Consider the following 70,257-nt stretch of genomic DNA (forward strand, 5'->3'; position numbering starts at 1 on the left):
CAGACTGTGTGAGCTGTAGCCTGGGTAAGACCTCTGTTTTACTTCTGTGCAAAACGGGAAGCGGAGCACCTCTCCTCGACACAAAAGCAAAGACTGCCTGAATGCTAACTCACTTGAACAGAAGACTCAACACCAGCTTCTGAGCTGAAGGCTTGGGCATACAAAGCTTGCTGTACAAGGTAAGAGTAGCAATTGCTCTTTACCTACACAGTCCTCTGACTGCTCTTACTAATGAACCCCTAGAAGAACTTCGGCTTCATGACTGCAAGAACAAAAATGCTCCATTAGTCCTCATACAAGTTAGCTATGAGGAAAACACTTCATGTTTCAGGTGGAAAGCTTAAACCCTCCTGAACAGCAGAAACAAGCAGGAAGGAGAGATTCAAGCTCATCAATCTCCAGGCCATGCCAACACAACGGGAAAGGGGGAGCTTCAGTATGGGTCATCTCCCCACAGTCACCAGACCCTACAAAGAGAGACTCATCTTCACTAATTGTTTTGGAGCCTTACATTATCTTGGTAACAGCAGATGGAGGTTCTGGCATCAAGGTGATCCAAGGTGGAAGTTACCAGGATATCTGAAAAACCTATCCACATTCTTGGATGTGCGTGGTTTGTCCTGCTGGCTTGTTTTCTCAGCTGTACTGCCCAACAGCCACAGTGAGGGTTGGCCTTCTATAATCTCCACCTCTCCTCAAGTAAGAGAAGACAACTGACGAAGTAAACACCAACAGAAATGGGAATAAATGTCTACCCTCATGTGAGGGCATGACTGAACAGGCAGGTATTTTTCACAGCCACTAGAAAGCTTAGTAACCTTTTCCAAGTACATTAGGACATTTCCAAGCCTGACTTAGGCAGAATGTCACTTATTAACACTGCAGGATTATTATATGAAAAAGCTGTATCACATTCATAATTTAGAATAAAAGCAGAGCTGCGAGAGAAGGAGTAACTGAAGAGACTAATTGCTGCAGTTTATTTTGGAGGTGACAGCAAAGTAAACAGGAGTATTTGTTTCAATGAACTTTATTTAACTCTGTATTATACAAGTGGGATCTGAATCCCCAAACTTCCCATCATCAACATAATGGAGAAGCACCACTGCACAATAAGGAAGGCAGAATTTTGGAGCTGGAAGACAGGCTAGATCAAGCCGTTTCTCCCTGTGTGGTCAGAAATTCTTCCTCCTTCACACTATGTGTTTCCCAGACCCGCAGGTTTTACCCCAGGAATAAGAGAGACAAAGCTAGTTCTAAACACTCTCTCTTCCTCCTGCTCTCCCCAACAAAAGAGGCTGCTCAATGCCAGTAGTGGAATGATTAAAGATAGGGAGTACATTAGGTTTGCAGTCTCTCAACCAGCCCACTAGATTAAGAAGTGGCCTGGTTACTCCCTCTCTCCTGAAAAAAATCCAGGAAAATCAAAGACCTAAAATGCTGAAGACTTACCTCCTTTCCTTCCCCCATCCCATAGCCTTGTTCTCTAAGCAGAGAGTAGGCAATGAACTCTGAGGAGGCTGAAGGAAAGCGAAGGAAAATCAGGGGCTACCTGAATCCCTGGGAATCTGGTGGCTACCCTGGTGCCCTCATTCATTCCCTTTGAGGCTCAGAGACCTGTTTGGAATAGTACACAGAGAGGGCTTTTCTTAGGGATTCGGAAGCACCCAGGGATACAGAACACAGAAGCCACCGTGAGGGTACACACCATTCCAGGGAGGGCCCAAACCACAAACAGGGCAAGACTCCCCCCAGCCAAGGCCTCAAGGGCTGGGGGAGCTGGGACGAGGCCCTGACAGGGGGAAGAAAGCTCCTGCAGCAGGACTTAGGGCTCATGGGATTTTACTTCTTCTTCCTCTCCTGGGAACAGCGAGGGCAGAACCTGACAGAAAGGGAAGCAAAAGCCTTTAGGCTTTTAGGACATGACATGAACCTCGAACATACAGTCCCAAAGGACCTTTTCCAAGGTCCCTGACAAAGCCTCCCCCTTCTGCCACTCAGGACCTCCCCTTCCCAAAGACCAATGTGCTCTCTCTCCATATTGCTTGCTCACTCACCATTTTCCTCTTGGTTTTGTTGTCAGACCCACACAGGCAAAATGAAACCATTCAATGGAACACTGTTGGGATAGAGAGCAGTCAGTCAAAAAGCCATTTTCTTTTGAAATCATTGCTTCTGGGCTACAACAATTTCCCAACATTAGATCACAGACTCCTAAATCCCTAGCAGTGATCAGGGAATGAAGACTCAAACCCAACCTATACATTGTTAGCAAGAACTCCCCTTTTCTCTTTCTAAGTGTGGGGGCAAGAAAACAACCCATCGTTTCAAGGAAAACTTGAAGAGGCACTTAACAAGTCCTGGTAAACCACCCCTCCACCCTTCCACACCACCTGAGGTAAGCCCTCTTTTTGTCACTGCTTGATGTATCATGCCCTGCCCAAGCAGGACAAGACTTTCCATGCAAGACTCTCTCCACTTCCTTCTCCTCCATTTACACCAAGAGCAGGCTCTTACATCTGGGTTGTCGCAGCCAATCATCTCCCCATAGGAAACCTGGTGGCAGAGGCAGTAAGTAGGCTCATTGGGATCGACTGGCATATCCAATACATCCGAAGGGTGCACATTTCCAAAGGTGACTGAAGGCATCCCATACTCTGTGCTACTGCAGACAGGAATAAAGTAGGTCAGCAAAATAACTGGCTTTGTGTCCCTTCACTTCTCCCAAGACAATGCCCTTGTTTGCTAGAGATGGTTCATACACCCAAGTTCACTGAAGTGATCTGCCTTCCCCTTCATGCCACACTCCCCTGAAAGAATTAAAAGGTCTCCTTCATCCTCCTTCCCAGAAAACGGACAGGGGACACACTGTCTAGTCTGGGTGTGTGCCAGATCCTTTGCAGGGAGGTTGGCTAGGCCTTCTTGGTTTGATCTGTAGTGCTGCTCCTCATTCCCACAAACCTCTTAAAACACTTACGTGCGGACAAGCTTCAGTTTCTTTTGGGTAGCTTTTGGTGCTTCCTCATCAGAGTTTTTCCCTTTAGAGCGAGCACGGGCAGCTTTCTTCTCTTTTTGGGCTCGGCCCTCTGGTAAGAAGAAACAAATGTGGTTCATCTGCCACCCTACCAAAATAGACACCTGATAGTAACAACCTCTCCACCACTACAATACACTCCCACTTCAGAGCGTGTATTGGCTTTGGGCCATGCACCCATCTTAATTTTATCTAGCGGCCTTGAATATGCTCACACACAAGAAGAGCCCAAGTCACCATCTTTTTACCTGTCCTTCAGATTCCAGCGTAACAGTCTTTGATCTGTACCACTCCAGTGCCTGCCTTCATCCCCACCACTTCCATAGTCACTTGGCTGCCTCCTGTATCAATCTGCAGCCCAGTGGTGGTACTCACTCTTCTTGCCCTTGCTGGAAGAACTGTCATAGTCACTCGACTCTATCTGCTTCTCCTTCAGGTCTGCTTCAAAGCGAGCGAGGTCTGTGTCCAGCCGACGGATGTGCTTATCAACCTGCGAAGATGAGAGTGATGACGAGTTACCATAGAACACAGCCCAGGAGGGCAAAGAGGAGAGGGCATGGGGCTTGCACTAAAGAGCTGAGAAGCAAGAGGGGGTAGGGCCTAGAAAAGAAATCAGGGCCTTCCAAGACTGGGGTCTTTAGCACAGCCTTTCACGTGGTAAACACTAGACACTCCCCTCCATACCATCTCATAGGTCTGCATAGCCAGCTGAACCTTGTCGTCCCCAAATTCCTTGCATTTCCCATAGGCCTCCTGGATTTGCTTGAGAAGCCCCAGTTTTTCCTCCGAAGACAAAGTCCGTGCATTGCTGATATACTCTGTGGCCAACTTATCGATCTCCGACTTGAGGTCTGAAACAAGTTCACCATTAAATACGTAAGTACACACATATGCCCACACACTACAGCCCTCCATTAAGAGAGGCTGAAGGATCAGAGCAGCTGTAGGCTTCCTCCTCTGCCCTGAGATCTTCACTGATCAAGGCAAAGAAAGGAAAAACTGGCCAAGCTGCATCCTTCCTGTCTCACCAACAAAACCATCTTCAAGCCTCACCTTCTGTCCTCTGATCCAGGTCTCGCATGAGCTGGAAGTTTCTCTGCAATTCAAATGGCAGGTTCTCAATACCTGCAGGGAAAGGAGGATACACAGAGAAGTCAGGTTCCTGTCCATGATGCGAATGCAGGAACAAAGCTAACTGACTTAACAACACATACACTACTCCAGTGATTCCCAAGACCCTTTCCTGGTGCACATTAGTGTGGTTCCCTTTGTTGTCAACTCTAAAGGAGACAGATTATAAAAACATGATATATTTAATCCAGGAGCATAGTTCTATAATAAATATTCGATAACAGAAAACTGCTGTCGAGCATAAGGGCCTACATTAGGAAAGCAGAAAACCAGAATTTGTAAAGTCAGTCATTATAATATAGAATCATAGAATTCCAAACTGGTTTGGGTTGGAAGGGACCTTAAAGCTCATCCAATTCCAATCCCCTGCCATGGGCAGGGGCACCTTCCACTAGACCAGGTTGCTCCATGCCCCGTCCAGCCTGGCATTGAACACTGCCAGGGATGGGGCAGCCACAGCTTCTCTGGGCACCCTGTGCCAGCGCCTCAGCACCCTCACAGGGAGGAACTTCTGCCTAAGAGCTCACCTAAATCTCCCCTCTGTCAGGTTAAAGCCATTCCCCTTGTCCTGTACCTGAGGGCCCTTGTCCAAACCCCCTCTCCAGGTTTCCTGTAGCCCCTTTAGGCACTGGGAGCTGATCTAAGATCTACACGGAGCCTTCTCTTCTCCATGCTGAAAAAGCCCAATATATCCATTTGAGCTCCATTCAATAATGGAAAAAATAGTACAGTAGCTGGTAAATAATGCCATTTAGTTATTTCTATACAGGGATGTACCAACTGAAGTTGACTGAATGCTAATTCACTGAAAAGTGAGTCTATTTTAGCACATCCATTTTACATATAGGGGACAGGAGACACTTTGTGAAAAGCCAAAGAACAAATCTGGGACAGGACAAGGAGCGGTGAACAGCAGTCTTAACCCTGTGTCACATGTTCCTTGTTTTTCCTTCTGCACTGTAATCTCAGTGTGGTCTGTCCAACACCTGGAAGGATGCTATACATTGTGAATAATAAATGTTCGTAGGGCTCAGGATGAGCAATGTGAAGTTGATAGCTAATTTTCAGTGTACTATGCTACTCATGCCCTAGGCATCACCTGATGCCCAACTGACAAAGCTGACAAAAACAATTCTCATTTTTCCATGCCTAATTAAAGCAAGATCTGGTGTCACTGCACTGACCTCAAGTCCAAGCTTGATTACTGTTACCTTTATACCTAATTAAAAAAAAATAATAAAATAGAGAAAGGTTGGGGAAAAAGCTCTTCAGAAACATAAGCATGTCTTCTTCCTGAACCCACACACCAATATATAGGGAGTGTGAACAACAGTGTGTCTACCCAGCATCAAAACCATCTCATACATCATTCCCAGCAGCAGTCTCTACTGTCCCTGCCACATGTTTCTACAGCAGAGGCACTTCCCTGAAAGGTCTGTATGCAAGTGGCAGGTTGTTAACAAGTACTACACATGCCCATGAGGTAAACCCAGCTGTGAGCCTCACTCTGCTCAGAAGCTGGTCCTTTAACTTCTTTTTTGCACAAATGGAACATACGAAATTACATACAGAATCCTTCTAAGTAACAAAACTATTACTTCAACAGAGTTCTGTTGCCATTTCTAATGTAAAGATCTTAGCAACGCTCAGACAGCAGGTGTCCTCAAGCACACAATCACACAGCACATACACATCGGCCCCTACATTCAAGGACAGTTAACAGAGCAAAATCAAAAACCGAGGAAGTGGCAAACTGAAGGCTGTGCATTCCCAAATATGATACTTCCACGTTTGTCCATGACAGACTTCACACAAGGTGCAAGCAGCTGACTACCAGATCACATCCCTATGGCTCAAAAACACATCTCCGAAGACAACAGGGACACAGTGCTGAAGATTATCATTGCTTAAAAACGGAACTTATGGCAAGGATGAAATCCAGTTTGGGAATCTCAAGACCATGCCTTTTCTTTTCCTGCAATCCCCAGTCTGGTTAACTCCAAACCTCTCAGTGTATACAGCAAATAAAACATGGATCATACTGCAGCATACTACTTTCCATTCCTCTCCAAAGCACCCCCTGCAGAAGACAAGACAGGTATTCTCTAGAGAAAAACAGTTTCTGTTCTTGGACTGTACACAATATGTCAAGTTTACACTGAGTTTAGCAATCCTGGAAGATCTCAACTTCTAAATTCTTCACTTTGTAGTTTTAGAAAAGGATTAATGTAATTTTTTTTCTCTTCTAAAAAGGAAAATCGGTAAAAGCACAAATTCTACTGGGTGTAGTCAGTTTTCCCTCAGCCAGGATAGAAACCTTTAAACAGTGAACACCCAAGCTGGCACAAAAACCAGTAGGATGCTATTGTCTGAGCAGAACCACCCTACATAAGGTTATGGCCACGTTTCACAGGACCTTTTCACAGCACAAACACAGGTAGGACTTTGCTTCTGTACCAGCAACCTGAAAGGGACCAGGGAGGTTGGATGATCTTAAGGTCCTTTCCAACCCTAACCATTCCATGATTCTATGCTCTAGCTTTTCCAGCTATTAGTGTAAACAATCTGCCATCAGCACATCATGCCCTCATCTGGGAAGCCTCTGTCTTCCCTTTGCCTCTACATGCCTAGTCTCATCTTTTCAGCCCATGTCATCGATCCTTCAGAGCACTTGCCACCTATCCCAGTGCCTCCAGCCTGGTTACCTGGTTACCCCATGCAGAGCCCCCTGCTCCCAGTGGCTCTTGGCAGCGCCAGAGAGGCTTCACCCAGCTCAGTCTCTGGCCTAGCAGACACTGAACACAGACACAGTCAAACATGCATGAGCACTGATCTTCCAGAGGCTCATTAGTTGGGCAAGGTTTCCACAGGGACTGATGAGACAAACGCCTGTCATTTGAATTCCTTCTCTGCTAAACCCAGCAAAATGATTTCCTAAAACTGCAGCAAAATGTTCCACCTGCAACTCTATTATTGGACCAATGTTCTGTAATTGCTTCATCAGTAAACTGGGAGAAAATGAAACAAGTGACAGTACAGTGACTTTACAATCAGAACTGGTATAAAGACACTTTATCTATTCAACTGAAAGAGGGAGGAAGCCGAGTGCACAACTACAAATTATGATCTGGAGAGTGTGGCGAGAACAAAAAGCACAGCAAGATTAAGCTGCAGCTAAGCAAGTTTTAACTGAGCAACAAACTATTTGTATCGTATATAGTTTTGTCTAACTATGGGAAAGTTTTCTGCTATCTGCAGCTTAACTCAAAAGCCCTTACATACCCTTACACAGAAGTGATGCTCTGCATCACAGGATTCTATTACAGTAGTGAAAACACTTGCTGGAATTGCCTGGCTTGTGCTGTGGTAGTGATTGGACATCACCACCCTCACAGTCCCATTAAAAAGAAACCAAAACAAACCTAAGAGTTACGTTGTCATTTCCTCATTCCTACCAGTGCAACACTTTCCTCAGTCTTTTTCAAAACATTCCTGTTACTCATGGAATTTTGCTTCCTCCTCTTCTTTTACAATTAATGTGCTCTTATTGTAAGATGCACCTGAACTTTTAATGACTAAATACTATCATAAAATACACAAATAATTCTCACATTCTGAAATGGAACACAGTAAAGGAGAAGCACCCTTGAGGCCTCCTTGATCACTAGAGCAGGCAGCAGTCACTCTCTGCCAGACAGGGAACAACCCCACAGAAAATTAAAGAAAATCGAGGGCCTCTTTTTACATGAAATGGAAGCAGGAGAGGAAGAGGAGGATGGTGAAGATGTACAGTGAAGAAAGTGGCTAGCAGCTTGGCCCAAAGTGTGGGCTGGCATCAGTGCAACTGTGTCCATGTGTACAGGTCCACACAGCCACATGCAGCCCCACTGTGCCCCACTCATCCCTCCCACAGCACGATTAGCCTGAAAATCATCAGAGCAGGTCTCTCACTGAGGTTCTTCCCACTTCTTCCTTTTCTTACCCTGTTTTGACACAAGCTAAAGTCTCTCTACCTACCTTCATCTTTCCTTTCCTGAATTCTTAACCCTTCACTACTCCCTTTCTTTTTTTAACTATTTTATTCTTTTCTTTCCTTATCACTCCTTCCCTCACTCATTCCTCTGCAGGCATCCATAACCACGCTGCCTCATCCCTTAAGAACCACACATTCTCACTCTCCAAAAGTCAGCATCCATCACCACCCTCCCTCCCCTCCAATTATTATCATTTTATCTATTTCTTTATAGAAACACATGTGGGGTGTCAGGTGTAGGCAACTGATACTTAAACTTCAGCTCCTTAACTCTGATGTCAACTCTGACACACACAACGCAGAAAGCAAACCCACCCAACCTGGTAACTTCCACTGCGCTTCAGCCCTCCACAGCACGGCTGTTACCTCTGCTGGACAGCAGGTTTGTACCATGACAATGTCCAAATTCCTAGAGAGATCCATTACACCAAGGACTATCCAAACACACAGTGCCTTTCCCGAGACATCTGTTCACCAACCGTGTTCAGATGCATGTTGAGATTTATTAAAAAGCATGAAAATACATTCTGAAACATAGCCGAGGCTACTGTGTTCAACAGTACAGATTTCAGCAAACACTTTAAACACCCAATGCTGAAGGCAATTAAAAAAATCCTGCTTGTGTCAGGGACCTCCACAATGTTCTTCAGCCCCCGAGACAAGGAACTGCCTGGGATCTAACACTGGAAGCACACATGATGGTATTCCATACTTCTAATTTTGTAGCATCTAAAGTATGCTGCAGGACAACCGGCTTACAGCAACCTTCAGGAGCTTCCTTGTTTCCCCATTAGGGGCAGGATGGCTTTATACTACTCTATCCCTCCTTTTAGAGGCTATAACCCTTTTAAACTGCTGCTTCTACTCCGTCCTATGTCCTAAAATAATTATCTTCTTATGCACTAATATATACCTTTCTCTCTATTCACATATGGCTCAGCCCTACTGCAATATATCTGTCCTAACCTATAACATTATTCTCACAACACCTTTGTAAGGGATACTACTACCCTCCTTTTTACAAGCAGGGTACTGAGGTGCATGGTAGACTGATTTAGCCACAGACACCCAGGAAGTCTGTGGCTATGTCATATACCCTGAGTTCTGGGCCAGTGCACTACACACTAGTCCATGAGGTGCATCTCCTTCAGGATCTGTCCAAAGAAACACATATCAGTCAGCAAGGACAGTCAACGTACCAGCCACAGAAACCTAATACTCCCCCAGAGACCCTTTTCTTGAGGAGGGAGGGCTTCTTTTGTCGTCTTATTATTATATTAGTTTAATGCCACAGTATCCAAAGCCAAAACAGTAGGCAATGTTGTTAAGTCTCATAAAAGGGATCTTTCTTGCTGTGTTAAAGATCAACCTTTGATTTCAGCAGCTTGGAGGCCTTGGAAGACTGACATGTCAAATGAGACTTGCACCACCCCAGGCATTCCCAGCCTGTCACAGACCTCCAACGGCAGGGACCACCACCAAAGAGATCACAGGGCTGTTTGCCAAAATGGTCACATCAGATTTGCTGTTGGGCAAGTGAAAAAATGCAGAGGAAATGCAGTATGCTTTGTCGTGTAAAGCCATCTTGTATCAACTCTGATAAAAGCACTGGTTAACAACAAAACCAATTCTGAATGAGCTGGTCATTAACAATAACAACTGTATTCGCTTAGCGTGGGCTATGCCATGCTATGAATCACCAAATTCTCTCCCCTGCATGAGAGAATTGTAATTTTCTACAGATCATGTATGCTGCACCACACATGCAACTAATCCAAAGTCTCAAGAAGGTGAAAGGCATCTTTCACTATGCTAAAACAAGACATTTGCATATCTGCGGTATGGTGTGAGAAACCATAGAGGCATGAACAGGAAGGCAGGGCTGCATGCTACGCTGTGGAGGGGATGAGAGTAATGACAGGAGGCAAAGCAAGGGATAAAAGAACTGCTGTGGAATTTGGAATGCAGCCAGGACTGGGAACGAATGAAGGGCTAGCCCACAGCAAGTCCTGACATCACACCCATGCCCTCTCATCTTGTATTAAGATGACAATACACATCATACCCTCATTTGATGAGGCTCTACAGAGGAAAATCCAGACAGATGCAGCTATTCCAAAAGAATAATCCTATTTTACAGGGTTAACTAACGTTATCAAGGAATGAACTGACATGGGAATGTCTTTTGTAGGAGAAAGAAGATGACTTTCAAGAGGGCATATGCTGCTTCTGTTGTTCTGTGCTTATGCTGACAGAAGTTTCCTAGTATTGACAAGCCCTGGACTGCTGCAACGCTATGTGCCTATTGACATACACAAGTAGAAGGAGCAAAGGAAACCTGATGCCTCCCTACTCAGTATAAAAAAGGGAAAAAATCCAAAAGAAAATTACTACACAGAACCATGTTAACTTACCAGCTGAGGACTCCTCATCTAAGTCTGCTGTCTCCATCATCCTCTTCACTGAGGCAGATATGTCCTAGTGTCTGCTCCTGGAACAGGTCCTGACTGGTGGCCTCCAAGACAATGGAATTAATATCAAGCAGCCATCTGAGTAGACAGGCCAGCGACATCCTTCTACTTCTTAAACTCACCAAGGTTACTAGCCCTCTGCTCACTATTCTCCCAACCATTTAGGTCTAATTTAGACCAAATGTTGGCAGAATCTAGTTGCTCAGAGGTTTGGGGTGGAGGAAGATGGAAACACTTTTTATTGTTTTGTTATCATTCTTTACCAACATCTTATGCTGACATTTATTCAGTAACAGAGCAGGGCAGCCACAGGGAAATTTGAACTTCCTTCCAGTCTGGCACACACTTCCCAACTGGCACAATGTGTACTCCCCATTTAGCAAGGCAAATAAAGCAACAGACTCATCAGTCCAGGCAGGTCGTATGTTGTGGACAGTGTTAACTTGAACCAGCAGGGAAGGTGCTGTTGGAGAAAGTGCACCCCACAAACATGACCTTTCCATCCACCTCATCTATGTGAGCAACTGGGCAGACGTCCTCAGCAGCAGAACATAGGTAGGTGAGTGGAGATGTCACTTTGTAATAAATTCAGACACCAGGCAGTTGAGGAGAACTCCGTGCCTTCATTCTGAGGCCATAAAAAATAAACGTGTGTTGTCACTAAGTATACTTACTTTATTCCAATACCCACTAGATGGATAAACCTAGAAAGCACCAAGGGTAGAAAATACATGTGGCTGCAGAGCAGTCCTGTGGACTGTAGAGACAATCCCTACACTCATGGCACATTCACATATGAACAGAGATTTGCAGAAAACTATTTGGACTGTTTCCTAATATGTGTACTTCAACAGTGCCTAAAGAAGCTCTGCAACCCTTAAAAAAATTCCAAACATGAAGAAAACTCATTATCTGGAAAATCTGTATTAGTCACCCTTCCTTTCTCCCCCTCAAAGCCCCCATTACAGTATTTCTAAACCCAGTATGAGAGCAAAGCACAGTAACTCAAGTTTGAGCAAATACAAATTAATGAGTCTCCAGGCACATTCAAGCTTCTCATCACAAACTACTGTTTCCTTCCTTCTTATTCTTCGTCCACTCCTTTCTACATCTCTAACTCCTCTGCACCCGGTTTTCCCCTTACTAAAGCTGCGCTGCTTTCTTGGCATGAGGAAAAGCACTTCAGTATCTTGCTCTCTCCCCTCAGAAGCAGGCATAAAATGGTTTAGAGACCAGGAGGAGAACAATATTTGAAGGGATGGAAATCTTTTCATGCTTAACTTCAGCCACTGAAGAAAACTGAGGAAAAAGTCTGGCTCAAAGAAAAACACTCGGGAAGAAGGGGGAAAGAAACATTCCTCTTCTTCCCCTTCCCAAATCCTTTGGCTCAGTATAGTCACTGAAGGGGGAGCTTCACTAGGATAGGAAGGAAGGTGATCAGAGTGGACAAGATGTGGAGTTCATCTATCAGGATGTTCAGCACAGAAGGAATGTGTATATTTTTCTGCTGCAAAAACATCTGCTAGGAGCATAACACATTTAGGACAGATACGCTTTGCAACTGAAAGCTTAGAGCAAAGGCAAGGGCATGTTTAATCCTAGGTCTAAACCCGGTTTCAAATTACAGCAAGGACATGAAAGCTACAGACGTACCAGAACCAGGAAGATGCCAGACACCTTTTACTAAGAGAACTGTTGATAACTTGGCTATTCCACAAAAATCTCCTGGAAAAGAACTTTAGATGCCCAAAGGAGAGAGCTCAGAATTTATGAAGTGAGGCTGCATACCGAGCTTTGTCAGGCTGCTTGTGCATTGTGACATTTAGTTTTTAAGTACGTAACCACATGAGATTTTCATACAAGGCGTTTCTCATTCCCTAGTGACTGAGCAGTGATTCAAAGTTTTATTTTATTCTCTCTGCTCAATACAGTGTCACACATACACAGCCCAAAAGCCAAGCTGAAAATTGACCTAGTAATCAGCTTTTCAAGGTGCTCATTATTGTGACATTAGACTGCTTTTTCACAAGCTGCTGTGGAGCAGCCTGCTTCCCTTCCCAATAAAATGAAGGTCAAGAGATTTACTGAGGCAAAGAGATTAGAGCCAAGAAGACCAGCTAATTACAAACATACCTCTTGAAATGTCTAAAAATGCTCCATAGCCTGACTTTTCAGAATTATCTGCTCAGAGCAGACTTCAGTTGCAGCTATGAACATTCGGCACATCAGCTCCTCTGACTACAGATTTGCACTCAGAATTTGAGGGAAGCATAGCATTACAGGAGAACCTGTAAAAAGCGTGACCCCCCCCCAAAATAAACAAACCCAAACTCACTTTGTCAGAGGGGTATTCAACTGCCTCAAGCATAAGACCACCTTTTTTTCTTCCTACAATCTCCACTTAATTCATTATACACCTTCCTTTCTTCAAGGATATGAAGAGGTCCTACAAAACAACTGCCCTCTTTCATCACACACTCCTCATTCATTCCCTGAGCAGATCCAGCCAGTAAACCATATGAAAGAGAATCTCTGTGGGAGGAAAAAGAAAATCAACTGAAAACTGTGTCTGCATTAGCACTATGATACTAAAAGAATTCCATTCCAAGGACATGTAAATATTAGACATTTTTAGAAGAGCTGACCAAGGGTTCTAGTCTATTTGTTTATTTCAATTTTCAGGAATTTTTTGAACATCAGTGAACTGCTTTAAAACTGAACTGAATGTTTTTAAAGACTGAAATAATGTTTAAAAAACAAAGGGAAGGAATGAGTGAGGGGGAGGCTGAATGCTGTCAGACAGGCATGAAAAGAAACGGAAGAGCTGATCTGAGATCACCTCAAAGAACCAAACAAGGGCAACAATACACACTAAGTGGTAAACTTGCCTGACTGGACCTTTTGTAGTAAGAGTATACATTTCATTAATGAAAATAACTTTTTTAAGTCATAAGACTACAGCTTGCATCAAATACTCTATGTAGTATCAGGAAGTATCATGCATAACAAGCTAGAATAAGAAAACAAACAAAAGATACATTAAAAAGACTTCAGACTGCTACATAAGGCTTTGGAATGCATTATAGAGAACTATCAGCAGTGGCTGCACCACTCATGCAAATCACACAGAAGCAGTTCTTGATCCAACAAAAGAAGAGTTAGTCACTTGGAAGCGAGTTGCAGACTGCAAGAACGAGAATGGAAGGAAGACACCGCTGCGACAGCAAGAGACAGCCTGACTGCAAGCAAATACTTTCCATCAAGTCTTACAGGGTAATACATTTAGGAGCAAGGAATACAAGTGATGGATAAAGGATGCTGGACCATATTTCTAAGAAACAGAAAGACTGTATCATATCAGTATCATGGTAGATAGTTACCTGAATCTGAGCTTCCAGCTGAAATGCAATACGCAACAGAGATAAGGGTATACCCAACAGAAGAATGATAACCTGACTTTAGTTAGTATCATGAAGAAGACTGGTTACTACTGGTTACTAAAGGGCTGTATGCATTTTCAGAGAGTCAGAACTTCAAGTTGGATGTCAGAAGATTAGAGCAGGCTTGGAGAAGAAAAACACGGGTTATTAGAAACCTGAAAAAGATGTTATTACAAGTAGCTCTTTTCTTCCCACCCACCCCCCCCCCCAAGTTACCAGAAAGAAGGTTCAGATTTCATCAACTGCAATCTACACAGAGAAGAAACTTTTAATAACGGAACACTTCAACATGGCAGGTAAAACACTCTGTAGGTGCAATGACTAATTACTGGAACTGTGAAAATTAACTACAGCCAAAAATCACAAAACCATGCCAGGAAAGCCTATCAGCAAACTAACTTACTGCATACTGAGATGTTCTTTGATTCTAAGTATTACAATTCATATGATGTGTTTTTCTGAAAGAAACCTTTTTCTCAAAGAAGTACTTTTAGATTGTGCACATGACTTAAAAAAAAAAAAGAAAAAGAAAGATACCTTAAAAATGACAGTCCATACCCCCTTATTAATATCCACCCTTCAACAGGGCAAGAATCTCTAGCTCAATTGCAGGACCACATGTTTCAGCTGAGAGAGAAAATTTGACATTTTCTCTGGATGCTTCTACTAGAGGGGAACAGAGCAGTTTCCACAGGGGTCACTACTTGTAGCTGAGAGTGACAACAAAATCCAGAAATGTCTGACTTTGGTGGGAGCACTAGCCAGCAAGCTCCTCTACAACTTCCTTTCTCTCTGACTTGGTACCTACTGTACCCCTCCAAACTCAGTGCTGTATATTTCTCATTTCTGCCTACCATCTGCAAATCCCTGTCTTTCAATCCTCTATCTTCACACCGCAGCTCTTACTCCAAATACACTTGTGCTCACTCAATAGCAAATCCCTGCATCCTCCCTGCACACTTACTTCTCATCCATCTGTATCTTTCTCCTCTTGCCTAGTCCCTGTCCTCCCAGCTCTTGGCCATCTTTACTGAGGAGCCTCAGTCAACTGCATTCTTCCACAACAGAATGAGAACAACAGATGAATGTATGCTTTTGAACAGCATCCTTGCTCCTCTCTTAACAATCTGCCTTCCCATCCACCTCTTCTTCCTAGCTTTTGCAGCCTCCTTCCTAGCAGCTCCTAGATCCTTGCCTGTTCACCTCCAGCTTCTTTCAGCTTTCACTGAAACCTATTATTATTCTTGAACTTCTCTAACTTAATCTTCACGAGGTTTCCTTTCCTAATGACAAAAGGAGCACTGAAGACACAAAGGTTGAACCCCCTTGCCTCCACATCAACGCTGTGTCACCTCTATGCTGGAGGAAACCCAGTGCAGCAAAATAACTGAATGACCAAGCTCCAGTGCTTGTAAGCATATACAAATAGACAGCAAGAGCTTTAAGTTCGCCAGGTATGGTGAATTAAAACATGTTACCAGAACTACCACACTTTAACCACTGCACTCCATCAACATGATACCCCATCTCTAGTGCCGAGGGCAGATCAGAAGGAAAATGTGAAAACACCATTCCTCAAAGCACAGGTTACTACATCTTAAACCGTTAGTTCATTCCTTCAAAAACAATTGCTGTGATTAGCCTACTCGGCTGTTTTTAGAACACAGGGGTAGAACAGGCATCGAAAGTCTTATCCCCAAAGTCTGACAAAGTTTAAACACCTTATGTCAGGAAGACGTCAAAGAAGGGCTCCGATAACGCTACAAACTCCCTTAGTGTTTAGAGAGCTCTCCTTCGACCAGCAAAACAGGACTGCACGTGTAAAACCACAGCCCAGGAAGCGAGCTAAACCACCTCCCGACAGACACGAAAGCTGTCTTTGCCGGGATTTCACCAGCCGGGCACTTTATTTCGGGAAAGCCACTGACAGCCGGGCTGCGGCTCCCGAGAGGAGGCGGCTGAGGCAGCACTGGGCTCCTTGCTCCGAGGACAACCAAACGCTCGGCGCCGGTGTCAGCGGGGCTGGGCTACCATCGGAGCCGCAGCCGAGCCCGTCCCCACGGCGGAGGGGCAGTCCGTGCCGCCGCCGCCGCCGCCGTTTCGAAACAGCCCCGAGTCTCCTCTACGCGGCGGGCGGGGCCTCTCCGCAAGGCCCCATGACGGGCCGGCCGCGCCAGGCTACCTGCCGCCAGAGAGGCTCGGAGCAGGCCGCGGGCGCTCCGGGGAGGGCGCGGTCAGCCCCCGGGCAGAGATCGGACCCCGCAGGGCCCCGCCCCGAGCCGCGGTCCGTTCGTGCCAGGGCGGCCCCAGCCGCGGCCCCCGGCCCCGCCCCCGGCGGCTCTTACTATCCAGGTAGTGCTCCAGGTACATCCCCGCCGCCATCTTGGGCCCGCACACACGGGCGCTTCCGGCGGGAGCCGGACGCCGGCGCTCCCCCCCCCCCCCCCCCCCCCCCCTCCGGAAACAGCGGTGCCCGGCTGCGGCCGCCGCTTCCGCCCGCCTGCCCGGGCGCTTCCGTGCGCTCACGCCGCCATTTCGGGTCCTGCGGCGCTGCCCCTTCCCCCGGCCGGTGTGTCCTGCCCGCCCCCCGCCGCTTCAGCAGCACCGGCGGTGACGGAGGCGGGGTGAGCTGCGGGAGCAACCCGGGCCGCCCCGCTGCTGGTTGCAGACAGGAGGATTAGGAGGGGCGGCCCGGCTGCAGGGAGGCAGGGGAGCAGGCCCGGGGGTGCGGGCAGGTAAATACCTGCTGCCTTCATCTCCGCAGTAAAAGAAACGGGCTTCGTCTTTTGGAGGCTACGGAGGTGTCTCCTGGGCACTCCCGGCGGATAATCTGGGGAGGAAGTGCTGTTAGTTTGTTACGGCACTCTAGTCTCCATTCACCGTGTAACTCGCCACGAGAACCTTCTGCTGTGCTACAGAGACTGCCTTTGCTGTAAAATGATTATGGCACAAACTTAACAACTGACAAACTGACGAAACAGTGAAGTTAAACGCGTGGCTCCGTGCTCTTCGCTCCTCCGTGCCAGACCCACTTTCATGACCATCCATCATGAGCCACTTCTAGGTCAGAGATCCTCCTGTTCAGGAGTCATTCCCCAGCCTGCCTTTTACTACTGAGTGCACATGCAGGGTATGGTGTCTGCCAGGGCTCTTCAGGAAGGAGGGTGAGGTCACCTTATGAAGGAACACAGACAAAATTACCTGACTTCTTTTGATCCTTCAGGTCTGGAATATCCAGGATGGTTGTTTCAATAGGTCAGTATTAATTCAGCCTCCCATATAGTTTAGGAGGCACTGGGCGTTTTTGGCAAATGTTACATTTCATCCACTTTCCTCCTGCCCGCTCCCCTACATCTTTCAGTTTTCCCTAACAGACTGTGTAACAGCAGTCACGGCTCAGGACTGGGTGCTGCTAGATTCCAGCCATGAGGAGAAGTGACCAGCCTTGTTTCTTTCCTCCCAAAGGTTTTCCAAAACACTTACTTATACGGATATACTGTGATTAAGTCCTCCAGCAGCCTGCAATGCAAGACTGAGGTGCTCTTATAAAAATTAATCACAGCTCTTAGAACTACCAACCATGTACCTGTTAAACTATTGGGTTAATTTAGGGATCCCCTATGTTCTGAAGATTCTGTTTTCCAGTCCTATTCCTATAGCCATTTATACATGACATATTTTTAATGACTCAAAACACATTTCTTACTCATCTCGATTCCTGTATGGAGCAGCTGGCTTCAGTTACCAGAACGTTATTGTTAAACCACACTTGGTTTTTACTTGTATAAATTGCCTTACACTCTTAATTAAGGAGAAGGATCTGGATGTTACATTAAAAGAAATCGTTCCCTGTACCCTGTCACAGTAGTAAATCATAATTCCCCAAACGCTTCCTGCTTGAAGCTTACCAGGCTGAGTGGAGCCTCTGTTAAGAAGCAGGCATTCTTACACATCACCAGTTTGGTTAAGAGGCCACCTGGGAATCCCGCTTTATTCTCCAAGTCAAAGCTAGGAGGTGTCAAAATGCTAGAGCCCTGAAATACAAAGACAAGCTCCCTTTGGACTTGTTGCCAGTGCTGATAAAGTCAGGGCAAAGAAAAGACTCTTGCCTAAAATCTAAATGGTAAACCTTAGCGGTGTACAAACGTGTCTAACTTCCTTAACTACCACTGTGTAGTAGGAAAACAAAGGGGAGAAGCAGTTTTGTTACCTGTGTGGTCTCATGGCAGTAAAAACTCTTCCAATCCAGCAAAAACTAGTTCCTGAGCTCAGAATTTAGAAAAGTTTGCTATTTTTGCTTTCTTTAGAAAACCAAGGCAGAGGTTCCTGGAGAAATGCATTGCTCAGTTCCACAAGCAACCTCACAGATGGAGTGTCTTAGTTCCTATGGTAGTTACTTGGTGAGGGGTGTAATAGCTGTTAAAGACCTCTCCAAGTGCAAGTCCTAGAATGGGCACAGATGATTATGCAAGGAGATGCTTCCCCAACTGGAATACACTCTAGAGGTACATGCCTATTTATGTCTCCCCTCACCAGCCTCCTATACCAACACTTAGGTAACTGTTGTTACAACTTAGTAACAAAGCCACATATGGTTATCACACACCACCCCCTTTACCCCAGAGTTTGCTACTTCAATTACATCCTAATGTTAAATGGGCCAATACCTCCTAGTTAGATGAAGGACCTGGCTGACAAGAGGGCCTACTGCCCACAGGGCAAAGGGAAGCTAACAGCCTACTGAAGTAGTCTAGAGTAGTGGTTCTCAACCTTTATTGATCTACAGATGCCTGTGTATTTTCCCTTGGAAATGTAAACATCTGCATACCAAATCTAAGCCTTCAGCTTTTGTTACCTTACAGACCTCTTAAATGTTGTCCAAGGACCACAAGGTGAAGGCCAGTACTTGAGAGCGATCCTTATGCAGCAGGAGGCCTACAACTTCAGTCTTGTTTGGTTCCCTTTCTGCTGCAGTGGTACACATTCAGCTTTTCTCACTCTTCAACATTCTTAGTTCAGAGGTCCCTGCTCTGCATTTCCTTCTCTTCAGGAAAGACCAGATGTACCCACACTTAAGTCTCATGAACATCAAACAACTGATCTGCAGCACTTGCCCCCAAGGTGGTAAATCAGCTTCACAAATGAAAGAGGATGCCAAGGGGCCCAGATTATAGCTGTGTCCACATTCCAAAACCATACCCTAATTCAGGAGCAAAACTAGGCATACACTCTACTTCTTTGGTGTCATGATTTCTTTTCTTGCAGTTTGTTTTTTTTTTTCCATTACATAGACACTACATGAAATGTTTGTTGGACCAAGTTACTACATCTCTCTAGTACTTTGGTGTACTACTACACAGAAACAAGAAACCATGCACACAAATGTAATCTGTTGTACCTGAAATGACGATTGAACAGGTAGCTAGTTATGGAAGTGTACAGAGCAATTTCATTCTATGTTCTGAAATTGCACTAGTAAACTTGGGCAGCTTTCAGGTGCATTACCTGCAAAGTATTAGAAGAAAATCCTAAACATGATATATATCATTTAGCTGATATAAAGATAAAATAATCAATAAAAATATATAAGACAAGCAGAATCTCATAATTATATTCTATATTGGGAAGAAAGTTGGATGATGTAGACACATCTGTGAAGTAACGAAATATTACCTTGCCAATCTAATGAGTTCTACTCATTAAATAAAACATCCAAGAAGTTGCATAGCTAGAAACTGACAATCAGTAACTTTAGAAGAATTATCTGGCAAGCAGATGGAAGCAAGGGGCTTTCTCTTCCAAACAACTCTGGAGCTCTTAATGTGTTCCAGAAGACAAGCAAATACTTTTACTTAAAAAGTATTTGAAAAGTAAATGGGATCATCCAGGTTGCTGTAAGTCAGTTAACCTAACACTGATTTGGCAAAGTCACAGTGTAACTGATACAGGTTGCGCTCAGCTAAGAAAAGAAACATAATGCTGCTTTAATTTAGAGAAAAAGATCTAATTCAAAGAACTACACATCCTTGTATGGCAATGTAAGCCTGGTGGCTCAGGATAACTGTCTAGGCATAATGTAGCAAGACTTGTAACTGAGCATTACGCAGCCTGGTCATTCACAAAGGAAAAAGAAAGGCAATACAGAAGAACTCCATGATGGAGTCAAGCCTTATTGTGAGACACCTAAACCAGCTCAATTTAATTAAGCCATTTGGAAAGATGAATACAGTGACCTGATCATGGTCTGTAATTCATTACAAAAGAAGAACTTCTTATAGCAGAAGTCTTTTTAATGTACTGAACTGAACGTACTGAACAAAGGCATAACAAGACTGTATGGATTAAAAAGAAAAAAAAAGTAGTAAAATAGAACGACAGTTTCAGTGGCAGTGATAACCAACAAAAAACCTCTAATAGGGGACATGGCTGACTGACCATAAGGCTTTAAATTATGAAAGTCTTAAATCTTTCTTTAAGATTTAACTGAATTATAGACCAGCAGTACTATCATTAGTCACGGCTGAGATTCAGTTACTGTTTGTGGGTGACTTTTCTAAATGATTTCCAGCCTACATGATGTTTCCTTTTAAAGCAACGATAATTTGCAAAATCCAGCCACGAACAGACAATGGATTCAGTAAAGGACAAGAAGAAAAAGTGCTACCACCTTCCAGCAAAGATGCAAGATGCAACCTAATACCAAACTCCAGAGTCACTGTCAAGTCTTCTTGCGGACACACACAAAGAAACAAATGAATTGGCATCACAGAGAAAATTCAGGCTCAAAGAGTTCAGGGAGCTGAAGAGGAAGGACCATAGGATCTTGTTAGAGAATCTTCCACTCTTGTGAGTGGTAGTTAAATAATTGAACCATGGTTGGCTTAAGTGCACAAAGTGGGAAGCTGCAGACTGTGGAACCTGAGGCACCATCTCAACAGGGAAGAATTTTCTATAGATGTTAGATCTTGCATCCTGCAGGGAGAGACTATACTTTTTAAACCACCTGAAGCATTCTGAATATGTTAGAAAGGCTTTGGGAATTCAAAGAGGAAGACTTAATCCAAACTGAAGTAAGTAACAAGGATGACAATAAGATTTCTTCAATTGCTTCTACACCAGCAGCAGGTCTCTGGGTAAACAGAGAAGTAAGAAAGCCTCACTGATGAGAAAAAAAAATAAGAGGCCTGGAATAAACTGGCATTTCTGAAACTCAATGGGAATGTCCCTTGAGGAAAATATCATTAGTTTCTTCCTGGGCAAAAGTAAAAGCTGTAGGAGCATCAGCAAACTACACAAACACAAGCAATAATAACTTTGAAATAACTGGTAATACATGAATGGTACAGCCTTAAATACATACCTATGCTAGGTAGCAGATTCCAAGAAGGAGAAGGATAGCATACATCAGAAAACAACAGATCAAACCAGGGACGAGGAAAAGCAATTTCAAGCACCTTTAACTTACAAAATGAAAAGCCACTGCAAGGAATTTTAACTTGGGAGCCATTCCCCAGGGAATTCAAGCAGTTGGAAAAAACACCTTTCTGACTTTTAAAAATGTAGGTTTCCTAATACAAGACACTGCACCCAAAACAAGTCAATTTTTCAGACTTCAAGGTGATACATACAAAACATCATAGCTTGAGTGAAATTGGGAATTTTGTCCTCTTCATATGGAATATGGACATGCAAAAGAGAGTCACAAGCAGTAATAAACCTGTGCTGATTTCCAAGGTGAGCAAAACTATAAACCGAGTTGCCCATGAGAAGAAGAAGTAAGGCAGGAAAAAGTTGAAACTCTTCTCTAAAAAAAGTATTACGTGGCCAAAAAAGCCCTAATTCCACAATCAAAGAGGAAAACTTTTGGTAAAAGCTCATCCTGGGTTCAGTAAGAAAGTTTGTGGGGAAGAAGGAACAATGTAAGATAACCCCAAACCAAACCAAGCCTGAAACGTAACAGATGGAAAAGGAGAAGGCGAAGACAGCACCTGACAGAAATAAGCCATTATTAGAATAAAGAAAACTGTTCAGGAAAGCATTGTGGCTAGGAAAACCACTGGTAATAGCAAAGGGATTTTGGTTCTTTCATTTCTTTTTTAAATAAAAAATAAACAAATCTTACTGTATTTTATACTGAGCCATGCTAAATAAAAACGCTAGTGACACTTAACAGGGGAAATCTGGTCAACAAACACTTCCAGTTCCATATTCAGAAAGAAACAGGATGTGGCAGTCACATGAAAACAGCAACTTCTATCCAGTACCTTAGCACCAAAGTAGGAGATTAGACAGCATCTACTAGGGATGTGTATTTTTAAGTCAGCAAAGAAACAGGAATCCTAAAAGAGATCACTAACGAGCTCTCTAGCCCATTGGGTCTGATTTTAATTAAACTTGGGATATTAGAGAAGCACCTTCAGACATTCATGACAGCGCTCCCAAAAGGCAAATGAAATGACTCCTTGTCAAGGAAAAGCTGTTGAGATGAAGAATTAGTGAATGAAAAATAAAACCTTTGACCCAAAGGTTTTATGAAATACAGATTTTGTAGAAAAAAAAACCAAACCAAACCCTAATTTCATCCTTAGGGGACATCACTACACATTTGGTTTCACAAAGGGGACTGCATAGGTGCAACATACTTAAATTTTTGTAAGGCATTGACCTAGCACCATAAGTCAGAAAGATTTACTGTACATAATCACATACTAAGAGGATTAAGAAATGCCTAGCCTGCAAGTCTCATAAAGAAGCTAATAAAAAGTTGCACTGAATGATGCTTTTCAAATTAAGGTAGGTCAGACGCAATATAGCATTTTCAACCTGGATCTGAAAGTAAGAAACAACTGATACAGTTTGTGGGTGACAAAACTGGGAGAGCAGCGAGTAACATGGTTCATCAGTAAGTCAGGTCCATTCACACAGACTGGCCTTTGTTAACAGCCTCATGTTAAGTATCTAAGAAATAAAAACTCAAGAGCATACCTGTAGAAAGGGGGAAACGCTATCACAGAAAGCTGAGACTTTGGATGATCCAGGGATCACACCACACAAGCAGCTAATGCGAGCTCCCATATAATGCTGCGAGAAAAGGGCAAAACGTAATCCTCTGCGGACTTAAGGCAAAGGGGCAGGGGGGCCCTGGCCATGGCACTGGGGCATGAACACCCCATTCTGAAAGGGACATTTTTACAAGATACTGAAAAAATTTGACAAGATGTAGAAAGAAAAGACAAGAATAATTCATGGGCTGGAGGAAATCCCTTACAGCGGAAGACTTCAGGAATTCCATCTATTTAGCTTGCCTAAAAAGTGGATTGAGAAGTGACATTATAGTGTTTAAATACCAGGGGGAAAAGCCCCACTGTGCTTTAAGGCTCTCTGAATCCACGGGATGGATGTATCCAGAACTAGTTACTGGAAACCAAAGCCAAACAGATCCAAAGGAGAAATTGGGCTTAAATATTTCAACAGCGAGAACACAAAGCCTGCAGTAGGCTACCAATGGAAGGGATTCTGTGTCCCAGTGCCTCAGAATCAACCTAATGCAATTTGTCAACACATACTTCAAATATACATTAGTTCTTGGGGCTCAGTACAGGGTAAACAGGTTGAAATGTCACCTGTGAAATGCAGAAGCCAAATCAGGCAGCTTCTTCTGGCCAAACCTATTGATCTAACAAAACAACCATTTGTAGCCAACCCTGGTGACTAAATGCAAAGAAAAAGATTTCTGCCACAGGCTCCAGAGGTGCAGAGCACAAAGCTCCTCGCTTTCCTTGGGTGAAGTGAGGCTGCCCAAAGGCAGGCTGCCTGCTCAGGACACACAGCAGCAAGATGCTCGTGCAGTGGTCTGGTGCAGGAGGAAGGAACACACGTCACAGGGGCAGGCTGCTCGCAGCAGCACCTTCCAGGAGCCTTTTACACCAATTTATTTCTATACAGATGGTTAAAAAAAAGCCCCTATTGGTTGTTCATACAGAAGTCTGGGATTCTGTAGGCTTTGGGTGGGCGTTTGATTTTTAATCCCAACAACACATGCTTTTTTTCCCTTGCTTTCTCATTCTCTTCCAAGTCAGCCTCCATGATCCAAAGGAACTAACAAGTGACACACAAGACTAGTAGTCATGTGGATCAGTTATATATCAAAAAAAAAAAAGGGGGGGGGGGGGAGGGAGAAGAATTGAAGATGAAGAGAAAGGGAAAAACAAACAAAGATTGAAAATAAAAATTCATCAGGATAATGCGTTTTATAAACACAGAGATAGAAACAGTTACAGCAAGGACAGAGCGGGCCAGGGGTGGGGAATAGATATTTATATATATATATATATATATAAATTCAAGGGGCCTTCAGTTTATTCTTGTTGGCTCCCCCTTCTCATTAGATTGGTCTCTCTGTGGGGATCTTCATCCCCTTCTCTCCACTGTCCACCTTTTGGGGATTCTCTCCCATGACCAGGGTCCAGAAGAGGCCACCACTGCCATGTGAGTCCAGCCCGTCTTGGCAAGAGGGAGCCTGGGAGAGCGCTCTGCTGGGAGGTGAGCAGGAGAAGCTAGCCCCTTTCCCTGCCTCCTGCCGGCTCCTTGAAAAGACTGGGCTATTCCTCCTCCTCCTCCTTCCCTTTGGGAACTGGGGCCAGGACAGGGGTACAAGAGTCAGAACTGCTGTCGTTCTGCCTTTCAGGAAAGGGAGTAGAGAGACGGGTGATGATTATTTTGGCAGTCTCTTACCCTCCCTCCAGTTGCTTTTTGGTTTGTTGTTGATGCCTGCAGACTTTGGGGGGGGGGGGGGGGGGAAGCAGGCAGGAGGGAGAGGAGGAGGAGTACAAGCTGCTAGGACATCATCCATAACGGGCAGGAAGAGCAATGAACAGGAATCCACATTCCTACAGGGCCTTGGCCACCATGCTGCTCAGACAGCTGGGAGAGAGAGGCAGCAGCCAGTGCAGACAGACTCCTCTCTATTGCTCTCCACTACGGGAGGAGAAAGAGTGCAATACTCCACAACCCTCGGGCAGCGTAGGCACGGTCCAGCCCAGAGAACATGCCTCACCTCTCCCCCCACACTGGTCTCACCTTCCTCTGGGGAGAAGGTTTCTCCCATCCAGTCCTTGGGGCAGGACGAGCAACCCCTCCTCCCCTTCACAAGCAGGAGGGACAGGAATGGATATTTCTCTCTTAGACACTCAAGGAAATCCTCAAAGAACGCCATCCAGCTATGAACCCTTCCACATTCTTCTGTGGCCTGCTGAAAACATGTGTCCGAGCCCCTGTACATACAAGGACCCTCTCTCCATCCCATTCACCATGCATGTCTCAACAGGCACCCCCCCTTCATACACATCCTACAGTGAGAGAGAAGGCAAAACAGGGGCCTTTCTTTGGGTTTGAAAGGAGGGGCTTTTGCATGAGGAAGTGATCCCAGCACAGGAAAGGGGCTCTTGCACAAGGAAGCATCCTCCTACCAGGCAGGCTGTTGCACAGAAGGAGCACCCCCTTGAGACAGGCTGTTGTTCAAGGGGGTGCCATGAACAGGGTTACACGGCCAGAAACGGCTGTTGCAGGAGGAGAGGCCAGAGACTGTTGCACGAGGAGGGCCGCTGCACAAGCGGTGCCCCTGGGTGCCGGCTATGCACAAGAGGCTTTCTGCTCCCTGGGTTGAGGTCTCTCTAGGAGCTGGAGAGGTGCTCCACTTGGATGGCGCTGGTGCTGACAGTGAGGCAGATGTCCTTGTGATGCTCTGAAGTCTTGTAAGGAGTCAGGTCAAAGGAGCACTGGGGGGGAGGGTTGGGTTGGTTAGTGTCTCCAGAAGGGCCCCCTGCTGCCCCCCCACCCTGTGGCTGGAAGTGCTGCTGCTGCTGAGAGGCTTGAGCTTGTGCCTGAACCACCTGCTGCTGTGGGTCAGGGATGTTGTGTTTCCGCATGTGCTTCATCAGGTACGTCTCCTGCAATGGGAAGAATGGTGGTCACAGGAGGGGAGGGCGTTCACCAAAGCCAAACCCAATGGGAAGGCACATGACAGCCCAGGCGGCTGCTCCCTCTGGATCTGGAGGAGCTACTCCCTGGGAAGTGTGTTCACTCCTGCTACTCCCCAGAGCAGCAAACACTCACCGAGGTGTAGGCCCGGCTGCAGATGGAGCAGGTGTAGACCTTGGCGTGTTTCACCGTGTGCGTAGCCAGGTGCACCTCCAACGAGGCAGCATCCGTGTATGCACGGTGGCAGTTGTGGCACTTGAAAGGTTTGTCTTTGTTGTGCTGCCGTCTGTGGGACTGGGGACCAGCAGCAGGGTGGAAGAAAGAGAAAGCAAGCACAGGGGAGGAACCAAGCGTTAGTACTGAAGAAGGTTTTACCTCCAATACCCTCTTCCAGCGAGGCCCCAAGCTCCCTAGGTCTCCTGCCTGGCTCCTACCGCAGGGGACAGAGCTTCTCCCTCCAGCCCACCACATCATCCCCATAGATGCCCTTTTTTTCTCAGGCATATTAGGCATTTGAAGAGCAGAGTCTCCCAACTCCCCACAGCCCCCATCTTCTCAGCCCTCCCCCCCCTCCACCCCCACTTTCTCGGCCTGTTCCTTTTCTCTCTTCTGCTTCACTACACATTTGCTCCCAGCATCCGTCACTGCCCTTTAGGGCAGGATCTGCTTTAATTGCTCACAGTTTACAGCTCTTTGCCATTTGGCACATGCTACAGTTCCCCTCCTTCAGGATACTGCAACAAGACACACCACCTCTGCTTCCCTAAATCCCTGAATGTCCTCCATTTCATTGTAAAACAAACAGAAAACCCAATCAGATACCCAGATTTTATTCAGAATGACATTTAGCAAAAATCTTCCCCCAGCTAAGTTAGAAAACTCTGCAGAACAGATGGGGGGAACTTTACCAAGGTCTCACTGCCTTCAAGTCAAGTTTACAATTTTACAGGATGTGACTTCTTTGGGTCACTAGTGCTACAAAAGCCAGGAATCTCTCCCCTGCTTAGGGCTTCAACAGCTTTTCTGTATTCTTACACTCCTCCCGACTGCCCCCATTTCTCCATCCACTCTACCACAGGCAAGTAGCCTCCCCTACTACTTGACAGCTACCCTTGCGACCTGCACTGGTGAGCAGGACAAGCCCAGCCCTTACCTGCAGGTTGGAAAGCTGGGTGAAAGCCTTTTCACACCCAGGATGAGCGCATTTGTAGGGCCGGTCCCCTGTGTGGATACTGTTGAGAAGGAAGAGCACAAAAGGGAGGCAGTGAGCAGGCACGTAGAGCAGACTGCCAGGGCCTGCTGCTATGATCAAATCCCAGAATCACTCAGGAAAGCAGGGAAGGGGATCATGTTGCCTCCAGATGCTGTTCTATCTGGACAGAGAGAGCTCTGCCCAGCTCCTGTGTCCAGCTAGAAGTTAGAGAAGACAGGCAGTCAAGCAGATTTCAGACAGTGACTAGGACTGAGGAGCAAAAGCTTATGAATGCCTGGCCAGCTTGGCATTTTGTGCCACCTGAAAATAGGTTAGGAAAGGGTCTGGAGGTCCAGACCCCCTGCTCCAAGCTCAGGAGGCCCATATGGCCAAGAAGAGTCTGTTCTCTTGTTTCTGCAAGGCCAAGAAAGCAGCTCTGTTCCTTCTCAGGAATGGACACTCGAATGCTTTTCCCTTTACATTATCAAGCTGAGATCATCTACAGCGTTCATCTGTCCCTGTCCCCCTGCAATGCCAGGAGAAGCTTCCACACACTCAGTCCAACCCCCATGGTGCCAGGCTGGGATGCCCTATGGCCAATGCCTCTCTTCTCTATGGCTCTCTCTCTCTGTGCCCCCCGCGGTGCAAGACCAAGGATCCCCAGGGCCAGCATGTGCCCACCTCCGCCCTGACGTGGTCAGTGTCTCCTGCGCAGCCTCCACTCCGTCCACTCTGGGGGGGGTCACCTCCTTGCGAGGGTGCAGCCGGCCGCGTTCCCCGCCCGCCCCCCGCATGCTTGGCGCGCGTGCTCCACTGGTGCATGCCGGCAGCGCGGGGGGGCCAGGGCCAGGCCCCCAGCCTCCTCTGGCCCTTACCGTGTGTGCTGCTGCAGGTGGGAGAGCTGGCGGAAGGCCTTCTGGCAGTAGCGGCAGGTGTAGGGCTTGGCCCCCGAGTGGATGCGGAGGTGCTGGGCCAGGTAGGATGTGTTGGCGAAGCTCTTGGAGCAGTGAGGACACTTGTGCGGCTTGACAATCGCTGTGTGGAGCTTGGAGTGGATCCTGCCGAAGAGGAGGAGGAGCAGCAGCAGTTGGACATGACCGCCATCTGGCTAGTGCTGATGGAATGAGGGCATAAAGGGGGTGGGACAGCACCACTCTATCTGCTACATGGAGGAACTCCAAACACTGCATGAGCTCGCTCGGTTTCAAACCGTGCTCCTCTTGGATTCAAGAGACCATGGTCTGTCTGCACCGGGGGAGGATCCAGAGAGAGGAACTATAGAGTTTGGACTGAGGGGCATTGGCAGAGCTGTGTGTGGGAAGCCTACAGCTGTAATAGCAGGGGGGCTGCAAGCCTGGACTGAGACGTTTGGCAGAACTACGCTGGGGTGACAGGGAACAGTCCTCTTACACCCACTCTCACTTTGACACAACCAGCCCTACCCTCCATCAGAAAGCATCACTCTGTTGCAGATGCCCCTTAGGGTGAGCAGTGTTAACCTCTGTGCGTACCCAGCCCCTCACAGCAAGTGACAAGTCTCACATGTCGGATACCACTACTGCCCGTTTGTTGTGTCCGAGACCTGACCAGCCTGTGGAAAACAAGCTTGGTCTCCCCAGGCAGTCGCCCACTGAGGGTGCTCACAGCATGCTGGGATGACGGCAACATGCAGTGTGGAGGGCCCCCAGCCTCCTCTGGCCCTTACCGTGTGTGCTGCTGCAGGTGGGAGAGCTGGCGGAAGGCCTTCTGGCAGTAGCTGCACGTGTAGGGCTTGGCCCCTGAGTGGATGCGAATGTGCTGGGCCAGGTAGGAGCTGTTGGCGAAGCTCTTGGAGCAGTGAGGACACTTGTGTGGCTTTGTCTCCGTGTGGGACTTGGAGTGGATCTGCATCTCCGACTTGGAGTAGAAGGTCAGCGAACACATCCGGCACCTGGGACCGGGACGAGGGGAAGAGACAGTGTCACATGGGGGCGAGCCCCACTACCTATCAACCCTAACTGGACGGGGTCTTCCACACTGCGTGAAGGGATGTTTTCTTGCTATATGTGGCTCTGGGGAGGTTTCACCCGGGACACTGTGCTTGGCTGCAAGTACTCCAGCCCCAAGGGGACAAACTTAAGCTAGGAACTGGCAGAAGAAACCAAACAATACCTTGCAGCCAGACAAGTGAAGGTCTTAGAAGAATCAAAGAGGTTAATTTATGAGACCTACAAGGGAGACAGGGCAGCACTTTGGAAATTTTCCAACAGCAGTCTGAAGGGGACAGAATAATAATTCCCAGACAAAAATCACTTTTTGTTCATCTATGATTTATTTCAGTCAAAAAAAAAGGTTGGAAAACCTGGAAATCCCAGGTTAAGGTTCATTTTCATCATAAAAATTAACTCCATGTACTGCAAAGTCTGCAAAAGCAGTTATGACCAAATCAACTTAACTCTGCTCCCATTTTTGGAGAAGACGTGATTATTTAGAACACAAAATGCTGACACTAACAACAGGGCTGCTTTCCTAGTGGGTCTTACACAGATACTCTGGATATCAAATGTGGTATTTCACTGGTCTAATGGGCTTTCATAATTTCAACCTTACTGATGTGATGCAAAATGTTTTGTCTAGGAGTTTAGATCCATCTGTTCCCATAATGATCAGAAATGTATTTGGTAACACACAGACTCTTTGAACAGGAAGAAGCAGTTGGCATCTATCTGCTACGGATGCTGCTGTTAAGAACTGTTCCTCCATCATTACACCATGCTGTTAAGAGAAGCTTGCACTGTTTTACAATTCAAGATAGTAAAAGCTTTTGTGGTTGATAATATAACAGAGAGATAGCAGCAGTAGCCAAGTTACTGGACTTTTTCTTATCCCCTTCCTCCCCACCACCCATATGTGTGCCAACCAATGGGCAGAGTTAAAGGTTTCTCTGAACTTCGTTTTTCCATTTGCAGACTTTCCAATTAAACAAGACAAAACTGAACCTGCACTTGGAACTTCCATGGCCACAACTGAGAGTCTGGCTAACATGAATTCAACCTTCACAGCAGGTCGACTTCAGTTTTTGTCTGGGAATTTCCTCAGGCTTTCAAGTGTTTACAAAACTGCTCAATGACAGAAGTCCCTGCAGGTATTACAAGCCACAGAGAATTATCCTGCTCTTCCCCATATCTATCTCCTCCCAGGAAGATACTTCATTACATCTGCTATTGTGACTATTTACACTGAGCCAGAAGCTTTAGGAAGTGTGCAGTCTGATTAGCATGTGTAATGTAGGCAGTATTTATCCAGCACCCACTTTAACTTTCACAGGCCCTTCCAAGCCACAGCTTGATTTTAAGCCATTTAGGTAGAAGCCATGCCTTCCTAGCAAGCATTCTACAACACACTTGCCATAACACTTTCTTACCATCCATCACTGTTCTTTTACATTCATTATCATCTCTAAGAGTCGTTCTCATGTTTCCTACCTTCATCTTTCTCTTAATCCACTTTCAATGGCAAACCCTAACAGAATATGCAAGCTAAATACATCCTTATTTAGATCCCACCTCACACACACAACGATCGCTTCTGGAATCAACAAGAAGTAATTTGGCTGTTTAGGTCTATGTGAGATGCAGGGAGTAAAAAGAACACCAGAATCATAAGGAGCTATCTTTAAACACTTGTGCAGTTTGTTCCAGACTTTCTGACATGTTTAAAGCTAGACTTGAATACAGCATATGCATTTTCCACTTATCAAGTCGTACTTACAGGGTGAGGATTGTATCCTTGAAAGCAGCAATGTTAGATAGAACTTTGAGGTGAATACTGAACTGAAAAACACATCTGAGTGCCCACGTCCAGTTCCCTGCTAATGCAAGCAATTATGGCATAACCCCATCTATGACTTTTATCAAGCTCCTCAGCAGATTCTTACTTCAGTTACTCTCAGCTGAACTCTGTTCCACAGTATTAGTCCTCTGATGAGGAAACATTCAATTGAGAACAAGCTCCCAGTGGGACGCTGTGCTAACATGGCTAACCATACTAAACCAAAGGGGAATAGCAGGGATCCTTGTAAACAGGACTAGTGTGACTATTCCTGCAACAATGTGTCTAATTCTGACTTCCACCTAAGTCGACAAGTATTGAAAAACTCAGGCAAATGCTGCAAACTTGAAGAATGCTGGCATGTGGAAAATCGACTTCACAGTGAAGATTCACTGAGCCCAGCCTATCTAGATTTGGAGAAAAGCTTGAAAGATAGCGCAGCCAATACCCATATAAATCTATGTAGGGAGAAAAATATCAATTACTAAGGGCTTGTTTTATGGGCCGAGAAAGATATAATGAGAAACAATAACTGACACTAGAAGCTAAAAAATCCAAGAGGAAACAGGATCTTTCCAACCATGAGAATAATGCATCTTTGGAACAATGCTCAGAGGCTATAGTATGGTCTTAATCGCTTGGCCCCTACAATCAGTAGTTTGAAAATCCAACGACCCTTCTGAGAGAAATACCTTTCTGAATGTTTTGCTGTAGTTTAAATACAACTCTGGGCGCTTATCTCTTCTGCGCTGTACACATGACTATATTTTAAACAGTCTATTCTGGTCTGAAAAATTCATGAACTTTTCTATGTCATCAAGTCTAAGTAGTCCCATGCATGAAACCTGTAGTGCCATAAAACCATCTACTTTATGGTCCATTACTTCTTGTGCATCCCTTCCTTTACTTATTTACTTTGTCAGGTATCTGCCTTCAGGTCAGAAACTCCCCAAAATTAATGAAGAGAAATAGACTGAATGTCTTTTTCCATTTTCAGAATAAAAGGAAAAGAAGGTAGTTCAAAACCTCTCCTGCACTTGCACAAAAAGAGGAAGATAAATCTGCCTGTTAGCAAAAACACCCTCCCCCAGCTCCCCAAACCTGAACTCCTCTTGGCTGAATTCAGCCGCTACTGACATTCTAGTACTGTTTTTCAAACAACATTTAACAAGAAAATCTTGCAAGGACTCATTTTCCCATCATCTAATTAGCATCAGCCCTGAGAGGGCAAGAATCATTATGTAGCATTAACAAATTCATGAGCCTTATAAGTTAAAAAAAGCCCTGGAATACAGCAGAAAGCTGTATTTCAGAGAGTTTCGTATTGTGTGGCATCAGGCATTTTCAAGGAAACAAATGATCCATTTAATTAAGGGCTTCGCATTCTGCCTCAGACAACATCAAATATTAAAGGGGAAGATGCAATCAGCCCTCTAGTGGGCAAATATGGATTCAAAAACTGTTAAATCCATACGGATAATGAGAATGTTGCAGCTGACACTAAGCAGCGTTTCGCTATTCTACTTCAGTGAAATCCTCCTGGCTGGGAAGAGGAGAAGTTGGGAGTGCTCCTTGCTAAGCATGAGCAAAACTCTATATGAAATAATTGATTTTTTCCCCCCTCTGTTTAATATACATTTTTAATCTTTTCTCCCCACTGTGCCTCTGAACTACCACTACTTTCACTGTATTCTTTCTGAGAGCAAGTAACAGAAATGACTGCAGGGCTCCCATCGACAGTGGGATACAACATCTCTACACCTGCTAGTTATGGCTCTGCAAATTCAGACAGCCTAGGAGAACATAGTCTTAATAACACAGAGGTTCATATAAATAGTTAATTTAGTACCCAGCCATATGCCAGAGATCAAAAGTAACCCCTTCCAATGTTGATAATCCTTCCTTTTTATACGGAATCTGCAGGGAAATAAAGTGAGATATTCAGGGAATGTTCATGTTAGACAGAAACACCCTCAAAAAATCATTAAATGCCAGTAAAAGGTGGATGTACAATTCTAATTCTGCTCCCATATGAAAGTCATCATGATGACTCATAAACAAAATGATGCTTATAGCTACTAGACTACAATTCTGTGGCCCACAGTGCCATATTTTTTTCCACTTTTCATGGAATGTTCGGCTTCATTCATCAGATGCTGTTATGAGATAAAATATCATCTGAAACACCAACTCATAGTAAAATTTGCCCAAAGTGGATTAACAGCATTCTTCAATCAAGTGCTTAATGAATCAGTATCACAGTTGTGAAAACTATATAGGCTTTTACATGGCTTTGAGAATTTAAATTCCTAGTATCTACTGAGATTAGTCTTAGAAGTTAATTGAGGCCCTGCTCCTTCTCTTAGTCTATAAATACAAGTTTGTATTTGTATTTTTTTTAACTCACAAGTTAAAGAAGAAAAAAAGAAACAAATCAGGAAGGTCTGAATTTAAACTAGATGATAAGAGTAAGTTTAGGCTGTAGAAGTCAGCAGTTCATTTAGCAAGGGAAGAAACGTACTACCTTTGCAATGCAGAGTTAATGAAGCAACTGATGCAAGCAGAGCATACTAATGGATGCACACAGTTCATGACAAATGCTATTTTAACCCTCACATTCCCTGATTTATTTTGCTTAAAGCTTAAGTTAGACCTTTTCTTGCTAGTATTTTCAAAGAGGCAGGGGTAAAGGAGACAGAACTACACACAGCTAGAAAAACTGGGTAAGACCTAACTAAAGCCAGTGAGCATGAATATGCCAAATGTAAGCACATGAATCTGCTTCCACACTTCTCCATCCAGCATCAACTCCTATTCAGAAGTTAATACATGCTTCCTTTTACCATTTTACACTAATGGCATGTATACTGTCAAATCTATCAGTTATCCTCACAGATCTTAGTCAACTTGCTTCCACAGTCCTTCAGTTGCTTGGTGGCTGGCTAAGGCTACAGAAAAGCATACTTTCCTGGCAAGGCATCAAGTGTTTTTAAATGCTCTCACCATACAGCACTTTTCCAGTTCTCAGATTTCAGGGCATTCCTGCATTTTGTCCATTTGTTCAAATTATCTTAAAAATACCAGACCCAGAATGCTACGGTATTTCAGCATGCCTCACAAGTTGCCTGTCTTATTTTAATGACTCCATCTATGCTTTTAACAGATGCATTTACCCTCTTCTGTCACAGTCTTGCTCTGGGAGCTCACACGATGTCACCACATTCCTAAAGTCTTTCACAGTCATTGCTTTCCAGGATACTGTTTCCCCACATTCCTTATCTTTATATCAAAGACATTCAATTGCATCCAACAGGCCACTTCTGTCTGACACTGCACTGTGTCCTAACACCTAGGCCTCCATCCCTGACTGCTGGAGAAGTCACAAAGTATTATCCAAAAGGCTGAGTCTTCCATTGGGCTGTATTAAAATACATTTTGCTTGAATAGTTCCAGTTTAGCAACCACATAAAGCTTCCACTTTTTTTTACAGCTATCCACCAGTGTTGCTTCCATCTGTAAATTATCAGCCGTGATTTTCTGTTGACCTCCAAATCACTGAACAACATCAAGCCTAAACCCTTGTCTACCAATTTTAGAAATCGGTCACCATTAGCATAAAAGACCAATGAAACAATAAAACATAATAAGGTGTTTCCTAGAAGAGTGATAACATGCAAAAGCTCAACCTAAAAGAATACAAAAAGCCCATAAGAAAGCACTAGCAAATTTGGAAATGCCAGAATTAAGGTCACCTATGGCACCATAATTCGGCTCCGCAATGCAGATGCATTATAATACAGCCTTATTGACTGTTTCCACAGAACTGCATCCTTACTGTGTTGCACAGATATTTAACAAGCAAGCATTCAGGTTCCTTAATCTCCACTGTGTACAGCCTCAAGCCTCGTCGACCACATGCAATTCCAACCTCATGAAGCAGAATCACTTATCTGTTGTACCCACCACAGAAGTATCAGTGCTCCGTAAGCACTCATCTACCCCCACAATGTCCCTGGGATTGATGAAAGGCAGGAATGAAATACAGACATACCCACTAATTCCAAGTGGCCAAACTGATACCTCTGACCACTTCCTTTCCTTTAAAATAAAATTCATATTACATATATTCAAATCACAGCTCCTATAGATTTCTATGCTACAGCTATGAGATGCAATGCTTCTGCGAAGCAAAACAGGGTCTGATGTAACAGAGGACTGTTCAACAATATTTGAGGAGAGATTAGAGTTTCAGGAACACCAAATGTTAATTATTTCAGGATACCTGTGGTCATTTTTAGCCTGTGGCAAATGCAAATCCACTGAAGACTAGACCTAACTCATATTTGCACACGCTTCAAGGCAAGATTATATGCAGGCCTGAACCACGTGGCTGTAGGATACAACAGCACATCTGCAGCAGAGGCAAGCGGAATCTACAGTTCTTCAGACTAGCAGTCCAGTAAATGCCCTCCCCAAAATCATCCTCCTCAATTCTGCAACCCCATGGTAATGGTTGTGGGTTTTAATAAACCACTCATTTCAGGTTCTCTGAGTAAATATGCAGGACTGACAGGCCTTCATGTGCACACCAACTATGATCACACCATCAAGGATGGTATCAAGTACCTCGACTCAATAGGGCCAAATGAAGGTGTGATCAGATGTGTGACAAGAGTTTTGAAGTTCTCCCTCCCGGCTGAAACTGTAAGGGTCTCCCTCATTCCACTGCACACACTCATTCCATTGACATGTGCTAAAATTAAAACTCATGACTGCAGAACCTTTGCTGCTAATTCCTTCTGCCTGGCACCATGATGAACCTGAGAGTGCATGCACACACACAGCTACAATATCCCAGCAGAAGGGAGAGAACTTACCGTAACACAAGCTTTTACCTCACTGTACTCTGAGGCATGTGGTCAGTCTTAATTCTGACACTTTCTAACCTCCAAGCACAGCATTCACATACAAAGCAAACCATATGTGTACAAATTGCATGTGTGTATATGGATGTGCACGTGCACCTGTGCTCCTTAAAGCCAATTTCAACCAAATCTGGGAAAGGGGTAGAGTCACCACAAGTCCCATAAAAACATACAGCTGAGGAAAGAAGAGAGACCCTTTTGGAGCCCCCTGCTGAGGGAAAGGCTAGTAAGCTCACCCTTGATTAGACATCAGAGAATCCACACAGGAGAGAGCCGCTGGAAACCAGGCTTCATTAGTTCCGCTGCTCACGGAACTACTTGTTAAAAAAAGCAAACAGAAATTCCAACATGTGGCATCGTACTGACACCCACGTTGGTCATCAGCAATCTTAAGATCCACTGCACAGACCTCTGCCACTGCAGCTAGGATGATAAATAATAGCAACGGGAGTTTATCACCTTTTGCTAGCCTTAAGAGGGGGATGAAGTTCTTTGCCAGAGGAGGTCACATTCTTGTGCTAACATCAGAGACATGGCAAAATTTGGGTTTAATATTTCTAGGCTTTGGAGGGAATGTGGTCAAACTTTCTGCTCGATACTTCAAACTCAACTCCCCCTTTGCCCTTAGACTTCTAGCCTGTTGCAATCCCTTCTCCCTCCTGCATTGACACCCAGGACCAAACTCTTTACCCACATGCGCCACTCTCTTCATCCTCTATTGCAGTAGCTCTTGCTTATTTCATTCCCTTAATTACCTAACATGCCTCCTCTGCCCCACACTTCTATTTGTCTGTCCATATCCCAAACTCTTGCCCCCATCTGTTTTGCTAATTCTAGGTATCTCCTCGCTTTTCAGCCCCTAGCAGATCTGGTTCTCTCTCCAATAACTCTTGGCCCTGTCTAGCTTATCTTTGTGTCATCCCTCCCTTGCAAATAGGCTCCCCATCACATCCGCTGCTCCACTCCCTACTTTGTAGGCTCTTATCTTTTCTCCCTCCTCCCTTCCAATTCCCATCTCTGCTCTACTCAGTTTCCAGACTTCTGGACTCAATCAGCTCCAGGGTTATCTCAGTCTCATCCCTACCACATTTGAACCCATCAGTGTCTTCTCCCACCTTCCCTTTGTGCCCATTGGTGGGGGAGGTTACTGTTGACACTGGGCACAAAAGACTCCGTTCTGAAGCAGAAGGAGGAGCACTTGTGACTGAAGGAAAGACATGCTTGGCCCTTCAGCAATAGTCTAGATGATGCTTATTGCTGCAGAGAAAGTATACGTGTAGTTCAGCCTCAAAGAGAAGCTGAGAAAGTTTAGTGTATTTATCTCTTCTGTAGAGATAGATAGTTTGGTCAGTGCCTGGAGTTATACAAGCCTCAAGAAATGTCAAGGAGGATATAATCTTTGCATATTTCAACTGCCAAGCCATAAGGCATCGAAGAACACACTTAACAGATACTTTCCAAGCTTACAACTTGGCCAAATTCGACCACATTTCACAGATACATGTGGCTTACAAAAGCCATAGCACCAGATTTCAAATCTATTCGTAACTATGGGAAGTTCAGCAAACAGCAATGCTAAATCCTGTACAGGGCAGAAAAAACAGGCTTCAAATGAGATACGTATGAGAACATGCCCACCCGCTGTATTAAAACCACCCGCTCCCCTTGTGTGCCTAATTTCCTCATAAAGCAGGCCTCCATCCAGCTTCTTCACCTTTTACAGCTCAGCTCTGCTTCTTGCTAGGACTTCTGTACACTTTTGTACCCTATTCTCATGTCAGAAGCTTCCTATATTCCTCGGCTGCTTACTGTCTCCCGCAGCCCCTGCTGTTCCCACAACCTAGTGAAAGTAGGGAAATGCAGAACCAGGGGTGGGGAACACAGCTTGTTGGTTATACTGAGATGGCAAAGCCCTTCTCAAGCCTACAACCTTTCTGCTGGTATCCTAGGCTCTAAAGCACAGTTCACAAAACTATTCCAGACTATAAACTGGTATTCATCCTAGTCTTTACAACCTTAATACTGGAACCAAGCAATGCACAAAGACAGCTCTCTTCCTCTTGCAAAGAATAAACTACTTAGAGAACCACTTGTCAGAGAGAGAGAACTGGTGATCTGGACCAAAAAGGCTGAACCACTTCATCAGCGTTGAAGTCCACTGTTCACACCACACCACAAACTTCTAAAAGTGCATAGGAACAGGCACCACAACAGTACCAAGAACAATACCACTCTCTCCAGGACCTACACTCACTCTCTCTTCCTCAGCATCTTTTAAAGTACTGAGGAGAAACCATGTGCTTCACACTGCCAGCATCTTACCAGAAAGGCTCTTAATGCTGATCTCATTTTCCACAGAAAAAGTGAATTCTACAAAGATGTCAGGGAAGATTAACAAAGAGCTGACAATGAATCCAGAACACAGATAAAGTGCCATTATTTATGAAGGAAAACGCTTCGCAGGATTGGATTAGATGCTGTCCCCTGGAGGTGCACAGCATTCTTTTAATAGCATAAAGCAAAGCACTGAGGACTCTGCTAGACTAATCCTAAGGCTAGATGCCCATGATCTGCAAGTGACACCACCACTGGTAAGGCAAAATCTTTGCACCTTTTCTTACAAGAAACCTGGTCACAAAGATTCTTGCACCACTTTCAAAGCAGACTGATTCACTTCTAGAGATAATACAGCGGCAAAACAGCTGCCATTCACAGGAGCAGGAATCTCTACATTCAGTAGAGAATAGGATGGGCTACAATACATGTATCACCTCTGTGCTCCAATTCCTTCCAAATTTGCCTTGCTGTGCTGCCCATTCAAGACCTTGCTCTGTCTTCACCAACACACCAGGAGTCAGGAATTACGGCAACCAAGCACTTGCTCAGGCACTCAGGACAGGAGAGTTCACAGAGCTCAAAAAGAAATTTACAAGCAACAAATACTTAAATTTGACAAAATAATCTTGGCTTTAGCAATTGGGTATTAAAAAAACCCCCAACTCATATTGCTCGATGTAGTACAACTCCTTCAGGCATCTGACTAGCTTGTCCTCAGTGCATCATCATAAGAATCAGTGAAATCATACAAATGCAGATGTATAAATACCACAAGCAACTCCTCCTCCAGCCCGAGAAGGAAGCAGGAGTAGATAAACCTCACCCAGTCTTAATTTAGCTCGGATATGCCTGCGCACTGTAGTAACGGGAACTGCCCAAATCATCCTCTAGAATATAGCAGAAACCCAGGAGTCCTCAAAGTTTTAACTTGCAAGTCTATTCATACACCTATTATGGAGATACAATTCTCCTGTATTTCACAAAGGTTTTCTCTGCCACAACTCCAAGAGGAGATAGCATCTTCTTTTATTTTTTCAACACTCATTTTTAGTTCCAAACTTGCACATAGAAAGCATCAGCTAAATAAGAGATCCCAAGGAGGGCAAAAGTGGTCTTCTATAAATCTCAGTTTAGCTATCTTGCACCTCAGCACTGCTCAAAGACTTGCTGAGGATGGTAGCTGGAGAAAGAGGCAGAGGTACCCCACTCAGACTAAACAGGAACACAGGAAATCTTCCTGATTACATGTTCCTACATATAAACTTATTCGGTTTTTCCCTTTTTCATGAGCTGTTACACAGATGAAGCATGTTCATAAAGTTTTTGCTGAGTCACTCCACCTGGCCTTGGGCATTTTTCTCCCCCCAAACTTACACGTAAACAAGGAGCTATAATTAAAGCTTTGGTTCAGCTTTAATTCTAGTGTTCACTGCCAATTGTGTCCCCTGTAAATACATATTTAACAACCTAATTAGCAACCCAGACTGTAAGCAGCTTGAGTAGTGTGGAATTGTGGCTAAAGCCCAAAATAAATGGTGGGATTACAAATAGCAAGCTACCTAACACTCCCACCCCTCCTCACCATACGCTGATTATATTTTCAAAGTGGAAGAACTGGGACATTGGCTAAGAGAATAAAAAGGGTGAGACAAGCTCTGGGTTTGTACTCATTTAACTTATTGATTTGAAAATGTAAACATTGAAAAAAATGCTATAGTTAAAAATGAAGCAGTGCCTGGGGTGGATGTACTGGTCCTGGGCCTTCCTATTGTTATGATTTAATTCCAGAAACTTAACTAAATCTGTATGAAAAAAAGAGGGTCTAGGATGGTAAAAGGGAAACTGAAACGGGATCATGGGCACATAGCAGAGAAGTGAGAAGAGCTAGAGACCATCTTCTATTTCTGTTTCCATCTACAGAACGGCTACTACTTTGCCTCTTCCTGATCTTAATCATCCCCCACTAAACACTAAACACCCATTACTAAATCACCCATTCATGCTCCTGCTTCCCAACTAAGACATACCATTGCATTCCATCCCTAGCACTTGCCTGCTCCATCCGGCTCCCATCTTCCCTAAAACACCTACACTCCACATGCTCTGGTTTAAGTATTCCCTCTTGGTTAATCTCTCCCTCTTCCACTACTCACCTGTAAACAAAAGCCACATCCCTCCAAGCTCAGAAACCCAACCTCAGGGCTCAGAACTCTCCCCCCTGTTACCTGATACCTCAGGGCTCACAAACACTCTTATACCAAATTCAGAAATACACTTTCTTTTTTCCCCCTCTTCTGTTGGAAATGCTGAAATAGGAGATCACAATGCACACAGAAGCATCACAGTTCACTTCCTGCTCTGTGTGCCTCCAGTTTGCAGTCTTTACACTGGAGAGACTGGAGTCCTCATTCAGGATCACCCAGGGATGCTAGGGGTCTCAGCTGCACAAGTCAGTACTGCATTCTGCAGTACACCAGCCATACTACCTGGCTGTGGCCTCAAGGATATGGTTTAACCTCCATAACATCCTGGTCATTAACTAGCCTGGTAACGTTAACATCTGGATAGTCAGAAAATCAAGGCTGTCCACTAAGGAGATCTTTAGTTTTGGGTCAACCCACCAACTTGCAAACACTCCTGATTAGAGAGAAAAACCTCAACTCTTTCTACAGCTGAAAGATTCTCTACTCAGGGACACTATGGGGAAAAGGCAGCTCTCTCTTCTTCCCCATGTAACCTTCTGAAGGGTAAAATGCACCCCCATCCCCATGCAATGCTACTGTCAAGGTTTAAACCCGCTCCCACCTGTATGTCTTGCCATCCTTGTGCTGGTCCTCATCATCCTCGTTTGACAGCACAAAGGGGTCGCTCATCTCTGGCAGCCCTGACTCCTGCAATCGTTTCTTCTTCCGGCCCCGAGGCGGTTTGGGGGCAACTCCCCCACCCCCGCCACCCCCACCACCTTCAGAGAGGGTGGTTGTCCCTTTCTTGGACAGGTCAGGAACCACCTGGAGGGCTGCCTGGGAGCCAGGGGGTAGCGCAGAGACAATCATGGGAGCTGAGATGGGAAAGGTTTGGGCAGAGGCGGCTGTGGTCACTAGGGAACCTGATGGGGAAGTTATCACCAGACCAGGACCTGCAACAAAAGAAGATGGAGGAAGTCAGTTATTACATCTCTATTTATGTCCAACCTCATTATCCCTCAGAAGCAAGCTTTATACACTTACTTTTGACTATAATGCAAACGGAAGAGTAGCTTACCCTCCCCAACACATTCCCAGTCTCCAATGCTGGAAGTCAAACTTCCATAAAGAAGGCGGCTGAGTGCCTAGAGATTCACCATGAATCATGATGAAACCATGCCAAGGCAGTCTACACCATCAGTAAGGCTAGGAATAATCTACAGTCCAAAAAGGATTCTCCACGACCCTGTCCCCCCATCCCAGAGTCTCCTTTGTATGCTGCCAGAGTCCTTGGAGTCCCCTACCTGCTGTCATGAGCCCAGCAGACTGCACTGGTACCACGGTGATGTTCTGAGTCACAGGGGCTTGGCTGTGTGGCGTCAGTTGCTCCGGCTTGGTGTCTGAGTCCATGGAGATACCAGTGGGCAGGGCCACAGAGGTGGGTACTGTCAGCAAGGCAGGGTAGTGGGGGGGAGCCAGGCTGCAGCCCTTCTCTGTGGGCAATAGCTGCTCCTTCATCTTGTTAATAAACATGGTGTTCTCAATCTAAACAAGTGGGAAGGACAGCTTTCAGCATACCCTGGCTGAGCAAGAAATGCAACAGAAATGCATAGCATGCAAGAACTTCTAACAGGAAGCAAGACCAGCAAGAGAGGCTGGAAGACAAAGATCTTACCTGTCCCGAGACGGTGGGCACTGCTGGCCAGAAGTACGGGGAGGAGTTGAAATGAGATTCTTCCATCCTAGCTGGGCACAGAGGGGAAGAGGAAGGGGGAAGGGAAGAGGAATGGAGGAGAAGGAAGACGGACGGACAGACACACAGACACACAAAAAGAACATTAAACCCAAAGAGACTCCAATATGGAACTGACTCAGTCTAATGCTGTGACAGTTCCTTAATCTCCCCTGTCTTGAGCAACTTCTCCCCGCTTCTGAGCTACCTGCCCAAATCCAAAAATAATTTTCAAGGGAAAATGATGTCTGCTATTCCCACAGGCTTGGGTCCACCTCAAACACCTCTTGCCCAATAGTCCTCCATGCAAAAAAAGGGACTGACTACAAACCCAGAACACCTCCAGACTTCCCCAGTTATCATCCACCCAAGTACATGGCATCAATGATGAAGTCTGTGCATCTGCAACCAGGCAAATACAGCTGAAAACCATTTTTCACTGTCACAGACAGCCCGAGCCCACAGGCAGTGAAAAGTTTGGACTTTGCCTGTCCTTCCACCCCAGCTCAACACTAAGGGCCCAGATGCAGCAAGGGGACATTAGCATTATGTTATACAGGAAGAAAGACAGGCAGAGAGAGGGAAACAGACTTGCCCAAGATAACAAACAGCCACAGCAGAACAAGAAGTCAAACTCAGGGCTCCTAACTTCCAGCTGCCCACCGTGTTGCCCACCCCAGCCCCACTCTCAAAAGAAGCCCAGAAATGTCACTTAATATCCCTGACAGGCAAGACCCTCCACTATAATCCAACTGGATGAGACGAGGCAGTGGGAAAATAACCTGATTACACTGCTCCTAAGATACCCTCTTCCCAAGTGAGAAGAGGGTATCTTCACATCACAGCTCTCTATTGCCCATTTCCATTCCCTTCTTTAGGACAGGATTCTGTAGGATTCTGTCCTCAGTCAAGTGCTCACTGCTTCATCTCAACTCTTTATGCAGCCAGAGGACCAGTTAGACACCAAAAGTTAGCCCTCTGAATACAGAGGCATAATCTCTTTAGGAGCACCTGGCTGAAGAAGCCCTTTAATCCCTAATCCTTACATTCCTCTCTGTAATAGTATTAGCAGAAAAGTTTGTTGCACTCATGAGAACGCTATTCAAAACCTAAAGAAATGAAAGAAAGAGGAATATTTCCTGAAGCAGAAGACACACCTATTCCTGAGCAAGCATGGCAAAACTGGTAGGTACAATATGCATGATTAAAAACTATGCTCAGAGAACATCTGGCAGAGCAAGCTGCTTAGAGAAAGCAACCACTGTAGGTTTCTCATGCAGCTACCTGCAAATTGTCCCACTTCTATTCCTGCTCTGATGTGGCAGTAGTCTAATTAATGAGTAAATATTGTTTCTGAAGGGCCCATTTCAATCATCAGATAAGCTGAGGAGCATGCCCTGAGTAGCATGAAACATTTACTTTCCAGAAGTCTATTAGGGCAGAATAAATACATGTGGAATTGCTGTGGGTGAGCCAAAATGCAAAGGTAATTTTCCTCTATGTGAAGCAGTATTTAAATGAACCAAATTACCTGATAATTTTGTTTTTATGAATTGCTCATGCAACAGCAAAGCCAAGTATTCCTGCCTCACTCACTCACTCCAAATCAACCCATAAACACACTTGAGGATGAATTATTTACCTTGCATCGGTGGCATGAAGTCAGACTGCTAGCTGCCTGCCTGAATTACTCTGGATTTACACTGCTGTGATTCAATCAGAACTTGATGGGGCAAGACTCTTACCTTCCTTCCTCTGCTTTCTTTTCTGAGCCAAATTAATTATTAAGTACACTGCCCACAGCAAGGCCCTGTGTATGTAATGCTTAATTACATGACTTTTTTTCTTCCACAGGATGGGCACACGTGAAGAGATAACACATTCTTGGTAATCGAGCACCTCCTGAATCAAGAAGGGGGGTTTGTTTGGAATGTCAAGTTTGGGTTTGGGGGTTTTACGGGTTTTGTTTGTTTGGGGTTTTTTGTTATTGAAATAAACAAGCCCTTACTTCCTTTACTCCCATGTCAAAAACATCAAAGCAAACCTGATTCTGTAAAAACATAAATTCTCATATAATAATCAGATGCATTTTCCAAATAAACTTCTCCAAGACTCCCTTGGATTCAATTGCAAACTTCAGGCATGAAACAAAGATGCCAATTCAAACACAAATCTCACAACAGCTTTCTTACTTAAAGAGTACAAGGAATGAAAGGCAACTCCATTTCCAGGTTCTAAAATCTATATTAGCATACGCCAGGGCACTCAGTGCCTGCCTGCGTTCATTAGTCCTCTACCAGAACTTCACAAAACACCTAACTTTTGTTTGCCCAGTTTACGAAGTATGCAAGCAAAAATAAGGCTCTTATTGATTCTCAGAAGATGACTACGTTGTTTTCCTTAAAGTCTCTAAGGATCCACTTCCCCATCTAAAAATCTTCCTGCTAGAGCAGATATCAGGCCTCAAAACTTTTGGTGTGAAGGGCTGAAGTGTGGTGAAGTTATAAGAATGTGGAGGAAAAGGAGAAATGGTGTAAAGGTTGAAGCTTTCATGCAATCTCACTAGAAAGCCAGTCTTCCAAAGGGAGAGAGCAAAGGTAAGATTCCTTCACCAAACGGCTGCCCCGATACCCACAGCCATCCCTCCCCTACCCCGCCTTTAAGGCTAAAGGATGTTTTGAGAACATGCACCCCTATTTGCAGCCCCCACTTTCACGCTGCTCACACTTACTTTACCAGAACTCTGCACGTAACCCTTCCAATTGCTCTATAACTACCAGACATGGGCTGGAGCTTCAACCCTGTAACACCGCACGTTCCCACTGCAGGGCCTTCATCATCCCAGCTTCCACAAACAGGCCAGAGATGGGACCTTCTTCCTATTCACCAGTCTAGTATCAGACAGATGTCAACGTACCCTCCTGATATAAACCAAAAACACTTTCTATGTACAGACCACAAATGTACATACACCAAATAAACAACCAGAGTGAACCAGAGAACTCACAAGGGACAAGGAATCTGGAGGTTAGATCTCAGAGTACTTCACAGAATCACATACTTAATGTGCTGGACTTATACTTCTTTGCAGGTCATCACTTTAATCATAAACAGAGAGATAAAAGCACGTGCAAGTATACAGTGAGGTAGAGGTTGTGTTTCTGGAAGGCACAACCAAGGTTGTACATACAGTTTTTTAGAGATTGATTTTTAATGTTTTTTTTTTTCTTATTATTCTCCAGATACCTAGCTTGTATTTTTTATTGCATATGGAGTTTTCAGCTGACAAAACGCCCCGAGTATGCCACTCGGGAATGATTTACAGTGTTATTTTGTGTCTGCCCAAGATCTTTGCTCAATGACAAGGAGCTTTCAGGCTTAATCACTGCAATATACTTAGGATGCTGAAGGCCACACAGGCTGCTAGATCAAACGCAAAAATGCTTCCACAAAGCTCATAAGCACCAGAAAGTTCAAGCACCGCTACATCTTTAGAACAAGTACATCTGGATGCACATCAGGAGTACCCCAAACATGCCAAACAAGCTCTGAGCCCCGAACCCGCACACCCAAGCTAGAACAACTTTGGTGCCGTTCCCTGACACATGCATAGCCTTCACCCCAACAGAGCAAGCCTCTGTCTGCCAGGACAGGGGACTGGCAGGTGATATTCCCTGCACCTCAGCTCCTCACCCCTCCAGCACCCTGCAGCACAAGCCACTTCAGGCTCCCAAGGCTGGACGTGTGTCCCATGCCTCCCCAACCCACCCCCCGCAGCGCGGCCAGACGGAGCCCCTGAGGCGGGTGTCAGTTTCTTACCCCTCTCACTCTCCCTCCTCTTGCATTTCTCCTCCTTCCAGGGCCGTCTCTGCAAACAAACCGCCAGGGTTACGGGGCCGCCCGGGACCCTGCATGACAGCGGGCGATGCAACGCCGAGCCCCCAGACCCGCCGGCCGCCTCCGCTCCCCAGAGGAGCGGCCATGGGCGGAGGAAGGCGCTCCCCACGGGGACCGGCCAGGATAAGAGAGGGGGGGGCCCAGACCCACCTCCCCCGGCGGGGCCCCGCGCACACACGGCGGCGGCGGCCGAGGACAGGGCGCAGCGCCCGGTCACCCACCGCGGCTCGGGGCGGGGCCAGCCCGGGGGGCGGCTCCCCCGGGAGCGCTCCGGACCCGCCGCCGGGACGAGCGGGCGGGCGAGCGAGCAGACAGATAGACAGACAGACAGACAGCCCTCCTCCGTTTCCGCTTCCGGATACCGGAAGCGCGCGGGAAGGCCGCGGTCATTAATATTAATGACTGCTCATGAATAATTAATTTCCTACCGCCGCTTCCTAGTCGCGGCCCGCCGCTCTCGCCTACCTGCAGGTGGATGTCGCTCTGGCTGGGGGCTGGGGCAAGCGGGAGGTCGTGCCCGCGGCAGCGGCTCTTCAGTTCGCTCCTCCGGTCCCGCGGCCGAGAGTTGTGTGGCGGCCGCCGGCCTGGTGTGCCGGTGTGGCAGCGGCCGGGCCCGCTGGCGGCGCAGCGCAAGAGGGAGGCTCCGGGTCCGGCCCGGCGGGATAGGGCGACTCGGTTGTTGCAGATGAGCTGACCCCAAGGCTGGCTGCCAGCACCTGGGGCGGGCCCGGCCCGCCTGCCCGTTGGTGCCTGCTGGCTCTGGAGCTTCCCTGGCCAAATGCTAAACGTGTTTGTCGTGCTTACCCAACAGAAAGGACTTGAGCGAGCTGATTCTCTGCCAGGGCGGCAAACTGGACCTGCTCAGTCACAGAAGGGAACAGGAGAGCAGCGCCAGGCACGGAGGGGAGCTGGGTAACCTTTCCACAGCTGCAAGCCGGTGGCTCAATACTAATACATCCCAATACTAATTCATTTTTAATTCTTCCATTTGTAACCGTTCAGAACTCGACCCCAGAGGGGGCTGCGACTCACCCTTGTTCTCACTCATTGAGAATTCAGTTTCACAGATTCAACCCACCTCAGTTTTGGCTGGCAGTTTCCTGCTGTCTCCCGTGCACTGGCACTACCAGGCGTGTTGCTGTGCAGCGAGAGTTGCTGTGCCTGAAGCAGCAGGCAGACCCTGAGCCTTGGCTGTGGGGCAGGAAAAGGTATGAGGCTGTTCCTGGAGAAGACAGGTGCTCTGCAGGATCACCGAGCCATGCGAAATTGGAGGCACCCTACAAAATACCCAAGCCAGGCTGGCTCTGTCTCTCTTGGACTCTTTAAGTGTAAAGAGATTTTTTAGATACCATCTACTTCATTCCATGATTTGTAGCAGGGCTATCTTTGGCACTGGACCCACCTCCTAGGTCAGGTTAGATTACCTTCCTCACCTGTGGTGTTGCTCCCTGGGCATTTGGCTGAGCTGTTTCATTGCTCTGACTTAAGAGAAATCTCCTTTTTTAATCGTTGCATGAGTTTTCTGCCAACTTGGCAAGCTGGAACAGCTTCTCTGAGCCAGCATGAGTAAGAGGGTGGGACCAGAGAGAGCACGACTGGAGCAGCCAGCGGTTAGATCGGCTCTGGTGATCGTGAAACCGCAACATCCGAAGCAGTGGGCAAAGGGAAATGTGGCTGCTGAGAGCCGCAGCACCCGCCTGTCCCCACAAGGTGCTGGGGTATTGGTCATCCCGGGCGGCACAAACTTCCTCCTGGGAGGAGCCAGGATTAGCTCTGCGCTCTTCAGCAGGAGTCACATGAAGGCAATTGTTGATTTATTTAAATAAAAGGAGTTGGCAGCCTAATCAGTTTGGAAATTAATTTCCTTGTTAATTTGGGGGTTTTGACTTGCTCATGAATATGCACAAATGCTCTGTGTTTGTGGTGTGTTTTTTTTTTTCTCTGTGTAATTTATATTTGTGATTGTCAGATCACCTCTGAAGGTGACATTTCCCTCCTCGTTCTGCAACGCAGCAAATGCATTCAGTCTTATGCCTTGGAAGAGGAGCTCTGGCCTGGCACTGATGTCTCTTTTGCCTCTTTTTTGCCCCTGTAGCCTCTCAACACTCCTTCCTCTCTGTGTGCTCCCTAGAAAGAAATGAAAGTCTATTCCAAGAACAGGGCTGGCCTGGGCTTAGTAAGCAGGACAGCTTGTCAAGGTGCCCTGTGCTGGACAAGAAAAAGCGGTGATGCCAGCTGAGGTCTAAGTGCTTGATTGTTTCTTACTGCACCTAGAGTTTTGTGCTCCCCCTTCCGGCCCACACTGCCAAGTACCCTCCAGGAGCACGTGAGGCAGCATGACTAACATCTGTCAGAGACACTTGACTTATCTCCTTAGGAGGAGGCAAAATCAGAGAAAACGTGTGTGTGTCTGTCTCTGGAGAGTCCATCTGATCTCTTCACCTTCTTTCTCAGCTTTCTTTTGCCTCCTCCTGCCTGCCCTGCCTCCTCCTGCACACCATGGAAGAGCATCCTGGCTGCCACCACTGGTTTCTCCCAGTGAGGTGTGCCTGTGTCCCATGTGTATATATTCAGGGCTTCTGACATTTCATAACATTTACCAGCTGTGCTTAACAGAGGACTGCAGCGGCTATAATCACTGCTGTTGAGGGCATGAGGAACAGTGTGGCCAGTAGGGGGGTGAAGAGGTGCCCTCCTTACCCTATGCTTGTGCACAGGGGCAAGCGTTGCCAGGCAAGTAGCATGATGCATGCAGTGGAGACCCCCATACCCAGTGGCTGCTTCCAGACTGGCTTATTTCTTTAGATATAGTCAGCTTTGGTACAATCTCCAGCTATACAACTTGCTCAGAGCGTGCCATCACAGGGCTGGGAGCTGTGCAAGCCATGGGGTTCACCCAGAGATGCTGCCAGCCCAGGCTGGGAGCTGAGAAAGGGCTGTCTGAGAGAAGTTTACACTTATGTGCCAAGAAAATAAGCCAGCAGCAGCATAAAGCAACTACAGGAAGTAACTGAGCCCTGGAGGGGATGGCTGGTATGTGGAGGTTAGTGGGGCCTCCCTCTTGGGAGCTGGAGCATGCAAATAGCACCACTGGGTGCCTGCTTCCTACTGAGGGCGCGAGCTCCTGAGAAGCTCAGCTGAGCCCCAAGTTATGGCACCAGTTCCTCTCGCAGCCTTTGTAACAAGCTCTTCTGTGCACCTCTGACCCAGGAGGGTGGCAAACACACACTTCCACGCTGGCTGCCTGTTCCACCTCCCATCCTTGATGCCTCCTCCACAGTCACATCTGACTGTCACGTTCCCACCTCAGCTTTTCCCTTCTTTTTCTGTTCATCTGATTTCTTCCTTTCTCTCCTTGCCCACCACCCTAACACAGGGCATCCACCCCTGGACCTTCACTAACGATTACACACCATCCACTCATGGTGCAGTTGTATTCTCAGTGCTCGAGCACCTTTTGTTTGCTGTGTGCAAACTGCACTGTTCACGGTGGCCATTCCAAAGATAGAAGTGGCACTTTGTGTTGTGGGATCCTGCTTGGCTGGCTCCTAGGGCTGGGAGACCTGGCCTGATGTGTTCAGTAAATTGCATCTGAATTTGCTGGGAGTACCTGACCAGTAGGCAGGGATAGATGAGCTTGGAAGGTGTGATGATGTAGTGACACACGTTTTAAGGATGGAGGCTGTTCATTCTTGCCCAAATTTTCATCTGCTCGTGAGACAATATTAGGTTTATCCTGAAGCTGGTATTTTAATCTTGTGAGTACATTTCTTAGCAAGGCGTGTTGTCCTCACTCTTTCAGGGAACTGACATCTTTTTGGCAATTGGCTGATTAAATCCCCTGGCAGCACACAGCACACAGCATTTCAGCACGTCATTCCTGCCTTTTTTTTTCCGCTGCATGGAAATAGATTGCATCTTGCTTAGTAACTTCTCTGCTTAGTGTTGTTTAAGGTTTGAGAAATACACGGTAACAGAGAGTTGTGCTGCACATGTTTGGTTGCCTGAATCATAGCATTATAGTGCACAAAGCAGAAACCACACACCTGGGATACACTTTGGAATTGGAAGCATGTGCAGCAATGATCCAATGCTTTTGCACTGAAAGAAGTAGGTCGTGCTGGAACCAGGGACACGTGGGGTCCAGGAACATGGTAACCTGGGACTGATCAGCTTTAGCCACAGGCAGAGTTCACTTGGCCACTGCAGTAAGCACAATTAGTTACCTGACCTTCTGGCCAATGTGCCACGAATACAAATCCCATCATTTGGAAGGAGGAAAAAGTACCAGTGGATGTGTCAAGACAGCCGGAGGGGCTGTGCCTGAGGACCTTCAGCACAGGGCAAAAATCACAGTCACATCAGAAGTGCCTGAGGGGGATCTCTCTTGAACGGTCACAGCCAAAGCGCACCACATGTGCACAGGCAAAACTTGCTCCAGTGGGGTGATAGCTTATCTGTGGCAGTAATGACACAACAGGATTAAACCAAAATGGATTTTATTAGATCACCACAAAAAGCCTCAAGAAGCATTTTGAACATGATTCAGCAGTGAGCCCTTCCAGCAGTGAAAGATCCCTGCAGCCTAGACTGCATTAGCAAAAGTGTCGTCAGCAGATCAAGGGAAATTATTATTCCCATCCACTTGAGAGGTATAGGGCCCCATCTGGAGGATTACACCCAGGACTGGCTCCTCAGTATAAGATGGGTGTTGAAGAACGGCAGCATAGCCAGCAGAAGGGCGGCACAGTGGAGGGCTGGAGAACGCGATGCACAGGAGATGGCTGGGGGAGCTGGGTTTGATGAAGAGAGAAGGTCAAGGGGGAATCTAATTCGTGTCTGCTCCTACCTAAAGGAGAGTTGCAGAGAAGACGGAGCTCACCAGCTCACCTCCATATTCATGATTGTTCAAAACTGGCTGAGGAAACTGCAGTTTTGGGAGCAAAGATTTGCAGCATATCCATCAAATTCAGGGTAAGCATGCCAGGGCTGGAAAAAGGGAGCTGTATTTCAGGAAGAGAGAAAACAAAGTACTTTGGGCAGCTGCAAACCCATTAGTCTAGTCTCAAAAGAGCATAAGGTTAAGAACAAATTACAGAAGGAAAACAAAATTAAAGCTACAGCAGTAAGTGGAAAATGGAATCAAATGCGGAATGGGTTTATCAACAAAAGCACTGTGTGCCCTTAACTTGATCCTTTTCTTTGCCTCCTTTCCCTTACCTGGATGAAAAAAAAAGAACTCAGTAAATCTAATCTAGCTGGATTTCACTAGGGCATTTAATACAGTAAAGGCTGGAAGGCAGCTGGACCAGGTGAAGTGAAAGGAATTAGTAGGAGAAATTTAGGTGAGTAAAATGCAGGGAAAGGCAGATGATGTGTGGAGTCTGAAGGGAACTGCCACCATGGAGGAATGTTACTGGCCTTGGGAATATTCTGTTTGCAGTAATGGCTCTAGCTCAGCAAAAAGCAGCATGAAAAAGAAGTTTGCTGATTAAATGCATTTAGAAGAATTACAGTTTGGAGCGGAGAACTGTGAGGTCCTGTTCTTCGCTCCTGCTAGCAGGCATGTCTTTCACACAGAGATTCACTGGCTAGAAATGACAGAAGGAAAGACAGATCTGGGTGCATTTATCATTCACGAGATGATTATAAAGCTCTGATGCGATCACAAAGACAACAGCCTTAAAGAGATCATTACGTTAATCTTATTTAGGATGCTATATACAATTTGTCATCCATATTTGGAAGCAGGCTGAGGACTGGAAGCAGTGTGGGGGAGCCAGAATAAGAGAGTCTGTCTGCGTGCCTCCCCTTGCTCCCTGTGTGAGTGGACATGGAGGGGGCTTGGCTTCTTCAGCTTAGCAAAAGGCTGAAATGGTGAACTCTCTAGAAAATCATTTTATATACAGGGCTGCTGCCCAGCAAAATGAGCCATTAGAGAAGGGAAGGAGCTCGGCCATGATTGAGTTGCGTAGTACCTTTTTCCTCAGAGTTTGGCTCTTTTTCAGGCGCAGATTTACCTCTTTCTGCAATTAGCTTTGCTTCTTTGGCAGGCAGAGCAGGACAGCACAATGAGAAGAGGTGCTGACCACAGGCCCACAGGCCCCCAAACCCACATTATCCTACCCCATCTCCTAAAGAGTTTTTCCTTCAAGGGTAAGAAAATAGTCCAAATCTTAAGTTCTCTATGCAGGTGACTGCTTGGTGTTTCTCCCAGATAATGCCCACTTCCGTAAGCCCTCTGAGGAAGGAAATGTGAAACCCAGAAGCTCAGAAAAGGCTTTGTTCTTTGGAGAAACAAGCAAAAGCCCCTCTGAACTACATGTACCACGCAGGCCTGTGCAGACAGCAGAGAGCTGAAAGGGTTTCATCCTGCTGTTTTCATCACTTGTGTGTGTGTGTGTGTGTTGAGTGATAGGTCCTGAATGTGGTATACACCTGGATGGGGTTAATGCAGATCTAGTGTCTGACTTGGGGGGGATGCAGTGAGGACAGCTTGCTGGGGCTTCCTTCTTGTCAATGGTTTCTGAGGCTTACTTAATTTAATTGGGGGACATGAAATTGGGACAAGACCTTGGGCAATCCTCTAATTCGTCCTCCTGACCCAGCGACAAGATTAAGTAAGCACAACTCATCCCTGACAGATATCTGTTGAACCTGTTCTCAACAGCCTCCAGTGACAGGGCTCCCTTGGCCAATCTAGTCCAGCGTTTTATTGCTTGATGCTTTAAAAAGCTTTTCCTACCGCACAGCTTAAGCTTACACTGGTGAAAATGAATCTGTGGATTTCCACGGCCCCATTGGAAAGTGCCTTTCCACTCTGACAGCGCAATCTCCCCAAACCAGCTGCATATTCTTTTTGGCAATTGCATGCACCTTTTGCCCATTCTGCCTGTGGGTTTTTTTCCATAGTTTGTTTATGAGAGCTTCGTGCCTTTTGCTGTATCAAAAGCCTCAAAGTCAAGATGTATCACATCTTCTACATCCCCCCGAGGTCCACGAGGGCATCTACCCTGTCAGACAGTGAGGTTGGATGGGCTTAACTTGATCTTCTTGGTGAATTGACGTTGGAGGGAGCTGTTTTCAGGTTTGAAGAACATGTTGGAGGGGAAGCGAGTTTATGCATGCAACTGCTGCCTGACAGGAATGAGAAAGGGGCTTGGGGTTGCGGGAAGGTGAAGGGGCAGGAGGCAAATCCAACTAGGATAAAATGAAGTGCTGGGATTCTGGGCATAACAGGGTCTACCAGGAGCCCCTTGGGTAAGTGCCAAAAGCGTGGAAGGATGGTCTGCTACAAGTGTTTTAACAGTCTGTAACATCAGACATGCATCAAGTCTGTGCACTGTGAACCCCTCTGGAATTCATTATGGTCTCAGACACACTGCCTGGTTTTTAGAGTAACAGGCTTGGGCTGCGGCACTCTGGGTGGCTTTACAGATTTCAGCAGCTCTTGCCCTTTTACTGTATCTCAGAGTTTTCCCAGCCTCTGGAGCAGATCCCTTTGGGCAGGGCTCCCAAGTTTCAGGTGAACATAATGTTCAGGGAAGTAATTTTTCACATGTCCTTACAACATCATCAGGGAACACTCACCAGCTGCCTCGTTTCCTCTCGCTGCACCATGGACATCTTATCTCCCAGGATTATTTCATTGTCCTCATTCTGTAGTTCCCACAGAGCTAAGATCAGCAGCAGTGGTGTTACCCTGTCACAGCACATCGTGCAAGCTTTCCACTGTTTCTCAACCTGTATCACATATGTGGATGCTTCTTTTTCCCCAGTAAAGGCAAGGCGTGTAGCTGTATAGCAGGAGGGAACAGCTCCTGATGAGAAGCAGAGCAGGTTCCCCACCATCACGTTCTTCTTCCCCATACCAGCTCCGTCCTTCCCTCATTCCACCTCCACCGGGGCAGGAAGTCACTCTGCCCCTACAGCAAGACAGCACAACTGTGGGCAGCCTCAGACTGCCATCTCCTGAGCCGTGACTGCATTAGTGCTGCAGAGTACACAGCCCCAGGACACCGGGCTGAGTGGGCATCACTGAAAAAAGCCCGGCTTCCTCCTCTTTGCAGCCTCCCTTCAGGTGTTCATGCACATTGTTAAGATCCCCCTGAGCCCTCTCTGTTCTAGGCTGAACAGTGCCAGCTCTCTCAGCCTTTCCTCATAGGGGATGTGCCCCAGTACTTTAATCGTCTTAGCAGCTCTTCATTGGACTCTCCAGTATGCCAATGTCTCTCTTGTACTGGGGAACCCAGAACTGGACACAAGACTCCAGGTGTAGCCTCACCAGAGCTGAGTAATGAGGAAGGATCATTTCCCTTGACCTGCTAGCAACACTTTGTCTAATTCATCCCAGGATACCATTAACCTGCTCTGCTGGCTCCTGTTTAACGTGGTGTCCACCAGGACCCCAGGTCCTTTTCTGTAAGCCGCTTCCCAGCTAGGTGGTCCCCAGCATACCATAAAATCACAGAATGGTTTGGGTTGGAAAGGGCGTTAAGATCATCCAGTTCCAAACCCCTGCCATGGGTGGGGACACCCCACACTAGACCAGGTTGCTCCAAGGCTCTGTCCAACCTGGCCTTGAACACTGCCAGGAATGGAGCATTCACCACTTCTTTGGGCAACCTGTTCCAGTGCCTCGCCACCCTCACAGTAAAGAACTTCTTCCTTATATCTAACCTGAACTTCCCCTGTTTCAGTTTGAACCCATCACCCTTTGTCCTATCACTACAGCCCCTGATGAATAGTCCTTCTCCAGCTTCCATTTGGTGCATGGGCTTGTTCCTCCCCATATGCAGGACTCTGCACTTGCTGTTGACCTTCATGAGGCTCCTGACAGCTGATTTCTCCAGCCTATTGAGGTCCCACTGGATGGCAGCATGGCTCTCTGGTGGATCTGCTACTCGTCCCAGTTCAGTATCATCAGCAAACTGGCCCCATCAACCATCAATGGAGATGTTGAACAGGACTAAATCCAGTATTGTTGAGCCCTGGTGTACAAGGGGTAGTTACTGGCCTCCAACTTGACTTTGCACCGCTGACTACCACTCTCTGGGCCCAGCCAGTTTTCAATCCACCTCACTCTCTGCTTAGCCAGCCCCATACATCAACAGCTTGTCTGTGAGGATTTTATGGGAGTCAGTGTCAAAGGCCCTACTGAAGTGGAGGTAAGCAGTAACCCCAGCTCTCCCCTTGTCTACCAGGCAAGTCGTTTCATCATAGAATGTTATCAAGTTGGTCAAGCATGACTTCCCCTTGATGAATCCATGCTGACTACTCCTGATGGTTTTCTTGTCATCCATGTGCTTGCAAATGGTTTCCATGATTATCTGCTCCTATATCTGCCCAGGGATCAAGTTGAAGCTGACTGGCCTGTACTTCACCAAGTCCTCCTTGTTGCCCTTCTTGAAGATAGGAGTGATGTTTGCTTTCCTCCAATCTTCAGGTACTTTTCCCAGCTGCTATGATCAATGAAAGATTATTGACAGTGGCTTTGCAATGACATCTGCCAGCTCCCTCAGCACCTGTGGGTGCATTCCATCAGGATCTGACGTGGTTCTTCTGCTTCAATGGCAAGCAAGTCCAGCTGCCTGTATCTATAAATGTGTTCTGTCTGTTTGACAGAGCACTGGCCTTTTCTCATTTTGTACACTCCATCTTTATGTCACTCACACTTCACAGTGCAGTCTGGTTTCCAGGTAGGTTTCCAGTGTTTAAGATGAGTACACAGTTGCTGCAAACTTGTTCCTGGGGCCTTTTGATAGACCCAAAAGCTGAGCTCCTGGATTATTTACTCTTTCTCCAGGTGGAAGCACCTCTAACTTTAAATATGAGTTTGGGGAATCCAGAAGTTGCCAGGTATTCTGCCTGGAGGGAAATGGGACCCAGAGACACACATTTTCTGCCCAATTCCTCTTTGGAAGCAGTAAGTCCCTGGGTCAGACTACAGCAGTTAGAGCTCTGCAGGTCCAAGTGCCTCCTTCCCATTAGGCATAGCCAGCTGCTGGGTCAGCAAGGGCAACGTTCTAGGCAGAGGGCAGTTCCTACATGTAGAAAACTATGGAAAGTAGGCAATAAATGTAAGAAATGCTGCTTGACATCCCAAAACTGCCGGGGGTCAAGAGTCCAGCACAAAGGCTGGTTAGACTAAAGGACACTGAGCAGCCTGTCTAGGGCAGGACCTGATCTGTGGGCTGCACTTTGTACTGAACCTCCTGTAAGGTGCACTTAGGAAAACAGATCCAGCAGCAAAGACTGTAAGAAACTTATTTAAACATTAGGAGTTTCTAAAGCACTAATGGTTTAATGCAGTAAAGAAGGTGAGCTGGAAAAGGCAGCAGCATGGATAATTGGGGAGAGGTGTAGAGAGGGAGTCCCTCTGGCCATTAAATAAAGGTTTCTGTGCTTGAAGTTTCTGCAATCACCATGTATTAAAACTGCAAAAATGTTCAGCCCTGGCTCTTGTGTGCATCTTTGTGGCCCTGTTGGTAATCCTGGCCTGAATTCCCAGCTCTTAATATGGAGAGCCCAGGATGGGGCTGAAGCTCACAGCAACCTCCTAGCATCCTTCACCTTAGACACAGCAGCCTCCATGGTAGAAACAGCATGACTTCAACTGCTCAAAAGGGCAAACAGCTTGCTGCTGCCAGGGAGTGCATGAATCCTCTTCAGCTGTGGGAGAGCCAAATCTGCAGGACTAACTAAACTTCTGCTGGAGACTGCTGCCCCCACTCCAGTGCTTTGCAGTGCAGTGGGTTGGGGTGTGCTCTCTCGGCCAACACTGGGGCTGTTCTTCCCAGAGCACTGATGTAGTTTTATGAGCTGATGCCTGCCTGTCAGTTCTTCCTTTTGGTGCTGTTGCAGAATTGCCTGGTGAAATCTTTACCCCAGGACATCCTTATCACATGTCACATCCTCTGTCCTTGGAAGTGCTGCACTGAAAAGTGCCTGGGTATCCCACAGACAGAAATGTTTTGCCTTTCATCACAGCGATGGGAGTCAGACATGCCCACATGCTTGCCCTCAAGAGACTGGCTCTCCCCTCCTTGCTCACCCGCTCCAATGCTCACAGTCCTGCAACGTGTCCCAGGTAATGCTGACTCCAGTCGTCACAGAACGCTCTATACTTGACGCAGTGAATGCAGAGGGAGAGCTGGCAGTCCCTGTGGCAGAAGTAAGGTTGCCTGGGCATGTACTTTAACTCTAAATGTCCTGTTTTTCCACAGGTTTGCGTTTTGATGAACATAATGTTCTGGTAAGGAATGAGCTATCACCAAGCAACATTAACTCTGTGTTAACAAAGGTTTTTGACATTGAATTTAAGCCTGAGGACAATGCTGGCACAAGAATAAATTCTCACAGGCTGGGCCATGGGTACACTGAGGTTGGAAATTAGAAGGAGCTTGCTACCTGCCAATGCAAGGATCTGGAACAGCCTTTCAGCAGCATCAGTGAGGCTAGGAGGCTGAACTTGTTTCGGAAAGACTGGAAGTCTCTGAGCAAGAGTGTTCAATGGGGCTGTCACAGGCAAGGAGATCTCTGCCAGTCCTCCCTCCTTATGCAACTGCAGGACATTTTCATGACAAGTTTGCTCTTAAAGCAGCACAAGCCGAGCCAGGTGCCTGAGGCTCACCTGGAAATGGTGCTGGCTGAGCCTGTGGGGATGCTGTGCTGGGGATACTGCAGTGAGTGCTGCAGGGCTGCAATCACCCAGTGAGTGCAGGATGCACATCCTGGCCGCCTCCAGTGCACAGCACAGAGGGGACAATGAGTGACAGGCAGTCCAGGAACTGATTGCCTCAGGAGGTGGCTGAGTGTCTTGCAGATCTGAGGGCATTTCTGATGAGTAAAAGAAGGCTCCTCATCACCGCAGCCCAGGGAAATGTGTGCCCTTATGAGCTGGGCACTCTGGGGCTTTGAGGCAAGCTCCTCTACTGTCTTCACTCATCTTCTTCAACTGAGGCTTAGTACCCAGCCTGGGTACCCATCATTCACCCCATTCCCAAAGAAGGCGGTCAGTTGGATGAGACCAGCTTGGCACAGGGTGGCAAAAGGGGATAAAAGAAGGGGATGCCCCAGGAACAACTGTCAAGGAAAGGTGTCAGCAGCGGTCACAGGCCAGCCACAGGCTGGGTGCTGCAGTGAACCAGCTGCATCTGCCTTGGAGCACCTCCTGCCTCGCTTCCTCCCACTGCCAGCTCTGGACACCAGCAGCCCTGAGCACCAGCAGCCCTGGGACATAGCACACAGCTCCCAGCCATCCCTGCCTCTAAGCATCTATTTACACCCAACTGCCCAAAGCAGAAATCCTTCCATCCTTCACTGCCACTGCCACTACAGTGGATTATACAAGGCAGGGATAAAATGCGAGTTACAGCAAACTCAGTGGTTGACTCTCTTTTCTGTTCTTTATTTTAGTAGAAGATGAAGGCATTGCCAGAGTGACGTGCACATCTTCCTCAATAGTGAAGGTTAAGGGTTTCAAGCCTAGCTGCTGACTCATAAGCAGGCAGAAGAGAAAAGAAAAAAATTAGCATGAAAATGTTGCTGAAATGGCTTGTATGTGTTCAGAGATCAGTGTAGATATTGTACTGCTGCCTGTGTTATGGCTGGTGCATTTAGCAGACGTTTTTAATGAAATCTGATCTTTTAACAACACGGAGCACCTGTAAGTAGAACATTTGCCTATATCTGCAGATTCACTGCCATAGAAGGCACGTCTTTAAGAAACAAGGTACTTCAGAAAGCCACTTTAATTCATGGAGTTATAACACCATACTTTTTTCTGAGCCTGGATACTGTTGGACATTTTAGTGAGCTATTGATCTGCTGGATGGCATTTCACTGTTCGGAGTCTAGCCTGGCTCTTCAGGGATTAAAAATCATCCCAGGACCCTTCTTGTACATCAGTTTGGTGTTCCAACCACCCAATTAAATACTTGCTCTCTGACTGCACTGGCAACATCAGCAGAGGCCTGGAATGTGACCTTCATCTAAGCCACATCACTTCTAGTGCACGTTGCCTCTGGTTCAAGGCAGAGGCAGGCAAGTGAGGCTCAGGCTGCTGCTCCAGAGATAACTGGAAGGATCAGGAGAGTTGGTGAGTGCTCAGCCTAAACAATGGCTTCAGAGTCAGAGTTGTGATCAGATTCAAATTAACTTCAAATATGCACAGGAACACAAGAAGCAATTTGCATAAGACGTCACATGGAGTCGCCTGCAATTTCACATATTTAAACAAAATACGGTAAGCACAGCCTGGGTGGGTATGTGAAATCAGCACAGCGAACTGTGCAGGGAAATGACCTGGAATTACCACGCAAGAAAACAAATGGCAGCAGCCATCCAGGATGCAAAGTCAGCTCAGAAATTGTGAAACACCAGCCTCTTCCTTCATCTGCCATCCTGATAGATGCTTGAATTCACATTATCATTACATGAGCTTGAGCTACTTTTCACCAGGCCCTTCTGGTGCAGAGGATGGTGCTCACTGTATCATGTCAGAGTCACTCCTTCACATTTGCATCCTTGGCTTCATTTTTGCAAAACACTTTTCTCATGCGTCATTCTTCCTGGGCTTTGCAGTGCATTCATCTCCGAGCCTGAGGAACTCCTCTCTCGTCATGCAGCACCCCAGTGGCTGGTCTTGCCCTTTAGTGGTAACTGTCAGAGGCCAATATAATGGCTTTGGGAGCCCAAGGGCAGACACCAACAGCATCATTTTTGGTGGTCTCAGTGCTGTGTGTGGTCAGAGTGCAATCCCTGTGGCTTAGTTCTTGGTGTCTCTGTATATCAGATGATGTGGCCTCCACCCCAGCTCCTGGAAAATGATGACCAAAAAATTGACATTAGAAAAGGAAGCTGGCAAGAAAAGGGAACAACGTCCCTTAAGTGGGAATGCATCTTCCTGCAGGGTGAACATCAGGAGGGCTGAGACCTTTAAACCTGAAAAAGGGACTTTTACCCCCTGACTTACATTTTAGGACAATCCTGTATGCCTGACACATGGGCTGGATCCGCACTGCAGTAGTGAGGCTGAGCTCTGAGGGCTGAGCCATGAGCATGGACAGTTGCATCTGCTTCCCCTTCCCTCCCAAGGTGGCAGGCAGGGGAGGATCCAGCTGCTGCTCCTGAGGCAGCTGGAAGGATCAGGAGAGTTGGGTAAGTGCTTCAAGCTAAACCAGGGCTTTGGCATCAGCATCACTCCAGTCCCCATGAGCTCCCAGACCCCTGTTTCACCCATCTTGTCTTCATTTACCCTAGCTCTTTTAAAGCCTCTTTGTTCTCAGCTTCCATCCTGATGCCTTCCTGTGACTCTACTTCCCATTCCTGTCCCTTCTTTCAATCCTAGCTACAATTTCTGGTTCTGCCCACTCTCTCTTCACCCTGCCTTTTCCTGTCCTCCCTCATGTTCCTGATCCCTCATAACTCTCTTTAGGTTTTTGCTCCACAGCTTCAGCTACTTGTATTTTAGTTAGGCAGTTTGCCTCTCTCCACAGGACTGCCTGAGCATCAGCAAAGAACTGTCACCAAAACCCTGGAAGAGGCAGTGTTGTGCTTCGTCACCCTTTCATCCCAGCCCTCCTCTAACTTGCAGGTACCAGGGGAAAATCTGTCTCTTCCTCATTTGCTGCACTCAAAATTACTGCACCATGCAGTTAGCTACAAGTAAGCTGGCCCGTGTGAGTAGCTGCAAGAAACCCCCATTTAGCCAGGACAGTCTTTTTGGTCTTCAGTTTTGTCATGGAGACCATGGCTGCTTGGTGTAAGAGAAATCTCACTGTAAAGGAAGGAATGACACCTCTCTACCACCTCTTACAGTTCCTGCTGTGTATTCAGCCAACACAAGGTAATGCTAAACAGAGCCTCAGCCTTCATTTGCGTGATGTTCACTCACATGCAGTATGTCACGCAAGAAAGGAGCTGGCAAAGCAGAAAAAGGCATCAGAAAGAACTGTTTCAGGCTTAATATCTCACAACTTATCCTGGTATTGCCAAGTGGGTCTGAATCAATGTAATGAGACTGGCACAAGCCTCCACTGTAGCAGTGTTTAAGCACTGCAGGCATGTTTTGGTTAATAAACACATTCAACCAAAGCTGTGTGCACTCACAGTGCACTAACCTGGCTAGACTGAATGATTCCCCTGACACTAGCAGAGGATATCCTCCACTGACTGCCCCTTGGGTTGGGAAGGGCACAGAAACCTCCTACTCTCTGGGTCACTTTACCAAGTCTCACATGGTACCTGAGAGAATTCCAGTGCCTGTCCAAGCACCCTTCCTTAGGCAACCTAACTGGGGAACCAACTGTCTCTTCAGCCGGGCCAGGCTGTGATGGAGATTTGACCAGTGCATGCTGTAGACATCAAACTATGCTCCTCTGACATTCAGAAAATGAGTCAGCCAGGCTTGCTTGCTTGCTTGCTTGTTTGTTAAACCCTTGTGGTATGTCCAGGCATTGATGAAGTCTGGCCTACAAACTAGATGGGCTGGCCTAAAGCATCTACTCTGCTGCCACTGGAGCTCTAACTAGGAGCCACAGAGATGCAGGACAGGGCCCCAGAGCAGAAATTGGCATTTCTTTCCCTGCCAGATCCCTTGTGGGGATTGATCTAAAGCTGAAGATGGTTTTGCTTGTATTCTGGTCACTCCCAGATAGAGCTGGGCTTTGGATCAATGTGGAGTGCGTCACTGAATGGCCTATTATTCACTGAGCGCGATGTGCACTCAGCGACACAGCAGCCCTCAATAAAGATTCAGTTCTGCCTCTGAGGATCAAAGCAGGAGTGAACCAAGGGAACTACTCAACTTCCTTTACATGATGCTGAAATGAGTGGTTGCTTGTTTCAGGGCAACTCTTTATGGCAGATTCAAGTTGTGCATTGTTCCTAATTAAATGGCCATCTACACAGCCACGTCCCTTTAGAGGGTGTGGAGATACCTCTAACTTAAGCTGTCCATCTCCTCTGCGCTGAGGCTTACACTTGGGTTAGCACAGCTTGTACATGCTGCCATGCCCAGTCCACACCATGGCCCCGAGCAGCACAGGGATGGCCAAAGCTCAACGGTGCTTTCCCACACTGCCCTCATTGCCCATAATGTCAGTCTGCCTCTCTTGCAGGGTGCACTGCGATGGCACACCAAGTGTAAATAACCAACAGGACAGACCGGAGGAGTCAGGCAGAGGAGCACACGGAGTCCTAACATCCAGCCCCAGCTCTGGAGAAGCTCCTTGAGCAGGGGAGGCAAATGAGTGCTGAGCTTGCTGCCAAATCCCTGCACTGACAGGCGCTTCCAGCTGACAGTTGCCTGGGTTGGGTTTTTTTTTCCCTCTCATAATGGGATAATTTATTGCAGGTTATAGAAGGCACTCAGCTGGAGGGAATCCCAGCTTTGGGAGATGTTTTCATAACATTTTTTCTGAAGTATTTTCTTTCTCAGGAAATCACAGTGGTCAGCAATGCCTCATGCTGGTTTTTGACCATTTGTTGGGTGATTTTCATGTCTTGATGTGGTTGTAGTTTTGAGGTCATTTTCTTTTATTTAAATGGTTGCATCCATTTCTCCCATCTCTGCTCCCCTCATTCAGCATGAAGCTATCCATTCTAGCTCTCTTCTGAAGAACAGGATGCTGGGGGGATGCTAGGGAAGGAGACAAAACTGGAGACCAGGAAAGAGGGAAGATGCTGGGGAAGGAGTCAGGGCTGGGACCAAACTAGAAGGGTGGGAATTCAACAAGGGCAGGTGGGCAACAGTGAGTAGAAGAGAGTGGTGATGGGAAGGGACTAGTCCAGGGACTCTGTGTTTCAGGAATCCAGAAGGAAAAAAGGGCAGTTTATGTTGCTTCTCCTGTGACGTATGGAGAGAGCCCTGGTGAAGAAAAGAAATGTCTGAGAGCCTGCAGCCTCAGCCTGTGCAGAGAGGGCACTGAAGGAAAAGCATCTGATGACAGAGAAATCAGCAAGAAGGGCTGAAGCTCTGGCTGGAAGCACACGAGGTTAGTGCAAGACATTTCACTGCACCAATGAGTACATGAGTCTGTAATGTCAGCACAGTGAGAATTTATTGCCTCCTCACTCAAGTCTCTTCAGCCTACTCAGTCCCACAGCTGCTGTATGCGCTTGTCTGGAGAGGATCAGCCAGGGCAGCAGGTGACCAGCCACCTAAAGCAACAGGGGTGAGGCATTCCATCCTCACACACCTGACACAGGGGCAGAAGAGGTGCCATTAGCCTCTTCAGCTCACAGAGATCATGCCCAGGGCACAGGGTGCCATGCGGAGGGGTCTGGTCCTCTGCCGGCAGTCGTCCTCGGTCCTTCCAGTGGGCAGACTTCAGGACAGGCCTGGTCTGGGGACCCTTCTTCCCCCAACAGTAAGGCAGACGATCCCTCCAATGCCTGAAGGACTCGGACACCAAGTGTGCAGAGGCAACAGGGACCAGGGACCATCCCCAGCACCCAGAAACCCTCCTACCATTGCTGGGGAGTGGCCCTTCGGAGTGGCTGCTGTGCCCGGTGCTGGTCTCCAGCATCCCCTCTGCACTCACCCCAGCACCAATCATACCGGGGTTTGCAAAGTGGAGGAGTTGCAGGAGGCAAGGATGCTTAATTACAGAGCAGCCCTGGAAACCAGCAGCAGCAGCAGCAGCACTGTGGCCAGGAGGGGAGGCAGCAGGGCTGTAAATAGAAATTGCGGAGGCAGCCGCGGGGAACAGAGTGAGGGAGGCTTCTGCGCCTGCATTGCTCCGTCTCCCTCCCTTTCCCTCAGCTTGTCTCACCTCTCACGGCCACCCCGGCTCCCAGCACGAATCTGCATGTGACAAGAAGCCCCAGGGCATGGCTGGGATGCAGCAGCTCCGGAGGTAGAACAGCCGCTCTGGGTGGAGAAGCGGGTGTGCAAGGCCTCCTCCATCAGGGGCCACCTCCTGCGGAAATGCATGAGGAGGGTTAAAGAGCCTCTTTGGCCAGCAAAGAAGACCAAGGCAAGGTGGATGTGGGTCCAACTGGCCCTGCCCGCCACCCCAGAAGAGACTGCGGTGTGCCAGATGTATGAGCCCCCATCCCAGTGGGGTCTGCCTGAGGCGAAGTCCCTCTCATCCCACCCTGACATCTCCATTGCAGCCTCTTCCAGAGCAGCAAGAACTGTGCTTTCAGTATTTTGCAAAGGTTTATTTAAAAATGTTGAAACTAACATCCCACAAGAATTGAATATTTCACCACGAGGAGAAGAGAAATCCTACAAAAATATATATCACAGCACACAAGGGCAGGGGAGGGGGAAGAGCGAGACTGAGCGGGGAAGCAGGAGGGAGCACAGAGGGGAGGATGGGAGCCGCAGCAGAACGAGACTGAGTGGCAAAGGGAGAACAAGAGAGGAGTGAGGAGAGCGAAACAGTAGGAGAGCGGAGATAATCGGGAGGGAGACCATGGTACAGGACAGGCATGGGAAGCAGGAAAACAGTGGGAGAGGAAAAACAACAGGAAGAAAGGAGTAGAGAGCAGCAGTTGGTGTAGGAAGGGCCCCCCCCTCTATGATCTTGCCAAGGTAGGGCCAGGGCTACAGTGAAACATCAGCAGGGATGCAACTGGGGAGCTGGAGTTTGGCCCAGGGCTTTTGTGCTGCAGGACTCGGCTCTAAGGCTGTGCCATAGACGTGGTTTGTCAGAGCGAAAAAACAAAACCACAGTTTAATTCAGAACAGTCTGGAGGTGATTGTGTTTAAGAACTTGCAGGGAATGGACAAACCGCTCCTTTCCAAGCATTTTTCCTTATCTGGAAAGGGAGCGGGGAATGAAAGGACCAGATTTGCAAGGGCACTTAGGTGCCATTGAGGAAGAGGTAGATAGCCCTCTCAGAAGTTGTGGGGTACTTGGCTGGATGTGAGTCCCTGGAAACTGGACCAGAAGAGTGGTGTGGAAGCACACACCGGAGGTGTGCTCCCTTGCCTACCAGTTGCAAGCAACAAGATGGGAAAGCCCAAGCAGGATTTGGCTTTGTGATCATACCACTGCTGGGTAAACAGGGGGAGACTCCAGTTCCTGCTCCAAAACAATACAGGGCAGAGGGGAGAGATTCTCCCTCAAGTCTTCCCACAGCACTCACAAGGGAAAGCACCCTTGTGTTAAACAAAGCCAGGACCCTCCAGGAGCTCAGCAGAGATATAGTTCCTTCAACTCAGCCAGCCCACCTGGAGGTTCCCTTTCAATTGCACAGAAATGTTGGGCAGGCTCAGCTCGAGGCCAAGAACATTTCCAGTCAGTTTTCCCACACACCTTTCTCCGTAATATTTCCACTGGAAAAAATGAATCCAGATCTTTCTGCTCCAGTCAGGTAGAACTCAGGGAAACCTGATGGGCTGTGACTGAGAACGTGCTGGCCTCTGCCCTTGCTTGGTACTTGGTGCCGTCAATCCATCTGTGTGTGCATCTCACAGACTGTTAGCCTGTGCCAGGGAGTACACTGCGGGCATGCTCTGGCTCCAGTCTGCATAGGGGAAGATGGTTTGTAAAGCTCCAGTCATGGAGAAAACAGATCCAGTGAGATTATTTATTGACTGGAAGAAGCTGGTGTGTCCACATGTATCTCAAATGTTTTGTTCCAGGGACAAAGAGTAGCAATGAACGTTTGGGCAGGACAATGAAGTTGTTTCCCTTACCTAAGCTGTTTTATGTGAGAGAGTAAATGACTGTCATAAAGATATATTTGACTAGAAAAAGTGGTCTTGGAAAAGATGTTTAGCATATCCAAGCTTCTGTCATTGTAAGAGTTTTCTCTACCGCATTCCCCAGCTTCCCCCTTACCACAGTATCCATGAAAGGCTTCACTCCCTGGAGATACAAAAACAGAGGTGTGTTAAAGGGGGAGAAAAAACCCCAAACCACCAAAATCTGATTTGTTTGCAGAGTTCACAAAAGCCAGGCCAGCAGAGCACAGGGCTTCCCTGCATTGAGTGCTGGAGAATGTTTTCACTACGCCTCCTGCAGTGCCCTGGCACTTTCCTACAGACCTTCTCCCCATTCAGCATGTGGAAAGGGGAAGTCCAAGGACAGCCCTTGAAGTGGTAGAGTCTAAACTCTGGCCTTGTTTCAACAAACACTATTGATCAAAGAGCAATCTAATTAATCTGGCCTGGGAGATGACTTAAACCAGTTCAAGGCATTATATTGTAAACTGCCAGCAATAAGCAGTGCAGCCTCTTGCAGACTGCATGCAGATGTCCTTCCCCAACGCTGATATGCCAGCAAGAGGGGGAACAGTGGGCAGGAACAGCCATCTGCCCCCTTCTCTGCCCATCCGCAGCTTGATCGCCCACCAAAGCCTTGAATGGAGCCTGAATAATGAAAAGGCTCAGTAATAGATCGATCTGCAGTAAAGCAATAATATCCCTTGCTACAAGTGGAGGCTCAACCTGCGCTTAAACTTGAGACCTCCAGAGTCCTTTTCCACCTACATCTTTCAGCCATTCTGTGCTTTTAATAAGCCAGTAATTTTATTTGACCTGTCATTTTCACCAAATCTCCACTGTTTTTTTGCAAAGCTTATTGCAATTTACACTCTCATTTAAATGTCCTTCATGGTGAGTCAGATGGGACTGGAGATCACCTAACAGTTCAGCTGGGTAAATGGGCAGAACCAGGCCTCTCAAGAAATTCCCTGTGCTTTGTCCTACAAAGAATAGGCTTTTACTGTGGAGATAAAAGATGAAAGATCCATTTCCTTTTCTCCAAGATGACTTTTGTCAGGGACCTTGTATTAGAGCCTTTATATTGTGGGTGAATTTCCTGTCTCTGGCCACATCAGTGCAGCAGCTGAAGGTGTTTGTACAGTATAGGGGCAACTTCACCAAAATCTGCATCAGTTCAGTGGCTGTCATTGTGGAGTCTGTCACCACAAAAGCCAAGGGAGAGCAACTATTGTCATTAAGCTGAAATTTGCCATTCCACCCCTCCTCAAAGTGACACCCATGGGTCCACACACTGGAAGAGGTTGAGATGCACTGATCTTGCTCACACAAGTAACTAACTGACTGTGGCTGCTGGCCTTACAGACCACCACAGCCTTGAAGTACATGCTCAGGCAACCAGTTTGCACCAATACCTGTGCCACTGGTTTTGTTCCCCAGCCAACTGGGGCATAACTTAATGAAGGTTGTCCTCTCTCTCATGCCCTTGGTGGGCGTTGCCTCATGGGTCTCCAGTCACCTTGCATTCCAGGAGACATCTACCAGCAGTATGTGGCAACCCTCCAAATGTTCCCAAGGTCAAGCCTAAATTGTTCTTTGTCATCCCAGGCGTAGAGAGTCACGGCTGCTGCTTGTTGCCTGTGGCATGAGTGTCTGAATGCAATTCCCTACCTCAGCCCATCAACCTTAAGTTCCTCATGCCCAGCAGCATCTTCATGCCATGCTTCAGCAATATCCCAGTGTACAGGATGCTTCCTGAATAACATGCTGGGCAGAGGGCTTCGCCTGAGATTTTCTAAAGAACATCACCACAGACTGATGCTCTTCAGGAAAACCTTTCTGAAGCAGACTGAAGGGTGGAAGGGGACAGCAAGGAGGCTTCCAAGAGATCAAAACATTTGGAAAGCTAAAGGAACCTTTTTCAACTTTAACTGGCAAGAGAAGTGGCAGGGGGAGGAACTGAGAGAGGAAAAATGGGGACAGAGAGATGATGAAAGATAAAAAGCTGAAGAGAAAAAACCCAAGAGTGTTAGGCAGAAAGAAAATGGAAAGATGTGAATATCTTCCATCTAGAGGGAAGATAATGTTTCCTCCAAGGAAGTGGGTTGCTGAGGGGGCCCAGGTGCTGTGTGAGCCTCTTCTGCCCAAGCTTCACCCCTCCTTGGGACCCTCGGGAGGGCCAAGGCCTTGGCAACAAAGGACCCTGCTACCACCTGAGTCCCGGCTGAGCGGAGACCGAGCCCCGGCGGGCAATCCTGCAGCCACTGAACTCCAGACGTTCACTTCAAAACACACGACGTGGGAAGGGACACACAGAGGGGTTAGGGCCCATGGGGACAGGGGTACGCCTTTCCACCTTGCCTACCCCCAATGCCAGGCATGCACTGGTGAGAGAGTCACGGAGATCCAAGTGTTTGTGCTAGGACACGGGCCGGGGAGGCTGAGATTTCACACCACCACCAGCTTTCTTCCCTCCCACCACACTGCTCTCTCATCACCCTGTCCTAAGTGGGCCGGGGGTAGGGTCTCCAACCTTCCCCCAGCAGGAGGCTAAGGAGGCCCAGCTTGTCCACTTGCCCAGGCACATCCTGGTGGAGTTAGTTAATGATGGTGGTGGTGGTGTGGTGGTAGTGGGCCGTGGCACAAGGAGGTTGTTTATTCCTGGGGTAGCAGAGGCGGTGGGAGGCTGTGCTCGCCAGCTGTGACAGGAGGTGTGGGGAGCCAGCTCTGCTTCTCCCGTGAGCATCACAGGTTCACCAGTGGGATTCTGGAGGGAAAAGGGAATCGGAAATGAATTAGCAACAGGCACTCACGCTGCTCCACCGCTAACAAACCGGCACCTTTGTCCTGCTCAACCTGCCTTCCCCCTGCCAACACCTCCTGCCCCGGCTCACGGGCCACTCACCGGTTCAGCTGGAAGGCCGTGCTCTTCCCATGGCCCCCCAGTTTCTCCTGGCCCTGCCTGGATTCCTCCGCCTCCGGTGTGGGGGCCAGGGAATCACCGTAGGGCCCCAGGATACTGACGGTGGTGGGGGAGAGGTCTGCGAGGGGCTGCTGGCTCTCCTGCTGCCTCCCACCGCTCTGCTGCCCCGAGTGGCGCCGGCGTTTCTGGTTACGGTCCCAGCTTTGGAGAGAGACAAGGGATGAGGTAAAGAGTGCCTGTCAGACACTCGCCAGCCCTTGGTGATGGAGAGGTTCATGGGACCCCGCATGCTCAGTGTTAGAGCTCAGCCATGTGCCAAACCTCTCCAGGGCTTGAAGCACCAGATCTGCGCCCTTGGGACAAATGTGTCCTAAGCCCACAGTCCTCCTGCCCACCCATCTGCAGACACCAGCATCATGGCAGCCTCCGTCAGTGCAAACCCCACTCACCAGAACTTGAATATGATCCCGGTGGCAACCAGGACAATGATGATGGAGATGGTGATGGTGACATACAGCTGGGGGTCCACACCTGCGAGAGACAGCAGGAGAGGGGGACGTGACAGCGACTGCCACCGGTCCCCAGAGAGCAGCAGTGCAAAGGGAGGTTCAGCACAGGCACCTGCCCTTACGGGGCTGGGGGGTGTGTGCGAAAGAAGCAAAAGGCACATTTACCTTCCCCCCGGGGCCCAAACAAGAAGGGCCGCAGGGTGGCCGGGGTCTCACGCAGGTTGAGCCCCGCGTTGTGCAGGAGCGAGTGGGAGTTGGGCTGCGCCGTTGCCATCCCATGTGGCGAGACGAAGGTGTACCCCAGCGGCGGGAAGCCCGGGTTGGCCGAGTTGGCGTCCCCTCCGTCCTCATCCGACACCGTGGGGCCCCACACAATGGCCCAGGGGTACTGGGAGGAGGGCATCCCGTCCTCAAAGCCCGACGGGGTGGCCGGGCGGGCGCCCGCCGCCTGCCGCCTCAGCCGCACGACGTGCCGCAGCTCTCCCCCCCGCGGCGGCAGGGCGCGCTGGCGCGGGGCGAGGCGGGGATCCCTCTCCGGCAGCGAGGTCCTGTCCCAGATGCAAATGGGCCGTGGGGCTGAGGGGCTCCGACGGGTGCAAAGAGGCCGAGGGGCTGCGGGGCCCCGAGAGCGAAGAGACCAGACGCCGGGAGGAGGGACGGCAGAGACCAGGAGGAGGAGATGCCAAAGCTGCAGCGAGTGGATGCAGAAGAATGGAGGCATCCTGCTGTGGGGTCGGGGACAAGGAAGAAGAGAGCCGTATCTGAAATGTCCCTCCTGTCGAAAGGACAAGCCCGGAGCAGCCTGGAGCATCCCACCACCCACACTCCTGTTGTCTTCCCGTGTTGCCAGTGAGCGTGGGAAGCTGTGAACCTACCAGGCACTGGGCTCCATCTCAGATGCCACAGCGTCTGTGCTCAGCAAGGATCCTGTCTCATCTTCTTCACTGGGAAACAAAAGGGTGAGGTGTCAGTGTCCCCTC

General features: G+C 47.2%; 3 protein-coding genes across 22 annotated transcripts in view; all 3 read right to left on the bottom strand.

The window, feature by feature from the left end:
- Positions 1 to 1,014: 1,014 nt before the first annotated feature.
- On the bottom strand, positions 1,015 to 17,256 carry ING4 (inhibitor of growth family member 4). 5 transcript variants are annotated; one of them, XM_062617586.1, is made up of 9 exons: positions 16,455 to 16,550; positions 10,613 to 10,713; positions 4,088 to 4,159; positions 3,719 to 3,885; positions 3,410 to 3,524; positions 2,978 to 3,086; positions 2,518 to 2,665; positions 2,058 to 2,119; positions 1,015 to 1,882 (listed from the first exon to the last, which is right to left on the bottom strand). In XM_062617586.1, the coding sequence occupies exons 2-9, from the start codon at positions 10,650 to 10,652 to the stop codon at positions 1,843 to 1,845; spliced, it is 753 nt and encodes a 250-aa protein (XP_062473570.1). In that variant the 5' UTR covers positions 10,653 to 10,713; positions 16,455 to 16,550; the 3' UTR covers positions 1,015 to 1,842. The 5 variants fall into 5 exon arrangements, with proteins under 5 accessions (XP_062473570.1, XP_062473585.1, XP_062473575.1 ...); XM_062617601.1 differs by lacking the exons at positions 10,613 to 10,713; positions 16,455 to 16,550 and adding an exon at positions 16,853 to 17,256; XM_062617591.1 differs by lacking the exon at positions 10,613 to 10,713 and having other exon boundaries at positions 16,455 to 16,564.
- Positions 17,257 to 18,850: 1,594 nt separating this feature from the next.
- On the bottom strand, positions 18,851 to 46,436 carry ZNF384 (zinc finger protein 384). Of its 15 annotated transcripts, XM_062617436.1 has the most exons (13): positions 46,315 to 46,436; positions 46,087 to 46,135; positions 45,275 to 45,365; positions 44,999 to 45,188; positions 42,211 to 42,277; positions 41,840 to 42,080; positions 41,158 to 41,488; positions 36,252 to 36,332; positions 28,986 to 29,210; positions 28,156 to 28,338; positions 27,242 to 27,320; positions 26,224 to 26,382; positions 23,998 to 26,057 (listed from the first exon to the last, which is right to left on the bottom strand). In XM_062617436.1, the coding sequence occupies exons 4-13, from the start codon at positions 45,049 to 45,051 to the stop codon at positions 25,782 to 25,784; spliced, it is 1,695 nt and encodes a 564-aa protein (XP_062473420.1). In that variant the 5' UTR covers positions 45,052 to 45,188; positions 45,275 to 45,365; positions 46,087 to 46,135; positions 46,315 to 46,436; the 3' UTR covers positions 23,998 to 25,781. The 15 variants fall into 15 exon arrangements, with proteins under 15 accessions (XP_062473531.1, XP_062473420.1, XP_062473445.1 ...); XM_062617461.1 differs by lacking the exon at positions 45,275 to 45,365; XM_062617445.1 differs by lacking the exon at positions 46,315 to 46,436 and having other exon boundaries at positions 45,275 to 45,428; positions 46,087 to 46,268.
- A 17,881-nt stretch (positions 46,437 to 64,317) lies between these two features.
- PIANP (PILR alpha associated neural protein) overlaps positions 64,318 to 70,257 on the bottom strand; it is a 12,898-nt gene continuing 6,958 nt past the window's right edge. Inside the window, exons 3-7 of one of the 2 annotated variants that reach the window (XM_062617622.1) lie at positions 70,153 to 70,221; positions 69,443 to 69,999; positions 69,218 to 69,299; positions 68,751 to 68,969; positions 64,318 to 68,612 (exon numbers count right to left, since the gene is read on the bottom strand). In XM_062617622.1, coding sequence (XP_062473606.1) covers positions 68,591 to 68,612; positions 68,751 to 68,969; positions 69,218 to 69,299; positions 69,443 to 69,999; positions 70,153 to 70,169 — 897 coding nt within the window. In that variant the 5' untranslated portion in view covers positions 70,170 to 70,221 and the 3' untranslated portion in view covers positions 64,318 to 68,590. Of the gene's footprint in view, positions 68,613 to 68,750; positions 68,970 to 69,217; positions 69,300 to 69,442; positions 70,003 to 70,152; positions 70,222 to 70,257 lie in introns of both variants that reach the window. The other variant, XM_062617614.1, reaches the window with a different exon arrangement.

This window comes from Pezoporus occidentalis, unplaced genomic scaffold, assembly GCF_034315485.1.
Source record: "Pezoporus occidentalis ecotype Australia unplaced genomic scaffold, CSIRO_AGI_Poc_V1 ctg104, whole genome shotgun sequence".
NCBI classification, from domain to species: Eukaryota; Metazoa; Chordata; class Aves; order Psittaciformes; family Psittacidae; genus Pezoporus; species Pezoporus occidentalis.

Bases quoted from the DNA above. Each gene is read 5' to 3' on its own strand.
- ING4 (XM_062617572.1), bottom strand. From the start codon at position 8,591: ATGGTACAAACCTGCTGTCCAGCAGAGGTAACAGCCGTGCTGTGGAGG. The intron at 4,160-8,518 runs GTTGGGTGGGTT...CTTTCCCTGCAG, and splicing joins AGCGCAGTGGAAGTTACCAG to GTATTGAGAACCTGCCATTT. The intron at 1,883-2,057 runs GTGAGTGAGCAA...CCTTTCTGTCAG, and splicing joins ACAAAACCAAGAGGAAAATG to GTTCTGCCCTCGCTGTTCCC.
- ZNF384 (XM_062617461.1), bottom strand. From the start codon at position 45,051: ATGTCTGGTAGTTATAGAGCAATTGGAAGGGTTACGTGCAGAGTTCTG. The intron at 42,081-42,210 runs GTAAGATCTTTG...CCACTTGTTTAG, and splicing joins TGCCCACCGTCTCGGGACAG to ATTGAGAACACCATGTTTAT. The intron at 29,211-36,251 runs GTGAGCTTACTA...TCCCGGTCCCAG, and splicing joins TCTCTGATGTCTAATCAAGG to GTGCCGGATGTGTTCGCTGA.